This window comes from Mesoplodon bidens (genome assembly GCF_964165515.1).
Source record: "Mesoplodon bidens genome assembly, chromosome: 8".
Classification (NCBI taxonomy): Eukaryota; Metazoa; Chordata; class Mammalia; order Artiodactyla; family Ziphiidae; genus Mesoplodon; species Mesoplodon bidens.
In genome coordinates this window covers 8,348,043-8,420,131 of record NC_138165.1, presented here as the reverse complement: position 1 = coordinate 8,420,131, position 72,089 = coordinate 8,348,043, and the positions used below count along the sequence as shown (strand labels likewise).

Sequence of the window (72,089 nt, the reverse complement as noted above, 5' to 3'; positions counted from 1 at the left end):
AGCCTGCCTTCTTTGTACCTGATCCCAACAAATCTGCAGGCACTGTTGGCTCTCTTTTTGCTGTTTGCTCTCAGGCAAAACTGCCATTGATTTACAAATGCCACTTGCCATACAAAGAACAATTGGAAGAGGAGAATTATGCCCCAGAATATGTGAGAACTGAAAACATCCCTCTTCATGTTAATAGATGAGAATATAAATGATAAGGGATGTCAATGTGTGAGGCTACCTACTCCACCCCAGGGAGGTAATGACCCTGTAGGTAGAATTCTATGTGACTGGAGGGGGACTGGGAGAATGATCCCCTCGACAGAAGTTTCAGGGGACCTTCAACCAGAGGCATGGGCTTCCAGAACTGAAAACAAAAGAACTCAGGAGACTCCAAGTGGGTATCTAACCCTGAAAAGTCCAAGGCCAGTACTGAAGATGGGGCCATGAAGCCAGGATCCAAAATTCATGAGCAGAAAGAAAAAGAGTCTGGTGTTTTTCATAAATTATCAAACATAATTCTCACAACAGCCCTGCAAGTTTGTTGTTACTGGTCTTGGGAGATAAGTGACTTGCTAAATTAACACAGCCATGAGCAGTAGAACCAGCATTTGAGAGGGGTCTCAACCTTTTCCCTATTAAAAAATAAGACTTACTGTAAGTTTTAAGAGTTTATTTAAGCAAAAATTGATTCAAATTGGACAGTGCCAAGCCAGAAGTGGTTAAAAGAGCTCCTCCAACAAGAGCCAGGGGAAATATTTATACAGAGAAAGTACAAGGCAAAGAAAGGAAATTATTTGATTGGCTAAAGCTTGAATCCTAGTTGGCTGTTTGTGATTGGTTGTCTTTAGCATTTAGCGTTTTGATTTCATAACCTTGAGGCATTTACAAGCTCAGATTTTGGTTTGCCCGTTGAAGGGGAGCAAAACTTGCCACCCCAAAATGTCTCTGGCATGCATGTGTGTTATTTCAAGCTGAAAACAATCAAGGCCCAAAAGACTGAGGAAGAAACTTTGACCTCCCCTCTAACTGCCGAAAAGGATTTTGACAGAGAGCCTGTTCCCCGAATACATCCATCACCAGAGAGATCTGCAAGGAATATGGGCGAGGTTAGGGGGGAGGAACAGGGTCTAGAGATCAGAGTCCACTGTGTGTCCCATTGGCTCTGCCCAGTCTAGCAGAACTTTATCTACCAAACATTTGCTATTCCATCTCCGTGTGAATTGCCTTCCTCCCCTTTGAAGTCCCAACCCCCTACCCCCAGCATCCCCTTTTGTCTTTAGCTGAAGATGGTATTTAAGATGAGGGCTTCAGCCATTTTGGCGAGTTACTCATTGTAACATCTATACGTGTTACTAACCTTTGTTTGATCTTCTCCTGTTAATCTGCCTCATGTCAGTTTAAGTCTTGGACCAGCCAGAAGACCTAGAGGGGCAGAGGAAAGCATCCTCCTCACTGAAAGCACGACAGCAGTACAGCCACATCTGCCTAATGGCCTCCTTGGTTAATTAACTTAAACGCCCTCCAAGGCAACCGTTGCCTAGAACAGTCACTTCCAACTGACTTCTATTTAGTATTTAAAGTCACATGGGTAATACATGAGTATGGTCTCTTCCCTGAGTAACAAGAACTCTCAACTATAACAAATAAGCTCCAACTCCTACTTGGCCATTACCCCCAATCCTGTCTTCTGAAGACAACCATTGCTACCCTTTGGCATCTCTGCTTCCAGAGCTTCTCCTTGCATTTACATCCACATATGTGGACCCATGAAACATATAGTATGGTTTCATGGGAATAACTCTCACCTAAATGGTGTCATAGTTGCTCTGCAGCTCACTTTTTTTACACAACAGTACATCTTTGAGATCTTTCTCTGTTAGAAGACCCAGAACTACCTCATTCGCTTTAGCCACAGAAGTGCACTTAATAGCATGGCTGTGCCATAACTTACGAAGACATTCCTCTCTGGTTGGGCATTATAGTTGTGACTGGCTTTTTTTTTTTTTTTTCCCGGTACGCGGGGCTCTCACTGTTGTGGCCTCTCCCGTTGCGGAGCACAGGCTCCAGATGCGCAGGCTCAGTGGCCATGGCTCACGGGCCCAGCCGCTCCGCGGCATGTGGGATTTTCCCGGACCAGGGCACGAACCCGTGTCCCCTGCATCGGCAGGCGGACTATCAACCACTGCGCCACCAGGGAAGCCCGTGACTGGCTTTTTTTATGTATCAACCTTGCCATGACATGCGGTGGTGATCCAGGCACATTTTAGAACCTGAGATAGGCCAGACCTCTGAGAATTAGCTCAGAAAGCATCCCAGGACAGAGGGATGCAAAGCCTGTAACTGAAGCTAAGCCTCTGGAATTTCTGTCTGAAGATCCTCATCCTGCTTTCCCTAGTGGCTACAGATCAAATTTGTTGGAAACTGATAAGTTACTGTTAAAGCAAGACACAGCCCATCTTCCAGTTTAGGAGGAGACTACAAAGAGAAACACATTCAAAAGTGGAATCAGGGCTTCCCTGGTGGCGCAGTGGTTGAGAGTCTGCCTGCCGATGCAGGGGACACCGGTTTGTGCCCCGGTCCGGGAAGATCCCACATGCCGTGGAGCGGCTGGGCCCGTGAGCACGGCCGCTGAGCCTGCACGTCCAGAGCCTGTGCTCCGCAACGGGAGAGGCCACAGCAGGGAGAGGCCCGCGTACCGCAAAAAAAAAAAAAAAAAAAAAAAAAAAAGGGAATCAAATCCCTCCCTGGAACCAAAGCATTAGTCTTTAAAGATTGAGTAATCAATGCATCCAAAACCCAAACCAACTTGAAAGGTTAATATTGATCAAGTACGGAAATTTCAGCTCTACAAACCAAACAAAGAGGTTTTGAAAAATGCTACTCATTTTAAGTATTTATAATGTTTTTCTTCATTTTAAGCAAACGAGAAAACAAATTAGTTCCCTATCCAATCCATGAAGGTGGAGGGTTACACTGGCTAAGAAAATCCACTGATGTGGACAAATGGAATCTACTACACCAGAAGGAGAGGAAATTCATTTTATTCATCATCCTTACCATTCCAGTTAATCTTGGATTGCATGAAGCTCCAAAAGATTAAGTTGTATTCTTCTTCTTTTCCCACCAGCTATGCCTGGGGAACTCCTACAATTTCTTCTTGACTCTGCCCAGCATCCTCTACTGCAAGACTGCCCCTTCCCTCCCAAACTAATTTCAATACCAGTATAGCAGTGTGGACATATCTAAATATCATAGCACTTCTTGTTTGGTGCTCAAATAAATTACGTGTAAGCTTTTTCAGAGGAGATAGTACGGTGTGTGTATTGTGTTCCCCCAATATATAACACAGTTTCTAGCACATACAAAGTTATCAATAAACATTTATTGACCTGAAGATCTCTAAGGAAAGAGAGTACTCTTCTCATTCAATAATCGCTAAAGGTTTACAGAAGTCGGACATGAGAGGAAAGCAGTAAGTCACTAACTCATTTCATCAATTCACCTCTAACTCTTTTTTTTTTTAATTATTCATGTATTTATTTTTGGCTGTATTGGGTCTTCGTTTCTGTGCGAGGGCTTTTTCTAAGTTGCGGCAAGCGGGGGTCACTCTTCATCGCGGTGCGCGGGCCTCTCACTATCGTGGCCTCTCTTGTTGTGGAGCACAGGCTCCAGACGCGCAGGCTCAGTAGTTGTGGCTCACGGGCCTAGCTGCTCCGCGGCATGTGGGATCTTCCCAGACCAGGGCTCGAACCCGTGTCCCCTGCATCGGGAGGCAGATTCTCAACCACTGCACCACCAGGGAAGCCCCACACCTCTAACTCTTGAAGGAATTAACTCTAAGAAGTAAAGGTTTTTCTTTCCCTCATTAAATTCAAGTATACTTCCTAAAATCTTCAGAATCTGGGATTTTATATTAAGGATTCTTGGTTAAATGAATAGATTTTAGAATCAAAGAACTCAACAAAACGTTCTACAGTTAACTGCAGCAGTTAAGATCTAATAAAGAATTTTTCACCTTTTCTAAAAAGTGTCTTTCCATTTGATAGATAAAAGCTCTCAGGTTCTACTCTTGGAGATTCTGTTGTGTCTCCTGCATCAGGTTGAGAAAATGCCTCATGCCTGGGTGAGAATCTCTTGGCTGTCTCAGGAGCTGAGCTGAGGTTCAGGAGACTAGAAACCACTTCCAGTATTTCCCTTATGAAAGCACATGACCTTGGGCATATTTGTCAACTCTTATGCCTCAGTTTCCCCATATGCAAATTGGGAATAATAAATATGTCCTGCCTACCTAATCAGACTGTCAGATTCTATCACTCCTTACACCATGGCCAAGCATCACCTCAGCTGTTGGAGGCTTCCTCAGCACTGCTGCTATACACATTCCCATTAAGAAAAATATTAGATGCAGCTGCAGTGGACTGCATATTCTAAAAATGACCACGGCAATATCTCTAGTTTCATATATTCTTCCAGTATGTTGTCACTCCCCCCATTTCCCCCCCCTTGACCTTGAACAAGTCTTTGTGACAGTCTCCACAAACAGAATGCATGAAAGCAGTGCTGCATAAGATTCCAAGTTAGGTTATAAAGGACATATCTATCCATCCTTTCATCCTTCTATCCACTCATCAATATGTTTTATTTTTTGGATGCATTTCAAAGTAAGCTGCAGACATCAATAAATATCATCCCTAAACACTTCAGCATGCATGTTGCTAAGTAGAGCCCAATATTTGTTTGCAGTTCTTTTTTGGCAAAATGTACAGAAAGTGAAATACACAAATCTTACATGCCCAATTGAAGAATTTTATTTCTTCGTTTCAGTCATTGATATTTGAAGTCGTTTGTTACCATAGCATAACCCAGCCTATCCTGGCTGATTAATTCCATTGAATGTTGTGTTGCCCTGTGATATCACACACACACCCCCAGACGCCCTAAATCTTCCATTCAGTCTGCCACACACGCAGCCTAGAGTTGGTGGACTGGAGAGAGGAGATGGTCAAGGAAGTCCCCAGTATAGTGATGTGGTAGCGAAATGGGACACTGTATGGAGTCGTTGAAATGCAAGTAGAGATTAAGAAGTCTAAACTAGAAGACTGTGGTGTCAGAGGCAACCTGAAGACATGCAAGTATCCCTTCTCCCCCTCCCCACCGCCCCCAAGACCACTAGGAAATATTGGAAGGAGACCCTGAGTGTCCCCTTATACCCTGGCTGGGGATTTGAGCCAACTTGACTTTGTTGGCCCAGGTGATTACTCCCTCCTCCTTGAACACCTTCTTGGTTTGGCCTCCAGGATCACCCTCTATCCTGGTTTTCCTCTTAGCTTCCTGGTTACTCCTTCTCAGACTCCAGTTTCTCCTCACCTCTAAATGTTAGAGCACCCCAGAGATCAATGTCTGCATCTCTTCTCTTTCGCCTCCATACTTAGCCCCTTACAGATCACATCTAGCTCCATGGCTTTAAATACAAGCAATATGATAAAAATTCTAAAATTTACATTTCCAGCATGGATTTCTCCCCTGAACTCCAGACATCATGATCTGACAGCCAATTTAACATCACGACCATTAAGTCTAATAGGCACCTCAAACTTAACATGTCTAGAATGGAACCTCTGATCATCCCCCCAACTTTCAGTCCTCTTGCTGTCTACCCCAACTAGGTCACATTCATGGCAACTTTGCTCTTCCCATCGCTCAAGCCCAAAATCTATCTTGTTCTCTCTCTCTCTCTCTCTTTCCCCCTCTCTTTCTCTATCTCTATCTCTCTGTCTTTATCGCTATCTCTATCTCTCTACTTATTACGTCAAGATTCATTATTATCTTTACCTTTACTATGTATCCAGATTCTGATGACTTCTAGAGAATTTTACCACTACTCTCTTAGCCTAAGCTACCTTCATCTTTCCCCTGGATTATGTCAATAGAGTCCCAGTAGGTTTCCCTGATTCTATCTTTGACCTCAACAGTCTATTCTCAACATAGCCTGAGTGATTCAGTTACACATAAGTCAGAACACAGCATGCTTCTGCTTACACCTCTCCAATGGTTTCCCATTCGCTGAGCTAAAAGTCCCTAACAAGCTACAAAACCCTACCTGATTTGGTCTCCCCTTACCTCCTAACCTCACCTCCTTCTACACTCCCTCTCATTCACTGCTCTCCAAACACATGGGCCTCTTGTCTATTCAAGCACCCTCCTGCCTGCCCTAAATCAAAGGAATGTTCTGCTAACCTAATTAGAAGATGTAGTCAGTTGCAGCCTTGCTCAGAGGTCAGTTATGTCCACAAGGATGAGACTAATTTTCTCTTTCTAGTCTGCAGACTTCAATACAGAGGCAACAATCTCCTTTTATGGTCGCAAGGGGAGTTGTCACAGCTCTAAGCCTTGCGTAGTCCCATGAGAGTGTCCGAAAGAGAAAGCAAGGGAAGTATTAGCAAAAGGGCTCTAACCTCAAGTGCCTCATCTTGTCAGGGAAGTAAAACTCTTCCAAAGGGCACCAGCAAAGTTCCTCTCATATATCATAGTCCACAGCATACCCACTAGCAAAGAGGAACGTGATTACTAAGAACTAAAATACTGCCTGCCATATCAGTAAACAAAGGATGTTGCAGCCATCAAGCCATTACATTTCAGCTGCTGGGATGTTGAGCTCTGAGGGAACTCAGGATGGAGACAAACGGGCTGCCCACTTCCAAGCCCATCTAGCAGTCAGCCCCTGCAGCCACCTCCATGGTGCGCCCTGAGGAGACTCAGGATGAGAAAACACAGGATACTGGCCCCAGATAGCTGAGGTGCATATCAAAGGAATGACTTCAGTGAGCCCAGACTCTTGCATCTTCCCATACATAGAGAAGAACTAAATTCCTTAACTTGAGATATCTGGTTTTCTTTAATTAACAGTAATCTTTTGATGTTCCAAATACTTGGTCTTTGTTGCAAAAACTCCTATATATCCTGATTCCCCCTCCCCCCTTGACTCTTTGGAACAGTTTTCTCAGCGTTATCTGAGATGCTGTGTCCTGAGCTGGAAGTCCTCAGAAAGTTCTCCGAATAAAACATAACTCTCCACTTTTAGGTTATGCATTTTTTTCAGTCAACATTACCATGATAGTCACCATCTGTCTCACTGGGGCTGGGCATATTATGGCAACATCAAAGTAGACATTATAGGAGCAAGGAGGAATGGGGCAGCCAGCATCTCCTAGACACCACTGACAGGCCACTAGATTCAGAAAGAGGAACCCTGGACCCAATACTTGCTCTGCCATTAAACTTAACAACATTTATAAGTAATGCCCCCCTTGTAGATCACTGCTTCCTCATCTGAAAAATGAGGAGGCTGGGCTAGACATTGCCTTCCACTTTGAATTTTCTCTTATTCTGTGAACTTCCACATGTCATAAAGATCTGAGTCTTCCTATGTGCCATTCCTCATATATATATACATTTCCTAAAATGATAGAAATGCAAGGATGTCTTTGATCATCTATTTTAAAAAGAGAAGGGAAATTTTAATAAGAACATTTTGTACTGCTCATTCCTGGCTGGCCTTTAAGAATAAAGGATCTTTTTCTACCATTACTGACATTTTAAAAACAGCCTTTCAGATTCAGTAATTAGGTCCCAAAATCATTCAGCATAAAACTATGGCTTCCCAACAATTATTCTAGTGAGGAAGTTAGAATGACCTCTCATATCTGTGTTGCTAATGGTAATTCCTAGCCATTATCTTATTACTCAATTTAAATACAAGAAAATGGAAACAATTCTCTCCTTGACACCAGGACCTCTGTCATTAACAGAATATAGGATTGAAGTCTTTATATGACCATATGAGTAGGCTTGGCACCCTGCTCTCCGACAGTAACTGGTGCTGAGAAGCCATACAACAAACAGTGAGCTCCAAAACCTCCAGTAGAAGGCATAGGGAGATCGATCTATCTATGGAAGATGAGAATGAAAAAAATAGACAGGGCTTCCCTGGTGGCGCAGTGGTTGAGAATCTGCCTGCCAATGCAGGGGACACGGGTTCGAGCCCTGGTCTGGGAAGATCCCACATGCCGCGGAGCAACTAGCCCCGTGAGCCACAATTACTGAGCCTGCGCGTCTGGAGCCTGTGCTCCACAACAAGAGAGGCCGCGATAGTGAGAGGCCCGTGCACCGCGATGAGGAGTGGCCCCCACTTGCCACAACTAGAGAAAGCCCTCGCACAGAAACGAAGACCCAACACAGCCAAAAATAAATAAATAAATAAATAAATATTAAAAAAAAAAAAATAGACAGAGAGAACTAAATCATGTGTTTTTCGTATTGAAAGAATAAAGGGACAAGTAAATCAATTGCTTTGCCAGAAAGCTCCATTTAGATGTATCTTAGAATCTGCACAAATCAGCCATCTTACTTCCTCACTCCCTCTGCCTTTGGCAATGATTCATCTTGACTATCATCATTTGTCAGCCCTACTTCTTTGATTCTCATGTTCCTGCAACAGTAATTGCAAAAATGCTTAGAGATAGTAAAGCACAATTCAGCCTTTGGCCCTTGCACACAGAGATTCTTTCAGCTGACCTCTTACCAGAGTGGAATGGACATTGACTCAGGTAAGCCCTCTCTCAGCACCTGTTTTCACAGGGTGTGTCAACTTTTTACCCCCAGCCACTGTCTGTTAGGGCCTTTGGGTCTGTACTTAATTGGTGACACAAAATGCACACACCTTAAGCAAATGTAACATTAAACATGCTGCTGCCTTCTGGTATTTATCAAAAGCTCAGTTTAGAGAAAAAATTATGATGGAGAATGTGTAAAATCTATCCCTTTTATCCTTCCATCCACATATTCTAAGGTCCACTCTTGAATTAAGCTAGACCAGCAGGAATTTGTGAACTAAGACTGTCTTTCACCTTTTTCCCTTTCATATTCTCAAAGGCTTTCACTGATTTGGGCTTTGGTGTGACGCCATCAGTCTACATTGAGAAACACAAGAGACACACCAGTGGAACCTCAGGTCTCTACACGGAGGAGGTTGAGGAAGGACACTGTTGCATTTTACGGTGTGCTCATTAGAGAGAATCCCAGAAGGAATGTTATTCTTGCCATAATACCAAAATGAATTGTGCCTCTCCTTAGGGATGGGTTTGTTTTTATTCTCATGTACTCTGAATAGTACAACCAAACAAATGTTCCGTTTCATTTCATTTCTAGAATACTTACAGAACAATTTGAGGTCCATCTGTTTCAAGAGTAACAGATTGTATAGTCTGCATTTTGTTTTGCCTTCATTCCTGGCCCCTTTTCATATCTCCACCAGTACATTTCTTTCTTGTTTCTCACCTAATCCTATTTATGGTGTTTTAAAAAATTAAATGTACCCTTATAAATGCTTTAAATCATTTATGGACAATGGAGGGGAAGATTTTTATTCATTTGTTCAGGCAAATTAACATGAAAGTAAATCTTACCAAATTTTAAGAGGCATTTTAAACGTGGTCCTCCTTCCCAAAACCTCTGGGAGACATGATAACACACACAAGACATTCTGACGATTTCCTGGTAAGTGGCAACTAGCAAGTGCTTCAATCCACAATGGTTCAAAGGTCTATGAGAAGGCTGTGTCTAATAACTGACTGTGCAGAGGGATAACTAATGGCAGGAAGGAATGTGGTTACTGATTACTGGCCCAGAACTGGAAGGATGAGTACCAAAAGCAAATATTGTGTGTTTAATACTTTTTGCCAAAGCCCAGCCTTAGCATGGTAAAGAGCAATGTACGAAAGACTCCGAAAGTTTGACTGAAGGAATATTGGTGGCACAGAATGCCACATCAGGCCAAAACAGACAGCATGTGATACCCATAACAATTCCACACAACCTTGAACCACCACCTTGGTTGACTAGATCATGCAATTGTCACATGTATAGATTAGGAGGCTTCACTTTTACTCAGAACGAAGAAAGTTTAAGGTTGAAAATGAAAAATAAGAAGAGTTAATCATATCAGCTGCTGTGAAGAAAAATATAACTTGCAAATTTTTTAAAGGCTAAATATTTAAATTCTCTGGGCTGAATATTGGGAGATGGGGGGGGGAATCTACAACATGTAATTCAATTCTTGTATTATATGTTGCTAAAATGACATTGCCTGATATTAAAAGTTCCTATAAAATAAAAAAATCCTCATGAACAGCATCAGAAATAAAACCCAAGTCCTGAAAAATTGCACCTTCCAGCCCAGCTTCATTCCAAATCAAAATATGTATCTCTTTTATTCATAAAATGATACATATACTTATGAATAAAAGCCCAAAGCTGGGCATTTTGAAATGAGTTATCTAACCTCAGAAAGCAAATAAGATCATTTCCTTTCACATCTCTTCACTCCTAGCAATTACCTGACTGAATTTTAACCTGACTCTAAACAGGGAGGGAGCATCTATTTGCCCTGGCTGAATATTACAGCATCCATATGCATGTTTTCTTCCTTTCTAAAAGTCTATCTCTTAATAAGATTTTTTATTAATTTCCTCAAGCACATTTCCACTATCAGATATGCTGGTCATGCCTCACAAATGGCCTATGTTTTAGTGGTTACTGGTCATTATATAAGGAAAGAGGAGAACATCTCCTTCTGTGTGACTCAATGATTTAATAATTATTAATGAGACATTATGCTTTTGTACATTTCTGACAGATGATTAAGTACACTATAAATGTTTAATATCGTTCGTTCTCTGTGGTCTGGAAATGTGATGCCAGATGCCTACCCGTGCTTCACACAATCAGAAAAGACAAATTAGATCATGGCAATATGGCAGCACTGTTGATTTTTTTCAGTAATATTTACAATCTTCAGGTAAAATGTGAAATGAGAAAAAACATGTATGTGATGGCAGGTCCTTTTAATTGAAGGATTTTCCCCATACTCATTCGGAAGCAATTTATCTTGTAGGCAGTGGTGTTGGGATAACTCTTAGGCAAACTTCTTGAGCTGTGTCTTCTTGCATGAGCCTCCAGATGGCCAAAGGAGCCTCATTCTCGCCCTTTGACTCAAGGCTCATTTTTGCCAATCCTTGCACACAGGAACTTTGGCCCACAGAACAAGGCTGCATGTCAGAATCACCTTGAGTTTTGCTTAATATAGATTCCCAGGCCTCCCCTAGCCTAATTAAACCAAAATCTCTTGAGGTGGTCACAAGCACTGGTATTTTATTTTTAACTTCAAAATGTTTCTAAAATACAGCCAGGATTTGAGAACCTCTGATATATACAATCTGCAGTGCCATATTTAACACGTGGACCCAAAATTCTTTGACAGTTCTCCTATTAGGAGGAGAGGTCTAGGGTCCCTCCTCTAGAATCTGGGCTCCATGACAACTTGACCAATACATTAAGGCAAAAGTGACACCATGCCAGTTTCCAAGACCAGTCCTTACCAACTGGCAGCTTCTACTTCCTTCCTGTCTCTTAAGACCTCATTCTTGGAATCCAGCTACTATTCTGTGAGGAAGCCCAAGCAGCTGATCCAGAGTCTAGCTGAGCAAGCAGACTTCCAGTCATGTGAATGAGCCACCTTGGAAGTGGCTCCTCCAGCCCACAGTAGACCTGCCCCAGATCTCATCACAGAGACGTGATGAGACCTGCCAAGCCCTGGCCAGACTTCAGATTCATGGGCAAAATAAATAATCAGTATTCTAAGCCATTAAATTTGTGGTGGTTTGTTAGGCAATAAATAACTGGAACAACTGCTCCCCCAGATGGTGTCATGGAAAGGAATTTGCTCTTTTAAAAGTTGAATCACAAGCATTAATGGGCTCAATGCCTCAAAAAATGCAGGCTTCCACCTTCTCTTTGGCCAAAATAATGAAACTCCTCTCCCTTCTTAACACATGATATAGCTCCTCCATGAAGCCTTCCCAATCTGCATTAGTTCTCTGTAATTTTTTCCCAACATCTCAAGTCTTGTTTACAAAATTAATTAGCACTTTGGTCACATAAAATTATGAACTCGGGCTTCCCTGGTGGCACGGTGGTTGGGAGTCTGCCTGCCGATGCGGGTGGCACAGGTTCGTGCCCCGGTCCGGGAGGATCCTGCGTGCCGTGGCCACTGGGCCTGTGCGTCCGGAGCCTGTGCTCCGCAGCAGGAGAGGCCGCAACAGTGAGAGGCCCGCGTACCGCAAAAAAAAAAAAAAAAAAAAAAAAAAATTATGAACTCAAAATTTTGGATAACAATTTTCATTTGAAAGATAGTTTGATGAGAAGATAATAATAGTCTTTGAAGAGCCAAATTCTGGAAAAGGGTACAAAGGCTTAGATGAAATTGATAAAAATCAGATTGAGTAAGTAAAGAATGCAATGATGGATGGAGAAATTACAACGTGGCGGGGTAAAGGGGGTTGTTTACATAGTGAGGAGCTAAGTGTCAGCAGTGGGCCTTAGAATATTCACTAGTTGGCTCTGGCTGCCATAAGAAAATACCAGACTCGGTTGGCTTAAACAACAGAAATTTGTTTTCTCGCAGTTCTGGAAGCTGGTAGTCCAAGATCAAGGTGCCAAGGTTTCTGGTGAGACTTCTCTTCTTGGCTTGTAGATAGCTACCTTCTCGCTATATCCACACATGTCCTTTCCTCTGTGCATGCTGGGGGAGAGAGAGCTCTGATGTCTCCTTCTCTTCTTATAAGGACATCATTCCTATCAGATTAGCCCCCAATCCTTATGACCTCATTTAACCTTAATTACTTCCTTAAAGACCCTATCTCCAAATATAGTCACATTGTAAGTGAAGACTTCAACAGGTGGATTGGGAGGGGGGCAGGGAGGGGGACACAATTTCATCTATAACAGAATGGGAAATCCTTGGAAAAAATGGAGAATTACACCTTCCCTACATGCCCCAGGCTGGGTGGTCATTTTGCCATCACTCTTACTAATAATAATAACAATGACAATCATTATTGATCAAAAACCAAGTACCCAACATTTCACAGTATCACATTTGCTCCTCAAAACAACTGTAAAATAGGTTCTATTTTCTTCATTCTTATAGCTGAAGAAGCTGAACAAAAGAAAGTTCAATAGTTTATCCATGACCTCATAGCTGGTAAATATCAGAACACGAATTTGAACACAGGTCTGTGGTCTTCAAAGCCCCTGCTTGCAAAGCTAAACCAAGCTACCTATTTCATTCATTCATTCCTTTGTCCCTTCAAAAATTATTGAGCACCAATTATGATCCAGGTCCTGTGTTTGATCCTAGAGATGCAAAGTCGAGCTGCAGAAAAAAAAGTATTCTGACACCTGTTAAGACAGTAAGGAAGACTTTATTCAAGGGACTACCACAATTTGGGGTGGAGGGTGGGAGGGTGCAATAGGGGAGAGAGGTCAGGCTCAACCCTGAATACAACAAGGACAAGGAGGGGGTGTTTACAGCCAAAGAGCAGGGTGAAGGTCAGAGGATGAAAAATTACTAAGAGGAAACAGTAGGGATAAGGAGAATTCTTGCTAGACCAACTCAACGGTATTCTTGCTGAAGGCAGACAAGGGTGATAAGATATTGAGGGTGAGGGATTTGATTAGATATCAAGGGTAGGGGATTTTTGGATAAACTGACCCAGCAGGATTTTTGCTTAAATTGGACTAAGTGGGCTAAGGACAGTGTCCAAATCAGGATCTAGTCAAGAAGAGGGCTCAGAGGACCCTGACTAAAGTCGGGTCAAAGAGAGAGTCTTTGCTACCCTGCTTGCAAGGAGTTTACAGTTCAATGAAGAGAAGGACGCCAGTCAGCAGTTGCGGTGTGGCAAGATAAATCTGTGGATCTCTTACCACGCAAATCACTAGGCTTCCTTCAGTTCTCAGAAATAAGTATTTGCACCTATATACTCTGGTTTTGAAATTGGCAGAGAAAAGTGCAGGAGGTGCTGTGTGTGCCCCTGTTGAAGCCAAGCCAGAGATGGAGATGCCACGATTGTGAGACACTGCTTCACAGAGGTTAGAAGCACTTGGAAGTGATCTCAACCATGGATCGGGCTCCACTTATTTTTGACACTCAATAGCTTCAAAAAGCAGGTTATCCCTAGAGGCCTCCTACACAGGTTTCCTCAGAGCAAATCAGTCGTTTCTTCATGACACAGTCTTTGGTTTTCCTTCTCATCTATTTCCTTGGTGCCACTAACCAAATTCCTGACTTGTGCTCAGCCAGCCTGAAAACACAGAATGTTACTGGACCATCCTTGCCTCTGGATTCAACTTTTATTTTAAAAGCTGGATTCCTTTGCAGGGCAAAAAGAATCTGCCCCTAAATTGATTGAGAGGCTTTAAGAACTCCAGCAGAATTAATGGCCCCGGTTTATCCCAGTCCCCATCGCAGACCTGGATATACTGCCAGATTGACTGGAAATGCCCCGGAATGATTCTGAAATTGTTCCTAGAGATTGGAGGCACACGGTCACTTTCTGGGATGGTTTAAGCGCTGACCAGTATTGCCAAGAGGATCCTGAGGAAAGAAGCCTCGAGAGGTTCCTAGGGTCCACGCCTCGCCCTCTCTGCTTCCTCCACCACCAGTTCTTACACTTGCATCTCTTTCAGCCTTCTCTGTGCCAGAGCCTTACCTCTGCCTCTAGCCTCTGGCAAGAGCACAGAAATTATCATTTATCGTTTTCAATTTTTAATATTTGAAACTGCTTTTTGCCCTACACTTTCCAAAACACAGCACTGTTGGAAATATTTTAATGTTCCACATAAAACAAGAAAATTGTAATAATTTGTCCCAAAGATTTTCAGAAAAGAATATAAAACACTGGCATAATTATATAGTCTTTAGCTCAGGGTATTATATTTCTATTATATAGTTATGGACCTGCCTTTTCTTTTATTCCCATTGGATAAAACAGTTTGCTTCAAAACCTTTTAAGTTCTGTTTTAAACGTCATAAAATTTATATACTGACAAACCTGTATTGACATTTTCAAACTCCGAGGTATTTCCACAAGACAGTTTACATCTGGAGCAGCCCAGGGGTATATGTTCTGGTTGATAAAGCATTTAGATGTTTGGGGATGTCAGGCAAAATTCCAGTGAGGAAGGAGCATGAGATAACCTAAAAAAAGAAGTCAGGATGGGAGACAGTGAGTTTGGGAAAACCTTCTTTCCTGATGGACAACAACTAAAACGCCCTGGGGTTCACCCTGGCAAACAGCGTGCGAATGACTGAAACTCTTTTTTTTTTTTTTTTCCAGAAATGTCAATCAAGAAGTGAGTTCAGGCAGTTGCATAGTCAAACTGCTGAGTTCTTTCAGCTGAGTAATATCGCCAGTGCAAGTAGGAAATGTGTTTAGATTTTCTCAGTGATGTAAGTAAACCATGTTTAACCTAGTTCTGTTATACTCTATTAGAATAGATAGAAAAGGGGTTTCGTGTTCAGTGACCTCATATCTCGTCATGACCTAGAAAAAGTGGTCACGTAGGTAACATACAGAGTGAAGCTTCCTGGGTGTATTATCATTGGATGTAACATAGGCATGAGGGTGGGAGACCAACAAGACATGCCTGATTTGACCCTTAGTCATCTGGTTTAAGACTTTTCTGACCCAGAAATTCTAGGATGGTGGACATACGGACTTCTCTGGTATGATAGTTGATTTTATGTGTCAACTTGACCACGCCACGGGGTGTCCAGATATTTGGTCAAACATTTTTCTAGATGTATCTGTTTCTGGGTGAGGTTAACATTTGAATCACTAGACTGACTAAAGCAGATTGCCCTCCCCAGTGTGAGTGGGTCCCATCTAATCTGCTGAAGGCTTGAATAGAACAGAAAGGTTGAGTAAGGGAGAATATCTCTCTCCCTGACTATCTTCAAACTGGGACATTAGTCTTCTCCTGACTGTGGACTTGGACTGAAAGTGAAACTCACACATTCGGCACTCCTGAGTCTCAGGCTTGCCTCTGCAGATCTTGGGACCTGTCAGCTTCCATCATCATGCGTGCCAATCCCTCATTAATAGATCTCTTTATATATGTATGTCATTATATGACATACATATATAACTATATGTATATAATCATACATCATTTTCTAATGGCTCTGTTTCTCTGCAGAACCCTGACTAATATACTCGGTAACTGTGGGGTGCATAAATCAGGCCCTGCACCAACAGAGAAATCAAGAGAGAGACAAACAGATGCAGACAGGTACAGAGCAGAGACACACAGAGAGAGGCAGATAGAAAAAAAACAGAACAGGGCTTCCCTGGTGGCACAGTGGTTGAGAGTCCGCCTGCCGATGCAGGGGACACGGGTTCGTGCCCCGGTCCGGGAAGATCCCACATGCCGCGGAGTGGCTAGGCCCATGAGCCATGGCTGCTGAGCCTGCGCGTCCGGAGCCTGTGCTCCGCAACGGGAGAGGCCACAACAGTGAGAGGCCCGCATACCGCAAAAAAAAATTTAAAAAAATAAAATTAAAAAAAAAAAACAGAACAAACACACGACAGAAAGAAAGCAGGAAGGTATGCACACAGATATACCTATGCACAGAAGCACAAAGATAAGAAAAAGGTAAGAAAAAATACATGTTCTCTCTGATTCACTCATGGAGCTTTATTTCTCTATTTCAGGGAGTACATCTGAGGGGGAAACATGCCCCTTATATCTTAACTGCACCTCTGCCCAGTCAGAACCAGCTGTCAAAGATGTCTGTGGGCCAGCTACCTGAGCAGACTGCACAGCGCCCAGGAGGAGAGGAATGGTTCCAACACCTCCCGGATACTCACATACGAACCTGTGGCCACACCCCAAGCCTGAGACCCTCTGTAGGTGACACCATGTAAAGATGGCTCACTGTAAACCGGGCATCTCAACGCAGCTGCCCACTGGAGTCTCCTCAGACCTGACCCACCCTGGACCAGTTAAATCAGAATCTCTAGGGCCGAGGCATTGCTGCTTTTTGGAAGCTCCTCAGGGGAACCAGGAAGCAAGCAGGTTTGGGTTCTACTGCTTAAGGCCATTCGCCTGGGTTGCAGAGCTCAAACCTGAGAGCAATGCAAGTAGTCAGGTTCGATGATGTTTGTCACCTGGGCACACGACAGTTATCACTGACATGCCACGAGGTCTACTTTCTGTGCCACTTTCAAAGCTCCAAAGAGCGTGGACTGATCCCAAGAGCACACTGTCGCTCTCTGGTGCCAGGCTAAGTGCTCTACAGATGATGCCGCATTTACTCCTCACAACACCCTGTGTCATGTAGGTATTACCTCCGTTTTTCAGGTAACGAAACTGAGGTCAGAGCGATTAAATGGTTTGCTAAGTTCAAAGAGCTAGTACGTGGCAGAGGCAGGGTTGCAACCAGATCTTCCACTCTGCTGCACAGAAAACACAGTGACGGCAGGCTTGGGTTTTATTCCTTTCATGTTTCAGGCTGTCTTCCACACAGATCGTTCTGAAAACGAAAACCAGCATTGCCTTCTGAGCAATGGGCCACACACAGCAAGGCACGCGGCGCTTCCGTCTGGTGATCTTATTCTAGCCACGCCAACTGCACAATACGCTGTCACTTTTCCCTGGCCTGGGAAAAGACACAGTTAGAGCAACAGCCCACCACAAATGAGGGGGTGAAAGAGCTTTAAGTGTCTTCATTGACTTTAATTAAGCTCACCAGAGAAGTAGATCACAAGGGATTCTGCAGAACTTTCTTTAGTTTTATTTATCTTATTCTTAATTCCGATTTAACAAAAAAAATATTTTCCTCAAACCTATTCCACCAGTTTAAGGGATTTCTTTATCTATTAAGAAACAGTGCCATCTACTGATACATTTTCACACTGTTCATATAAACCATGAAAAAAAAATCACTGTTGTTCACACCTTAATTATGAACACTTTCCAAGACTTTCCTTAATTAGGAACACTTTCCAACACTTTCCAATTCATCCTTTCCAAATGCCTGTTCTGCACTTATAACCATATATATTATTTTCTTTTATAGTGCAAATGACAAACGAGTTTGGAATGACACTAGAACTTTCAACCATAGGTCTTGAAAAATGGCGCCTCATATCGAGATTTAATGAGGTGGGGAGCCAGGAGGCCCTGCCCAGCAGTGACCACACCTGTTCACCTGAGCCTGCCTGGGAGCTGCATAGCCAACCCAGGAGGGCATGAACCCTACATTCCAAAATACCTAGGAATCAATCTAAAAATAAGTGTGTTTGCCTGCTATACAGAAAATTAGAAACATTATTAAGAGAAGTCAAAGTATATCTAAATAAATGGAAAGCTATACTATGGATTGGGATACATATTCACAACAGAACTGAAATCTCCCCCAGAAGGAATAAAAATTGGTTCTGGAGGGATGAAAAATCTTACTGTCCTTACCTGTGTGTAAGGCACAGATATACAGTATATCTGTGGCATTAACATTTCATGGAGGTAGGGGGGTAATTAGGGGGAAAAAGTCTAAAAAAGACTCTTTGGAGGAATATTAGGGAAAAAAAGGTTGAGAAGCCTGAATTAGGAGATTCAATATTGTAAATATATCAATTCTTCTAAACCAGTTCATAGATTTAATTCACTTCTATTGAAAACTCCGAGAGAGAGAGAGAGACAGTAAATTGACAAGCTGGTCATAAATGTATATTGAAGGGAAAGGAAGGATGGACAGTTTATGGTATATCAAGACTCAAGATAGTGCTACAGTAACAAGAGAGTGGTACTGGCCCAGGCCAGGCAAAGAGACCACTATAGACTGGAGAGCCCAGAAACAAATACGTGTACTTTTTGACACTTGGTTTACAGAATAGTGGAAAGCGGACTATCTTGTCAACAAATGGTACTTGGATTTCCATAGGAAAGAAATGAAAACTGACCCTTCATAACTTCTGGTGGATCATAGGTATAAAGACCCCAGACCAGCAGTGTCAGCACTACCCAGGAACTTGATAGAAATGCAAACTCTCCAGCCTCGCCCCAGATGTGCTCAGCCAGAAAGTGTGGCAGTGGGTCTCAGCCAGCTGGGTTCAGTCAAGCCTTTCAGGTGACTCTGATGCACAGGGAAGTGTGAGAGTCACTGTTTTAGATGCTAAATTAGGGGACTATTTGCATGATCAAGGTAAGAAAAGCCTTCCTAAACAAAACATAACTGTAAAGAAAAAGATGGGTAAATAAAAGTGCAGACCTTCTGTTCATCAAACGAGACCATAAAGAAAGTTAAAAGGCAAACTATGCAGTGGAAGAAGAAACTTGTAACACAAAACTGACCAAGTCTTACATCCAGAACATATAAAGAACTATCTATCAGTAAGGAAAAGGCAGACAACCCAAAAGAAAAATGGGCAAGAGACCTGAATAGACACTCCTTAGAAGATAACATCCAAATGGCTAGGTATCCAGTAAATTTAGAAATTAGAGAAATAAAGGTTAAAATTACAGTGTAATACGATTACAGACCCATCAGAATAGCTGAAATTAAAGATTGGCAACATCCAAGTGTTGGTTGGTGAGACTATAGAACAGAAGTTGGCAAACTCTCCTTATAAAGTGCCAGATGCTAAAATTTTTAGGCTGTGCAGTCAAGAGATAAAACCAAGGATAGGATATGGGGAGGGGGAAGGGTAAGCTGTGATAAAGCAAAAGAGAGGCATGGACATATATACATTACCAAACGTAAGGTAGATAGATAGTGGGAAGCAGCCACAGAGCACAGGGAGATCAGCTCGGTGCTTTGTGACTGCCTGGAGAGGTGGGATGGGGAGGGTGGGAGGGAGGGAGATGCATGAGGGAAGGGATGTGGGAACAGATGTATATGTATATGTATGACTGATTCACTTTGTTATAAAGCAGAAACTAATAAAAAAAAATTTTTAAATAAATAAATTAAAAAGAAAAAAAAACAAAAAACCAAGGATATATACACATACATGTATGTATATGTGGTGATTACATACACACATGTTGTATTTTACAATTTTAGTTTTATATGTATGTGTGTCTCTATATATATAGTTAAAATGGTAAAATACATGTATTCATATACATATACATATATTTCATGTTGCTCAGTGGCATGTGGGATCTTCCCAGACCAGGGCTTGAACCCGTGTCCCCTGCATTGGCAGGCGGATTCTTAACCACTGTACCACCAGGGAAGCCCCACGATGATGTATTTCTTAAAGACATTTTAAAGACTCCAGGATGATACCTGAAGGCACTTCCGACAAGTGCCTTGCCAAATGTCGTCACCTCTCTATTTGAGCTGTTCTTAGAAGACTGAACCCAGGTATCCATAAACACAACAAAATTCAATAAAGGAGCCACATTCAGTCCTGCCTTATTTATTCAGTGATGTGAGGGAAGGCAACTTTTAGGATACATTGAGTTTCTCTCTTTTGCATTTAGCAATTCATCCATTCAACAAATATTTACTTAGAGATTTTACCATGCCTAAACTTTTATTTTCACCATTTTAATGCAAATATTTATGAAATATTTTATCTTTCTCTGCCTTTTACACAAAGAAGGCTGAGAATACTTTAATCTTTTCTTAATGATTCAGCCTTATCATAGAACCAAACTATACTCTAAACTGTTGGCTTTCAAATACTATACATTTTAAACGAGAAGCCACATTATACAATTCTAACATATGAAATAGATAAAAAGAAGAGTTGAAGTGAGAAATAGGGGTGTGGCAGAATCCCACCCACTTGGTATTTCTGGGACAACACAGAAAACTAAGACTCCAGGAATCATCCTTAGAAACTTCTGGTGCCACATAGTAACACTCTCAAAGGCTGCTGAAAGATAGAAGGCTACTCCTATGCTCAATAATCCTAAATTATGATCCAAACTTTATGTCCTTTTTTTAAGTTTGAATGTGTTTTATAGTGTCCTTCACAATGTCAGCAATCGCTTCTTGCTGCCTATCAGCATGGCTCTCGGTATCTGCTCTCCTCCGCCCACCCACCCCCAACGTTTGTGGTTTCTGCAGATGAGAAATCAAAGTCATCAATCTTCATAGGAGTGTGGGTAGATCAAGAGTCCAGAGACTAGTAGGACTTCAGAGGCTCTTTCTTGAATAAAAGACATAGGCTTTACATTTTGGACCTTGAGTGATCTATTTTGACAGTCACACATCTGTTTTTCTAAGTTCCAGATTTCAAATATATACTTGAAGATAAGTAACCCTTAATGAAATCATTCTCTAACACCATATACAAAAATAAACTCAAAATGGATTAAAAATTGAAACGTAAGACTGGAAACCATAAAACCCCTAGAAGAAAACATAGGCAAAACACTCTTTGACATAAACTGTAGCAATATTTTTTAAGATCTGTCTCCTAAAGCAAAGGAAATAAAAGCAAAAATGAACAAATGGGACGTAATTAAACTTAAAAGCTTTTTCACAGCAAAAGGAAACCATCGAGAAAGCAAAGAGACAACTTAATGAATAGGAGAAAATATTCACAAATGATATGACCAATAAGGGGTTAATATCCAAAATATAAAAACAGCTCATATAACTCAACATCAAAAAAACAAACAACCCAATTAAAAGAATGGGCAGAAGACCTGAATACACATTTTTCCAAGGAAGACATACACATGGCCAACAGGTACATGAAATCATCAGAAAAACATAAATAAGAACCAAGATGAGTTATCACCTCACACCTGTCAGAATGGCTATCATCAAAAAGACCAAGTTTTTGGTGAGGATGTGGAGAAAAAGGAACCCTCATACACTGCTGGTGGGAATGTAAATTGGTGCAGCCACTATGGAAAACAGAATGGAGGTTCCTCAAAAAACTAAAAATAGAACTACCATATGACCCAGCAATTCCACTCCTGGGTATTTATCTGGGAAAAAAAAAAAAAAAAAGAAGCACTAATTCAAAAAGATACATGCACCCTAATGTTCATATCAGCATTATTTATAATTGCCAAGATATGGAAGCAATCTAAGTGTCCATCAACAGACGAATATATATATATATATATATATATATATATACACATACATATACATTGGGTTGGCCAAAAAGTTCATTCAGGTTTTTCCGTAATGGAAAACCTGAATGAACTTTTTGGTCAACACAATATATACCACATCTTCTTCATATATATATTCTTTGTGTGTGTGTGCATATATGTATATATACACACACATATATATATAATACAATGGAATATTACTTAGCCATAAAAAATAATAAAATTTTACCATTTGCAACAACATGGATAGACCTGGAGGGTATTATGCTAAATGAAATAAGTGAGACACAGAAAGACAAATACTGTATGACAGGGGTTCCCAACCCCCAGGCTGCAGACCAGTAGTGGTCCATGGCCTGGTAGGAACCGGGCCACACAGCAGGAGGTGAGTGGTGGGCAAACGAGTGAAGCTTCATCTACTGCTCCCCGTCACTCCCCGTCACTCCCCATCACTCACATTACCACCTGAACCATCCCGCCACCCCCGTGCATGGAAAAATTGTCTTCCATGAAACTGGTCCCTGGTGCCAAAAAGGTTGGGGACCGCTGCTGTATTATATCACTTATGGGACTTCCCTGATGGTCCAGCAGTAAAGAATCTGCCTTCCAATGCAGGGGACACGGGTTCAATCCCTGGTCGGGGAACTAAGATCCCACATGCTGTGGGGCAACTAAGCCTACGCTCCACAACTACTCAGCTCATACGCCTCAACTAGAGAGCCTGCGTTCCACAAACTACAGAGACCGTGAACTCTGGACCCCATGCACCACAACTACAGAGCCCACACACCCTGGAGCCCTCGCACCACAACTAGAGAGAAGCCCAAGTGCCACAACGAAGAGCCCACACCTCAATGAAAGATCCCATACGCCTCAGTGAAGACCCCGCATGCCGCAACTAAGACCCAATGCAGCCAAAAAAAAAAAAAAAAAAAGGAAAAGAAAAGAAATAAATAAAATAAATAAATATTTTTAAAAATAGATATTACTTATATGTGGAATCTAAAAAGTAAAAGAAACTAGTGAATATAACAAAAAAGAAACAGACTCACAGATATAGAGAACAAACTAGTGGGGAGAGGGAAGAGGAGAGGGGTAATATGCAGCAGGGGGTTATGAGGTACAAACTCCTAGGTATAAAATAAATAAGCTACAAGGGTATATTGTACAAAACAGGGAATATAGCCAATATTTTATAAGAACTATAAATGGTATATAATCTTTAAAAATTGTTGTAAACCTGAAACTTACATAATATTGTACATCAACCACGCCTCAATAAAAAAAGAAGATGTGACCTTTAGTTAAGTATGGAAATTCTCTACTCTCAGTTCAATGAGACTGAATTAGCATTGTAGATAGTGATTCCATTTTCTCAACTGAGGAATGTTTCTAGAATCTCTAAGAACCATATCTACTAGTAACTTTCAAATGCAAATATTTGGATTGACTCCTGTACATTTAAATTTACTTATATAAAATATTTACCTTTAAGAACTGGGGAAGAAATTATTCTCCGTACCACACATGTACATAAACACAAAATCTGTGCCCTTCATTTAACCCAACAGTCTTGGAGTTCACTGAATGAAAGAAGTTGTTGCCAGAAATAAACTGTTAAATTCATTCTAAGATGATATGCTCACCCCTGGCATTTTGGAGCCCTACTAACAGCAGCTTTCTTAGCAAATTGACATAATTTCTTGGTATTATGAGGGCACTGGGTAAAAGAATGCATCAAATGGATTTATAAGGTGAAAATCTAAAACATACAAGTAGACAAAGAGCAAGCACACCATAAAGGCACACAGACTCAGTTATATCCAATGATCAGTTACAGAAACAAATTCAGTTCAATAACTTAACCCTGAATATATGTTTCTCTATGGGCCTTAAGCATCCTGCAAATTCACCTTCAACTTTATTTCATATCACCAAAACATTTTGTCTATATGGAAACTGTGGAGTTTGTGGAAACAACAGTTTTAATAGAACTGAATGTAGTATCTGATTTCACATATGTATAAAATCTAAAATGTGAATAATGTCTTAGGGGATATCTCTACTCACCAGATTTGTGATGCCTGAATCTCTCCTTCTGATTCTTGGCAAGTGGTTATCTGTTTATCGTTGGATACAGGGCCAGAGAGCTTTCTGGATTAGTTCTATATTTATTCAAGCCTTACTAGAATATATTCATGTATTATTAAGTATTTGTATTTGGTACTTTAATTTTGAATTCGATGTGGGTTCCATTAAAACTATAAAATTCTTTCTAATACTTGAGAATACGCATACTTCAGATACGTAATGCTAAACTTGCAAAAGTCAATTCAAAACATAAGCAGAATAAACAGATAATCTTTCATTTCTTCACAATAATAAAGCCTTACTTCTTGTATCTCATTCTAAGTGGTATGAATCCCTCCTCCCCAAAAGAGATCATTTAAATAAAAATAGCAATATTTTGAAATGATGCAAAATCTACTGATAACTATCTGAATGTGAGAAATATTTCTCTAAAAATTTAAATGGATTGCCCAGATTAATAAAATTACTTTAAGGCTACAAATCATATCCCTTTTGAGCAATTAACAGTTATATTTCACGTAACATAATTAAGTATTCATTTGAAAATAATTCAAGGTTCTTGAAATAGATCTAAAGGAAAATTCAGGGTAGATCTGATGCAAAGGATGGGGTGTTACAAAAACTCACCATACACTCAGAACAGACTTTGCAAATCCCCAGTTATTTTAGCTCAGTAAAAAGATAGAGAAAAAAGTTAACTGTTTTCTTTTTTGCTTTTAATTTAAAAAGAAATAAACCTTTTTTCTTACCACAGCGAATATCAAATTTACACAAAACCTTGGCTCATCAAATAGAAGCCAAGACATAAGATTATTCAACATTACAGTAAAAAAATTGATAAAACCCAGAGTACATCAAAGCTATTTCAGCAGCTGCTGCTACATTCTAAGCGAAAATATCCATGGGACAAAGCCAAACTTTAAATAGGGTCCAAGGCACCCCTCCAATCTACACCAGGGATATTTTATCAGCTCTGCTCATTGAAAGAGACCACAGTCCCCAAAATCAGATAGAAACGCTTTCAGGGCCCCCTGGTGGTGATTTATAGACCTCCGGCATCAGATACAAATGACCATGAATCAAATAAACCAAAGCAGCCAGGGCCCAAGACCAGGTTCTACAAACTAGTATCTCCTCTACATGATGCTCAGCATTTTTGTGTGTCTAGTTTGTCTATCTCAGACAGAGTTGATTCAATCTCTCTACATGTAGCCTACTACAAGAAAAATGTTTTTTCATTCCTCTCAATTTGCTACAACTTAAAAAAAAAAGAACTTTAGTACCTTGACACAAATAACCCTCCCTGTCTCCCTCTTTAGATAATTTTCACAAAAAGTATATTGTACAACACGGTGCTTAAGTGTACAAACTCATAAGTCTTCATGGAATCTACCTATTCTCAGCACTGGCAAACGAATTACTGTCAGCTTAAATCTTTTAAATGTCGATATGTTAAGAGTGGTGGATTTAACAGAATAGAAAGGAGTATATAACTGATTTTCACCAGGAACTACAACCTAAAAAAAGGAGCGAATCAATGGCCTATTAAGTCTGGAATGCTCTACCTGGCCAGGTGAGGTTGATCCAATAAACCAGTCCTCTAAATCTACCAGAGAGATAGATGGCCCTATTGGTAGAACCAGAATTCACCAAAGAACCTGCACAAGGTGTTCAGCACTTGGCCAAATATTATAATCAACTGAGAAGTCTTTTATAATGAGGAAGCCAGCCTACTCCCAGAGATTCTGATTTAATTGGTTTGGAGTGAGGTCTGGATGTGAGTACTTTATAAAAGCTCCCCAGGTCACTCTTAAGGACAGTCAGAACTGAGAACCCCTGCACTCTTCCTAGGGGCTCTAAGCTAGGCAGTCAGTCAGGCTGCACCCATGTCTGTCTGTGGTTGAGTCCAGACTACCAAGAGTCACTTCTCTCATTCAAGTTGCAGACAAAATAAAGCATAATCTTACCGCAATTTACATTGAAGTTACATTGTTGGAAAATTCTACATATGTTAAAATCATGCAAAAATACTTTGTATTTCTATGTGAAATGGAGTTCAGTGCCAAGCTCAGATAATTAAACACATAAGTATATATGAAAGTCATGTGTGAAGTGAGACAATACCTTGTATAGAAGACTGTCCTGTGAGCTGTAGGCAAACACTCTGTTCCTCTCCCACTAAACACCTCCAACTATTTTGGGGTACAAACAAAAATGCTCCCACAGATTTCCAAAGAGCCTCCTAGGTGGCAGCACTGCCCCCACAAGAGGCAGGTAATACAGCCTTTGGCTTTAGTACTTACACACGCCATGTGCGCTCATAGAACCCTGCTTTTCCTTTGTAATGATACAGCCACATGTAAATATTTGCTTGATGTCTGACACCTTCATACTAAGGGCACCAAGAGAACAGCGACTGTGTCTGCATTTTGCTCACCATTGTGTTCCTAGCGCTTTGCATTGGTGCCAGCACACAGTGGGCACTCAATCAATTTTGCTGAATGAATGATTGAACATGATTCCTCTGGTGCTGAGTGCTGACAGAGCAGACAGCTCCATGCATGGCTGTGTACTAGAGTCAGAAAAGGCACTAATAGGAGTCCAGAACAGCCAACAGGACTCTTGCCTTGATTATTAGAGTTCATGTGTATGTTTCCTGTTGTCTTAGATCAGGTTGCTATAACAAAATTCCATAGCCTAGGTGGTTTATAAACAATGGAAATTTATTTTTTACAGTTCTAGGGGCTGAAAGTCTAAGACAGGTTGCCAGCACTGTGAGGACCCTCTTCTTGTTGCAGATAGAGGATATCTCATTGTAACCCCACATGGCAGAGAGCAAAAAAGGAAAGAAAGCTCTCCAGTGACTCTTATGAGGGCACTAATCCCATTCACGAGGGCTCCACCCTCGTGACCTCATCTATTCCCAATGGCCTCCCAAAGGCCCCACCTCCTAAAACCCTCACATTGAGGTGGTAGAGCTTCAACATAAGAATTGGGGGGGGGGTGACACAAACATTCAGTCTATAACATCTGTTAAATTTCATACATTTTTCCTTAAGAACGATGAAGTTAAGCTTGTACTCTCGTTTACAGCAATGCCAAAGTAAGAGCCAAACCACACAGTTTGTCATAAGTCCTCAAATATGGTTGAAAGTACTAGAATACAAGTTTGTGGTAAAAGCTGATCTGGAAGAGGCAGCAAGAGAGAGCTTCCATTTCAATTTACTGCCTTCAGGTTATTTACAAGTAATATGAGCGGCCAGGGTAATTAGGCCCCTGGAAATTATTCAGATATTCAAATTATCACTATTGCTTTAGTTCACATGTGATTAGTAGGACAAGAAAGAGTGACTAGATTGATTACTCCAAGTACAAAACCCATTGATAACCAGCCAAAACTATTCATGATGGGCTAAGAGGGAGGGCTTGTTCTGGCAGAAGTCACAGATAGGAAAAAAGATAAATATTTTTGATATCAGACCTTAAGAGCTTCCTCATTATAAGTGATATGCATTCGAGTCTCTCCTCTCAACATATTTCTTATGATTTAGAAGGAGATATCATCAAGCCATATAAATCTGTCCCAATTTATTGAAAATTTTGGCATTAGGTAACAGGTCTGAAGAGCAAACAGGTCCTTAATCAAAGAGTACGAGCCACATGAACTTTTAAAAGGATATATTTATCCCATTCTGAGCCTTATTAAAAACAGTATGAGGGGCTTCCCTAGTGGCACAGTGGTTGAGAGTCCGCCTGCCGATGCAGGGGACACGGGTTCGTGCCCCGGTCCAGGAAGATCCCACATGCCATGGAGCGGCTGGGCCCGTGAGCCATGGCCGCTGAGCCTGCGCGTCTGGAGCCTGTGCTCCGCAATGGGAGAGGCCACAGCAGTGAGAGGCCCGCGTACCGCAAAAACAAAACAAAACAAAACAAAAAAAACAGTATGAGTTAGTACACTGTTTCAGTCACAAAAATCCAAATTCTCAAGACCTCAAATACAAGTGCAGAACTTGAGCAATTATGGCTGTATTTTCTCAGACATTGGTTTAGGAGCAGACTGTGGACTAAAAACTTTAAACTCACCACCATCATGACTGAAGGGTAAACTGCACATTTCTGGGTTACTTCGTGGTCATAAGTTACTTTATGAACTGAAAGCAGTGAGTTAAGTCTACAGATTTAGCCCATATTTCTCTTTGTGTGTGTATGTGCATGAATCAATCCCTCATTGTGACTTCTTAAAACATGTATATTTTTTAGCTGAATAGGTATAAAGAACTGCAGTGCACTCTACTGGAAAAAAAAAGAGATTGTATTTCTTTTATTGAGAACCTTCATGTTTAAAGAAAAAAGAATAGTTTCTTATAGAAAAGCCCCAGACCCTAGGGAAAATTATGACTTCAGGATGATGAACCTGTCAATCTATAAGTTATGAGTTAGAAGCAGCATCTGAAATTGTGATTAATCTGCTCATTTTTCAATGACCCTATTGTGGCCTTGACAGCAAGTAAAAAGATCTGCAGTGCTAACATTGCTTTGAGTAGAAACACATGGGAGTAAGTTCTCAACAACAAAATTCTTTGAAGCTTTCTAAGTAAATGGGAGGCCTGTGGAGAGGTGATCTAATAAAACAGGTCCTTGGTGCTTTATGGTTTAAATCCTGTACCTCTAGGAGGCTTCATTCTTCCCCTGCTCAAGGTGTCTGAGCTGTACTGTGAACAGGGCATGCCAAGGGTTAAAGCAGGACTGAGAGCATGTTCATTCATTCAAGCATTTCCTACTGAGTACTGACCATGGGCCAAACACCACACTGCGTGCTGGAAGACAAACAGAGCATGTGCCCTTGGCATCAAGAGTTCGGAGTACAGTAAGCATATTTTTGATGAGCTCTCTGGCTACTTCCAGCCTGCATAAGGCTTTCTTTACAGATGCAAAATAACAAGCCAGAGGAACACCGTTCCAAGCACTTCACCTGTATTTACTCATTTCATTCTCTCAACACTACAAGGTAGCTACTAACCTCATCTTCATTTTACAGATAAGGAAACAAAACACAAAAATTTAAGTAGCTTGCCCCAAGTTTACACAGCCTGACTCTAAGACTTTGTAAGTATTGAGAATGCCAGTTGATTTTCCTTCTCACGTAGACATAAGGCAAACCAAGTGAAAAGGTGGAGGAGAATAAAAAGGCATTCTTATTGCATAGTCACATTGAATTCCCCCAAACAAAGGGGCAAAACAACGTCAATACAGCCACCTAGATCGGCACTGAGCTAATACAATATGCTCATAGCTCAGGCCTTCCTTTGTCTATTACCTGTCGTGTTGCCTCAGGAAGTCTCATGCTTGTGAATTCATAGGCAGCTACTTACAAAAATAGGCCCATGATAATGCAGCACTAAGTATAAGACTTATTCATATTGGGCTTCCCTGGTGGTGCAGTGGTTGAGAGTCCGCCTGCCAATGCAGAGGACACGGGTTCGTGCCCAGGTCTGGGAAGATCCCACATGCTGCGGAGTGGCTGGGCCCGTGAGCCATGGCTGCTGAACCTGCGCGTCTGGAGCCTGTGCTCCACAACGGGAGAGGCCACAACAGTGAGAGGCCCAAGAAGACTTGTTCATATTAAGTTGAGCAGAGAAGATTTAAAGAAAGAGGGGTGGGGGCAGGGGTGTAGGGCAAGGCAAGGGAAAATAACTAACCATGTATCCTTTTCTAGCACCTTTAGCTCCATTGCAATGTCTTATCTAAGAAAATTGATGGAAGATAAACCAATGCGGGGACTAAAGGGTCCACAAAATGTAGATGAGATTGATGCTGTAGATGTTCTGGAGAGGTTTACTGCATGGGACAGAGAATAGGGCACGCGCATGACAGGAAGATACTCAGAGGCTGCCACCTAGGGGTCAACTGGAAGATACGGGTGCATCACAGAAGGACCACCAATGCCTATGGGAACTCCTTAGGGAGTTCCTTGTCCATGGAAAGTGCTGGGGCAGTTTGCCTCCCCCTGTGCTTGCGTTGTGGTAAGGAGCTAGATAAGGGATGGTGACTAGAAAAATGGGTAGAGTAACCTCCCCATTGCCAATATGTGATTGCTTGCCTAAGAAGAAAGCACTTCCAAGTAACAACAACAGCAACAAAAGGAGAACCAACTCACCATGGAAAATCAAGAAAGTAAATGACTCTACATTTTTTTCCTCTCCCTTCTCCTCACTGTAATACCCAAGGAACAAGCACAAGAAAGAGGAGGGAAGAAGAATGTAGCAGACAAAGGCCTCATTCCTCCTCTTTAAATCTCTGGAGAGGAACACCTAGACTGCTCTAGAGGGAGGTGAGAGATTTGAATTGAATAAGAGGTTGACATATTCAATAGCTAGATTTTTAAATAACTAAAGATGAAAAGTTATAGAATCAAACTGAAATATTTTTAAGGGACCTCACAACACAGCAGATACAGGGATCTGACAGGACAGGGTAAGAGTTTAAAAAGTCAAACTCTGCAATGTTTGCACCCCAATGAGCCTGAGATCCTCAATCAAACCAGTTACAGGCTGAAAAAATTATTCAATGAATATGAAAATAATCTCAAGATGTATCTTAAACTATACCAGTCCAAAATATGAGACATTTTGGTAAAATCATAGGCTGAATAATTCAAGTTTGAGGCTCACTCAGTGGCTAATTATACATGTCCTAATACCATTAATGAATACTTGATATAAAACATGCAATTTATTAATACCATTAATAAATATCTGATACAAAATATATCCAGTGTGTACTGGACAGAGATGAGCAATTAATACCTACGTGACAGATGCAATTAACAATAAATATCATAATGCAAAGGAAAAAAAATGATTTCCATTTGGATTTGTGCCTGAATCCTGAGCCAGACTGGCCACTGAGCCATCATCAGTATTTTGGTATTTCCCAGTTCATATTTTTCCTAGATAGTGATTAAGAAACAACTTAAAGGACAAATAGATTGCTTTATTAAATTATCTAAAGAAAACGTACCTTCTTGTTTCTTTTTGCCTTAAAAAAAATATTTTAACCTGAAGTACAGGCTAAGGTCAGGCTGAGGCCTCACAGGACAGGATGTGGAGATCCCCCCAATATTGGGCTTAATTCTTCCTCTGTGATACCAAGAGCACTGGGCCCCTTTGTTTCAGTAGAATTGTTTTTCTTGTCTAAAACCAGGTGTGTGACCCCTGCTACACTGCCTCCTTCCAATGTGTGTGGATTACATAAGAATATATAATCAAATTTTTCTGCAGTAAGCAAGCCTGATGTTTGTGTCAAAGGGGACACAGCTGCATCTTCTCCTAAGAGGAAGGCCTTCACAATTTCCCTCTGAGCCTCTACTCTGAGAAGCTGGTACCCCAACATTCCTTCCAGCCCTGACATTCTATGAATCCTTCTGGACACAATACCTCTGCTTTGTCCATCCCAGACTGGGCCCCCAGGATCCCCATTTGGAAAACAAGTCAGACATTCTGGCAAACAGGATGAGTGAGTCTCTGCACATCTTTACATAAACCCAAGCAAGGAAACCTTTGGAAGTTTGCAGCAGACTGTTCTCTGTCATAGGCTGGAGAATCAAGCCAGCTATTCATAAATTTCATATTTTCAGTATAATGTTCAATTAAGGTATATGAAGATACACTCCTTTGAGCTTTCAATAACCATATTTTCCCCTATACTCTAAAAATGGATAAGCAGCATCAGTTTTCCGTGTGGGACTTCAAGAAAATCTCATGTCAATAATCATAACTCTCTACCCAGGGCTAACACATTCTCTTTCCTTTGACAGAAAAAGGTGACCCTGGCTTGGATATATTCTTCCCAATTAGTCACATGAATGTAGTTAGGATTTCAACCCATATTTCCAGTATAAAATGCAGAAATTCTTCCACCAGATGCTTTGATAGGTGCAGTTTAATTAAACTTACTCAAAAATGATTACATGAATGTATGAGAGATCCATTTCCCTTGTCCCTTCTTTTCTCACTTTAGTAGAAATTCCAGTCCTCAGCTCCAAGGCTTCCCCACAGTTACTGGTTTTAACTGGCTCTCCCTGTTCTTTCTGAACTCCCTTTTAATTCTGCTCCATGTGCATGAATAATACATGTGCATGAATAATAATGACAGTTGTCATTTAATAAATGCTAAGCATCAGCGTAAATGTGCATAACATTTATAAACTCATTGAATTCTCACACAACTCCATGGGATAATTCTTGCTATACCCCTTCTACAGATAAAGAAATTGAGGCTAAAACCAAATAAATATTTGCCGAAAGTAACACAGCTAATAAATGGCAGAGCTGGAATTCAAGCTTATATCTGTTTTACTCCAAACCTGAGCCTTTAACGACTAAACTTAATTTTTCTCTTAAAATCAAAACATTTAGTTTGGAAACTATAAAATATTATATATACTAAATATATGTAATATATACATAGACAGAATTATATGTATAATTTATATATTATATATTAGTTATTCATATTTATGTGTACTGTATTACACTGTTATTTTAATATATTTATACATTATATATTGTTACATACTTATACATACGGTAAGTCCCTTACATACAAATAAGTTCCATTCCAAGAGCACATGTGTAAGTCTAATTTGTTCTTAAGTCCCACAAAGTTCGCCTAGGTACCCAACTAACACAATCAGCTATATAGTACTGTACTGTAATAGGTTTATAACACTTTTCACACAAATAATACATAGAAAACAAACACAAAGAATAAAGAAAACATTGTTAATCTTACAGTACAGTACCTTGAAAAGTACAGTAGTACAGTACAACAGCTGGCACCCAGGGGCTGGCATCGCGTGAACAGGCAAGAAGAGTTACTGACTGGAGGAGGGAGAGGAGGTGGGAGATGGTAGAGCTGAAGGATCCTCAGCAATAGGAGACGGAGGACAAGCTGCAATGTCACTCACACCTGACGCTGATGACACAGGTTCTGGTTCCTTGCTGGATTCACTTCTATCTACACTCTTGAAAAAACGATCCAGTGATGTCTGGGTGGTAGCTTTTTTTTCTCGTCACAGATGACACGGTAGTACTGGATTGCATTCTGAACAGCTGCTGCAACCTTCAGGTACCATTCTATGTTTGGGTCCTGTGCCTCAAAAACTAACAGGGCCTCCTCAAATGAAGAAAACCCCTGTGCCATTTCCTGCGTCGTTACTCTCTTCGGTTCTTCAGTTACTTCTTCTTCCACTTGTCTCTCTTCGTCCTTTCTCTGGGCCTCCAGTTCCATCAGGTCTTCATCAGTAAGCTCCTCATGTTGCACAGCAAGGAGTTCAATGAAGTCGTCCTCTTGCAGATCTAGCTCCAGCTTCTGGCTAAGAGTCACTAAAGCTGCTGAAGACCTCTTTGGACTCCTCATCCACCTTCTCAAATCCACAAAAATCGTAAATAAACTGCAGGCAAAGGTTCTTCCAAACCCTATTCATGGTGATGGCCATAACCTCACGCCAAGCAAAGTCAATGTTTTTTATGGCCTTCTGGATGAACAACAATACTCCTTCCGAAATTGTTGCATGGTTGTTCCTGTTTTGTCACTTGCCTTTACTGGCTGACAAAAAGTATGACATAAATAATATTTCTTGAAAGTCGCTATAACCCCCTGGTCCATAAGTTGGATGAGCAACATAGTATTCGATAGCAGATGCACTACTTTGACGTTGGGATGCAAGTCATCCATGAACGCGAGGTGGCCCTGAATATTGTTGAACAGCAAAAGACTGAATGGGACATCCTTCTCCAAGCAATATTTCTCTACCTCCAGGATAAAGTGGTGGAAAAACCAGTCCTGGAGAATGGTCTGTGTAAACCAGGCTTTGGGGTTACTCTTCCACACAACTGGAAGAGAGCCCTTGGCTATGTTTTTAAGGGTTCTTGGGTTCTCTGAATGATAAACTAAGAGAGGCTTCAGCTTCATATCGCCGAAGCATTGCCACCAAACAACAGAGTTGGCCTATCCTTTGCTGCTTTATAGCCTGGCATCAACTTTTCCTCCTTACTGATGTAACTTTGGTCTGGCATCCTCTTCCAGTACAGTCCTGTCTCATCCACATTAAAAACCTGCTCAGGTAAGTACGTGCCGTCATCAATAATTTCTCTAAGTGTTTTAGGAAATTCCCGGGCAGCTACCATACCTACACTCGCTCCCTCCCACTTACTTTTACCTTGTGAAGGTTGGCTCTAGCCTTGAACTAATGAAACCAGCCATGGTTGGCATTAAAAGATGCACCCTCTGATTCTCTGCCGTGTTTCTTTTTCAAGTCTTCATAAAGGCTTTTAGCTTTCTCTTGAATCAGCATTAAGCTGAGTGGGACTCGATGCTGATGCTGATCCTTCAACCACACACTGAGAAGTTTCTTCACCTCCTCCCTCACTTTTCCATGCTTCTTCGATATTAGTGTTGACATCATCGGCACAGCAGACTTCACATGTTCCACGATCTTGTCCGTGTTTTTTAGAACCGTGCCGATGGCTGAACAATTCATGTTATAAGAACGAGCGATATCTACCATCTTTTTGCCTTGCTCCACTCTCTATTTTCACTTTTGTTTCCATCCTTACTGCTTGGCACTTCTTAGCAGTACCAGGTACATCACCGCTGCTTTTACGCTTGCTTCTGGACATCCTGGGCTTGAAATAAAGATACTGTACTACTGTATTCTATACAGTACTGTACAGTAAAGTACACAAAAGCACAACCACTTGTAGTGGATGCACGCACATGACAATGTACGCCAGACATGTGAACTAACTTGCATGACTGGACATGCGAATTCACATCCGCATCTTTGAAAGTTCGCAACTTGGAGGTCAGTATGCAGGGGACTTACTGTATGTGGCAGTTAAGTGTGTTCCAGACTGAATTTATTACTCCCATTATAGATCACCACCCCTGCTCTACCCTCAATGAATACATCAACTCTATAGGTGACAGTTCTTCTTTTCATTAATCAGTAAACCTCTCCAGTTTTATCCTCCAAATTTACCATTGATCCATACTTTTCTTTCCATTTTCCCTGTCATTAATTTATCCAACATAATTTAATTCAATTCACTGAGTGCCTACTATGTGCTAGGCAGAGTTCTGGAACCGAAGGATAGTATCTCTGTCTTTAAGTAGCTCACAGGGTACTAGAAAGAAAGATATTCCAGAGAACACATTACTATCCAGAAGCATCAGTAAAAACACAATACACAGGCAGTCCTGAGGAGGGAGTGAGCAGCTCAGCCCACAGGGGTTTGGGGGAGCTCCCCAGAGGGGGGCTGCACTGAAGCAGAATCTTGAAGGATGATGAGAAGGTAGCTGACTGGGGGGCAAAACTAAGTGGAGGCAGGGAAGGAGGGGAAGGTGTGCCAAGCAATGGAGACCACATGGGGGCATGAAACTAGCACCATGAAATCCCATCATTTTACTTCTGGACTAGCAAAACAGCCACCAACCAGTCTCAATTCTCTCCCGTATCCAATTCCTACTGAACACTGCTGACAAAAAGTCCTCCAAAAGCATAACTTTGGTCATCCCCACTGCCCTTCTCAAGAGCCTCTATTGTCATACATTATGCCTAAACTTCAGGCTCTTACTTAAGGACCTTACGACCTGTTTCCACATTTCCTTATCTTCCCTATTACTTACCCAACTGCCCTCAAAAACTTCTAATGACTCAACTCCTTTGCCGACAGGAGGTTAAACCCCACCTTACACCTCTGTTATGCCATTCCACAACCAAATTCTATCCATGCTTAGGACCCAGGCCCTGTGCCACCTGTTCTTGTTCCTCCTTTACCTGCTCCGGCTGTCAAAAATACTGGGCAATTGGCATCACAGACTCAGAATTTTATACAAAAAAGCATTCGCCCCATTGAGTCCATCTTCCCCATCTTTCTGTTGACATTCAAGCAGCAATCCATCCCTACCTTCACTCATTCAAGAGGTATTTGTGGGCCATCGACTATATGTACTTCTTCTCCAACTAAATGGTCCCACTAAGCTCATTTTCCCTTTCCCCTCCTCCTCTCCACCATGCCCTCCAAGCCTTCTTCTCTTCCTGTATTCTATACAGCACATCTCAAGCTGCAAACTTCAGAAGCATCCTTTACCCCTCCCTCTCTCTTAACTTCCTCATCCAACTGGTCACCCAGTTACATTCTTTCTTTCTCAGAAAATATACTGAAACTCACTCTGTTCCAGCCCCATGATCTTCATAATGTCCCTACTGAACCATTGCAACACCACCTGATTGATCATCTCACCTCTATTCTCTCCACTGCTGTCAGAGAAGTCTTCTCAAAACAGGGTGTCACACATTTATTGAGGGCCTACATAACTCCAGGCACTGTGCTGGCATGAGAAGTCTAAATGGGAAGGGAGACATCTTTGACTTTCTCCAAAAGTGCGAGCATGTTGACAGAGGGAGCTTTGGCTAATTTAACTTTATATTGCCAGCATATAGCCAATTACTTGTCACATCATCATGGATTCATAGATACTAGTTTGAAAGAATCAGTGAATGAATGGAAAGTTCTAAATGTAGGTGGTCTCTAAAGATGAATGAAACAACACTCCCGTCTTCAAGAAAGGAAAATTAACTGTGAAGTAAAGACCCAGACAATAATATAGGAAGGTAGTTTGATAAATTGTGTGAAATCAGTTGGTGAAGAGTCAGACGTCTCATAGTTTTCACTGTAGTAAAGCAGCTAGGTAGAGGGTTGGGGGGTAGCAGTTGCTTCCCTAAACTCATTCTCTGCAAGTGGCCCATTTTCAAAATTTTTGAGAGAAATATGTTGACCTGGTGGTTGTTAAAATTACTATGACAACACTACCCTGGGAAAGATAGGGTAAGTAAGCATGGGCGGAGGAGAGATCTTCGGTTGTAAAATAAAGAACCAGTAAAAATGACATGCTAGGAAATAAGATGTAGAACTTACCAGGTTCTGGCTGGTAGCCACTACCTTCATTTATTCACATGGATTATTTAGAAAATAGTAAATTGCCAGTGTTAATGTCTTAATTTTGACAAATGTCTTACAGCTACATGAGCTGTTAACATAAGGGGGAGCTGAGTGGCAGGTACTATCATTGCAACAGTTTTGTAATTCTAAAGTCATGCCAGGACTTCCCTGGTGGTGCAATGGTTAAGAATCCGCCTGCCAATGTAGGTGACATGGGTTCGAGCCCTGGTCTGGGAAGAGCCCACATGCTGTGGAGCAACTAAGCCCATGCACCACAACTACTAAGCCTGTGCTCTAGAGCCCGTGAGCCACAACTGCTGAGCCTGTGTGCCACAACTACTGAAGCCCGTGCACCTAGAGCCCATGCTCCTCAACAAGAGAAGCCACCACAATGAGAATCCTGCGCACCGCAATGAAGAGTAGCCCCCGCGCAGCAACGAAGACCCAATGTAGCCATAAATAAATAAATAAATAAATAAATAAATAAATAAATAAATAAAATTTAAAAATAAATAAAGTCATGACAAGTAAAAAGTGTATTAAAGTAAATCCCAATTCTGAACTCTTATTTCCACAAGGTACTGGATAAGTAAAGGTCAGTCTATGATTCTGTCATCAGTGGTCAGACTGGAGGTCTCAGGGGGCAGGTAGTCAAAGGAAGGTGTCTTTTTGAAGTTCTCACTTTCCCCCACCAATTCCTATACCTTTTCAAGCCTCCCTCCCCAAGCCTGGCCCAAGCCCTGGACTCTCCCATGCATAGCTGCTCTTGTGGTCCTGTACTGTCATTTAATGAAATACTAAGGCTTGTCGTTGCCAGCCTTTTCTCTGGCCTCAGATCTCTGCATGGCTGACTTTGGCTCCACAAAAATACCTCCCACCATGAGTAGCATGCTGCCCTGGCCTCCTATCCATCTCTCTCTATTATATGACATCATCTTGTTTTAATGTCTCTCCAGCGTTTAGCTCCATGTAAAGTTACCTTGTTCGCTCACTTGTTTAACTGATTAATATCTGTCTCCCCTCTCTAGGCACTAAGCTCCCTGGAAACAAAGACCTTGCCTGTCTTGTTCACTGCTGATTCCCAGGGCCCGAAACAGTACCTGGAACAGAGTAGATTTTTTAAAATAGCAAATGAATACACTTAGAGAAGGGTTATGTACTCTAGTCCCTAGAACCACTGCAATAATCATGACTTGGAGAATTGTGGCAATGCTCCCTAAAATGCTCTCTCATTTTCATATCTGTCAGTTCATTGAAGAAGACATTTCTCAAGCACCTGCCATCTGCTTAAGACAATACCGAGAACCAGGGTCAAACCACATGAAGGGTGCAACACCCCATTTACTTACAGTAATGCAGCACTTTCCTACACGCTAAAGGGTGATTAACCTTGTAGAAAATAGCATTTGAAAGTCCCTAGGAAAATGTTTCAAGCATCCAAATGCAGTGATTAGAGAGTGATTCAGTTATTTCTGACAAATTCTAAGGGATTTGTGAAATAGACTGATTTCTTTTCCCAGTGAAGTGAGGCATTTTTTTTTTTGAATGAGAAGAAATTTTGTACGGACAAATCTGCTTTTTATTATACAAACACTTGTCTAAGCCTTAAGGATCTCAAATGAAATTGAAAGAATGGTATGGGTAAGGAATATGGTCCATACTAAATTTAAATATTTCTTATAGGCAGGTAAAAGACATTATCTCCACTCCCTGTTCTGCCTGCCTCTAGCCCAGTGCATATGCACAGTGGGTACTGAATGAAGGACTCCACTCCCAGACTAGGGTGTTGTTCCTGTCACGTGCTTCCCTTCTCACTACACAGTTTACCATGATTGTTTTCCATGTAAGTTCTGTAAGCTCCACAAAGGCGAGCCACATCGATCTTACCCACAGTTCTATTCTCAGAACTTAGCACACACCAATCACATACTCATTGCACAGATATGCTCAGAAAATAATTGCTAAATGAGTTGATAATTGAGAAATGAATATCTGGGGAGAGGGACATCTGGGATGGGGAACCAAGGCAAAAAGTTCTAAAGACTTTTGCAAACATATACTAAACAGATATTAAGATAGGCTCAAAATATTAAGATATTTTGTCTCAGTGAGAGACAAAAGGATTTTCAGAGGCACATGTTTTTAATTGCCACCTCTCCAAACCTCACAGATATTTTCTGAAGTCCAATACAGTGATACTCATTTGTTTACCAGACCTGGTCTTGGAAATTCACTCTGTTAAACTCCTACCCTCAATTTTGAGAGTTGATGCAAGGTTATCATCATCTCTCATCCCTTTCCTAAAAGTCTAGAAAAAATGGCATCAATAGCCTTAGATGTGGCTACTGAAAGGTTGCCAATCCCTAAAATTAAGCACTTCCATGTACCTTAAGAAAATATGGAAGATATTAGTTGTTGCACCTAAGAGTGATGGATGTGAATTTCAAAGTCACAGACCCAATATTCAGGTGTGTAATCATGTGAATATATGTTTATGTATATATAGAGAGAATTAGATATGTGTGTATATTCTGTGCTCTTTCATGTTGATAGTCAGGTATGACCACAAGAGGAGACACAGGAGAGGCTCAAGAAAACAAAGTTTATTATACTCACAGGTACTAGAAAGAGGAGGCATGCCACATCATGCAGGGCCACATGGGAAAGCACCAGCATCCCATACAGGCAGAAGGGACAGGACCAAAGGAGGAGCCTAGGCCACAGCCTTTATTGGAGGTTCCTCAGGAAAAGCAAGGCAAGGCAAAACAAACAGTTTGCAGTTGGCTGGTTTAAATAACTTAGGTGGGCTGTAAACTATAGGAGTGGTCCATAGTTGCTTGGTACCTGGCCCTGGGATGATTAAGGCAGAGGAATATTGCCTCTTGGGGTACACAGGCCAGGAGGTATGGCTCTGCATTACTTAGTTTGCATATTAAAGGCATGCTCCTAGCTAAGTCTTTTGCTATCTCTAAAAATTGGCTAGCCCCTGGAGGAGCAATCTCTCTCCAGCCAGAAAGAGTTTTTTAAGATGTGAAAACTTCATAATATACAAAAAAATTCTAAGTATAAAAAATACAATATATATAGACAAATATATAAACTGATATATATCAATTTAAATTGCCATATATATATATTTAAACTGAGATATGTGTGTATGTATGTATGTACATGTGTGTGTCTGTGTGTCTGTGGGTGGGTGTGTCTGTGTGTGTGTGTCTGTGCGTGTGTGCCAGCTTAAATTTCTGACTCATCTGTTAACCCACCAAATTAGTAACAACTTAAGCACATCATGGTTTGTCTCAATTTCTAGTCCAATTCAATGTGATTTCTCAGTCAGTTTATTTACATTCTGTTTAAACTCCCTCCCAAGTTTTCTCCCTCTCTCTTTTTTCCTATGATTATGTCTAATCCCTATGAGCTCAGGCTCTGCCACTCCAAGTGAACAAATTACTCTAGCTTTCATTAACCCTTCCAATTATCGTTCAGCTCAAATTGATTATTGACAAGGGGAATTTGAGCCCATTAGGACCAATTTTTAAAGGAAAATGTGAATTTCTACAAGAACTATCCCAAATTTTTAACGTTGGCAACATTTTTTTTTTTAATGTACCTTCTTCCACACACACAAAAATGTCTACTGGCCAGCCAGATTGTAATTTCTGTCCTGACTTCTGAAGGGTCTGTGGGTATGAGCTTTGGGGATTATAAACCTTCATTTTTCAAACTGCAGCCGATCCTTTAAGAGAGTAGTAAAATCAATTTAAATGCATTCTAATTAGAATATTTAACGGACTCAGAATTTAGGATGGGATGAATGGTATCGAAGGAAAAACATCGAAGTGAAACAAGAGTTAGGGTATTGCTTTGAGAAATGTTATATTTATGTGTGGATTACTGGGTAGCAAGTGACATGGAAAGTGTATTTCTCACTAAGGAGAGCGGTCAAACAAGTTTGAAAACACACATCTACGAAATTTAGGTACTACTCAAATTAAATCGTCCAGGATCCAAAGAGGGTAGGAACATAAGAATGGAGACTCCCAGGCTTCCCTGGTGGCGCAGTGGTTGAGAGTCCGCCTGCCAATTCAGGGGACACGGGTTCATGCCCCGGTCCGGGAAGATCCCACATGCCGCTGAGCGGCTGGGCCCGTGAACCATGGCCACTGAGCCTGCGCGTCCGGAGCCTGTGCTCTGCAACGGGAGAGGCCACAACAGTAAGAGGCCCGCGTAAGAATGGAGACTCCCTAAGGCCCTCTGCTCGGCCTGATTTTTCCCACTTCCCCGGGATAAGCTCAAACTACCAAATGTCCCCAGTGCTCTCCTGGCTCGGGCACAATGCGAAGGAACACAGTGCAGGGTCAGTCCTACCTTCCCCTAGAAGGCGCTGCAGAAAATCCGTTCTCCAAGGGTAAGACGGCGCACACACCCGGAAGCATTTCCGCTCCGGACCCACTTCCGCTCCGCCGACCGCGAGTGCTCCTGTGACGTATTTCCGGCTGGCTGAGCTGAGCTCGGGTGGCCGGAAAGGAAGTAACGTCATCGGGGAGAGCAGAGAAGCCGGGTTGTGGCGCCGCCGTGAAGGCGCTTCACCGACAACATGTCTCATTTACCGATGAAACTTTTACGCAAGAAGATCGAGAAGCGGAACCTCAAATTGCGACAGCGAAACCTAAAGCTCCAGGGTGAGATGCGCTGAGCTTCGCGGCGGCCTGGGTTGCGGAGAGAGCCAGCACGTGGGCCGTGGCGCTCTGCGGCGGCCGCGGGGCCGAGCGGCCGAGCGGCCGAGCGGCGCTGGTGGGGAGGCCCTGCGGCCCCGATGTAGCGCTGGCAGCGTCCCCGCAGAGCGCGCGTGCTTGCGGAGCGTGGAAAGGCAGCCCGGGGCGGCCTCCCGTCGGGCCCCGCGCAGATGCCGACTCTCCGCGTGTCCCCAGATCTGCCCTTTCGGAGCAGCAGTTTGTCCTTATAGAGTTCGGGCAGGAGGCCTCTAAGAGTTCGTTTCCAGCCTGCCCCACTTCCACCCTCCCTTTCTGACTTCCTCACCACCTCTAGGGTCATCCCCACCCCTATTTCCAATCAGGCACGTGGGACTTTCTCACCTCCCCGCATCTTCCTTTCACATCATCTATCTCATGTCTCTGTCGCTTCAGAACAAGCTAGGTGTCGCTCTTCACAGAACATTCCTGATACCCTTGCCTTCCCCTGCCCACCTGCCCTGCTTCGACTCTTGAAGAACTAAATCATTTTCAGCTGCGTAATCTCGTGCTCTGTCTTCCTGTCACCCCTAACTTTAGGTTATAAATTTCTCAAGAGCTTCTACGTATTTGCATCCTTAAAGACCTCCATGAAAAGCATTTTACCTGAATGTCACTTTTCTTTACCTACCTCATTTGCAGTCCTAACTTCCTGACAGTGGGTCAGACATCCTGAAGTTATGTTAACCTTTTTCGGTCCTGTATAATACGGAAGCCCCCTAGGGCAGTGTTGGAGGCATAATGCCTTACACTAGCTGGTTTTCTTCAGAGATTAGTTGATTGAAAGAAATTCTGGAGGAGAGAAGAGGGGTGTGGGTTTTAGGAATAATGTTTTTGAAGTTCCTTTATATTTCCATTTCCTATGGAATAACAAAGCGTTGCTAACTACTTCTTAGTTAAAAGTAACAAAAGATGGTGCTTCTTCTGTATACAAAAAGAAACTTGTAAAGACAGTCTTAGGCATTTATATATGATAAATATCAAGACAAATAAGTGGTTACATCAACAGAATTTTCAATTCACTGATGTCTAGGAAAGTATATTTGTCAGATACCTAATATTAGAATGTGTATTTTGTAAGTAACATTGGCCCCATCTGTTTGTTTAACCTCACTGAAGTTTTCCTGTTCCAGACTTTTAACTCCTTATGGACAGAGATGTGGTTTTTGAAGTTAAAAAATCAATGCGGCTTTCCCTTTTTTTTCTTTTTTTAATTTATTTGTCCTGCAGTAGAACAATGTAAAATTGGAAGTTGTCTTTTAATATACATGACAGGGAAGTAAAAACTAAATCATTTCAGTCCTGGAAGCCATGACATTTCTCATTTGGGATACCAGTGTTTCTAAGTAAACCTCTCCTTCTTTGTCACTATGTGTGTTCTGTTTTTAAACAGGGGCCTCAGTTGTGAATTTGTCAGAAACTCAAAATGGAGATGTGTCTGAAGGAACAGTGGGAGGTGGAAAAATTAAAAAGTCCCTAAAACAGTCTGTGAATGTGGGCTTGTCAGAAACCCAAAATGGAGACATCTCTGAAGAAGCAGTAGTAGGTGGAAAAGTTAAAAAATTCCTAAAACAGTCTATGAATGCAGGCTGGTCAGAAGCCCAAAATGGAGACTTACCTAAAGAAACAGTGGAAAATGTAAAAGTTAAAAAATCCTCCAAGAAATCTACCACACTGACCAGTGGGGAAGCAGCAATGCAGTCTCCCAATTCAGAATCAAAAAAGAAAAAGAAGAAGAAGAAGAAAAAGAGAAAAATAGTGGATGATGCTGGGCCTGGTATGTATTGTCTTTGAACTTAAGCTATTCAGGTTTTCAAGTTATCATTCTGCTTTTCCTCTCTTCTTCTTATGTCCACATGACACGCAAGACTCCTCTGTACTTACTGGCATATGAGAAAATAGCCTGGTAGCTAAAGCAGACATTGGGGGGGTGGTGGGGCGGGGTGTGCAGTTTAACGTTTCTCAAAATACTGCTCTTCTTTGGCAGTTAACTATCTGAGCTTTTAATGATAAACACAATGTACTATGACATAGTATTGGGCTGGCCAAAAAGTTCATTCGAGTTTTTCCGTAAGATCTTACGGAAAATATTTTAGGTTTACCTGTTTCCAAAGAGAATTGTGGAATTACTGACACTAAAGAAATCTGGGCTGGTAGTAGAATCTATCTTGGGTCTTTATGTATCAAGGACTTTGCATTAGTGATTCTTTTCATTTACGTCTTTTTTGCCCCATTCCTTTTTCCTACAATAAATTCTTCCCTTTGAAAGGCAACTTAGTGATAACTTGGATATGCAAAGTGTATAAAATAGCAGTTAGGAAACTTCTGAATAAATGGAACGTTAATTTCCAAGTGAGTAGAATGGCCAGGATTGGGGAGGCAGGGCTATTTTCTTTTGCAAGATTCTTGGATGGAATAAGCTTAGGTGAAAGAATAGGCATTTTAATTGAAATGTGAGCAAGCAGAGATTTCAAGACAAGATAGGACAGGTATCAGCAAACTATTCAGCCTTCTGCCTATTTTTGCAAATAAAGCTTAATTGGAACACTGAGGTGCCCATTTTTTTACTTGGCCTTTGTGGTGATAGAGACCATATGGCCTGCAAAGCCTAAAATGTTTACAGTCTGGCCCTTTATAGAAGTTTGCCAGCACTTGTGTTAACATATCCTATTCATCTTTTGTCTGAAATAAAGGTTTCATTTAGAAAGACACTTTGAATTTTCCAAACATGCATGGCTGTCTTTTTACTGCCTACAGGCTATAATACATTTGTAAGTTATGAGAAATCGTTTAAACAAAAAGTGAAATAAGATAGAGAAAAGCATGAGGATTAGACATTACAGTTTTGATTTAAAGTGATTGTAATCCTATTCTAAAATGATTAGTGCCCTTAGGATTCTTGTTCTGAGTATGCCTAAGGAAGTGATATTATTTCTTCTCTCAAGCATTGAATCACAGGGCTGGGAGTTTAAATCCTATTGGTAACCTTTAAGAACTGTTTTAAGGAAAACAGAAGTAATAGGCCTTGAAGACCAGCTGATAATATCCATGGCCTTTGAACGTGTGGGTCCTGCAGTGTTGACCATTTCCCAGAAGGGTGTTAGTAAGGTCCAAGCAAGAGCCCAGTCCTGGGCTACAAAGAGTCCCGAGTTCTGGTTTAGGTCAATTCTGTTTTAACTAGCATCACTAACTGCCATAAACTTGTAAAAGCCCAGTATGGTAGTTAAGCCATTTGGCCCAGAGTGGAACATTGAAGAGCATGATGGGAGGTAAGACTGGAAAGGTAGTTTAAGGGACTGTGTTACAAAAGTTGTGGATGTAGAAATGAAAAGCCAGGAGGCCTTCCCTCTCCTCCCCTCACCACTTACATTCAAGGAACAGGCCAGTTTCTATCGCCCAGCTAAGTAGATTGTTGCTCTTGCTTTGTAGTCTGCGTCTGGTAACATGAAGAGCCTTTTGTGTTTCTGTTCCCCTTTAAAACAAAATTAGCTTTTATAGAAAATTTATGTTTAATGGCATAGGAGGAAAAACCAGTGCTTGTTACAAGTTTTTTTAAAAAATGTTAATGACTTGCCCTTGTTTTTTTTCTCAGTAAAGGTTATAGAACTGGGTGTGATTAACATACTTAAATTGTTCAGCTTATAAAAAATTTCTTGCTCACTTAAGATGGTATAATATATAAGTAGTAAGTCAGACAGAGAAAGAAATACTATATGATATCCCATATATGTGGAATCTGAAAAATAGTACAAATGAACTTACAAAACAGAAACAGACAGAAAACAAGCTTATGGTTACCAAAGGGGAAGGGGGGTGGATAAATTGGGAGTATGGGGTTAACAGATGCATGCTACCATATATAAAGCAAAGAACAAGGATTTACTGTATAGCACAGGGAACTGTATTCAATATAATGAAAAAGAATTTTTAAAAAAGAATGTCAGTATATACATATATATATGTAGAACTGAATCACTTTGCTGTATACCTGAAACCAACACAATATTGTAAATCAACTATACTTCAGTAAAAGAATATGTATTAAGAAACCTAAAAAGTAAAGTTTGTTGGCAAATCTGTGTGTCCCACTGGGTTTTTTAATATAGCCAGATTTTTTAATCAGGAAAAAGAGATTCTTAGCAAATTAAAACTGAAAATATGTTAAGCTTTTGAAAATATGCCTTTTTGCATCACACATGTTTTCTTTTGTGGTCTCATTTGGTATTCTTATTTTAAGAAAAAAATTTGGGGGGGCTTTGTCCTTTAATCCAAAGATTCCAAAAAAGCAAAAACTGAAGACAAAGGAGACTCTGAAGTTGGTGCCCAGGCTCCTGAAGAAACAGAAAACAGTGTGGAGAAGCCAGACAATGAGGACGATGACAGCATGGTGCCCAGCCTGCCCCTGGGACTGACAGGTAGCTGTCAGTGTTGTCCAGATAGATCTTCTCTAAAATGCCATGCCTCCTTGGATTATAGTATTTAAAGGTTCAGTTGTGGCTTTTAATTTACCTGGAAAAAATAAGTATTGACAAGAAATGGTTTTATATCTAACTGTTGCTTTTTATCATCCATGTTGTGTGCCTTAGTTCTTGTTGTTTCTTTCTCTGTTTTCCCCTTTTCTTTATTTCTAACACTAAATATTCTGACATGCACACGAATAGTTCTTGGGGTCCTCTGTTCCTTTGGTTTGTCACTTTCTAAAGCTCACTCCATGTTGTAGTAGGAAAATCATTGGCCCGGAAGTCTGGAGCCCAGACGTTCAATACTGGCTCCAATACTGAAAGAGAAGGGTGAAATTAACATTATTGAGGGGCTGGTGCCAGAGTCACCTCCTTTAGCCTCTATTTCTTTACCTGTAAAGTCAAGCGTTTAGGCTAGAATCAGTTGCTCCTAACCAGAAATGTCTAGCAGTTGTTTGGGTTGTTTGGTTTGGGTTTTTTGGTTATTAAAATAATTGAGGTCCAGCACCCAATCTCCATAATCAAAATTGCAAAGGTTATGGCAGTGGTTCTCAAACAGGGTGATTTTACCTCCCAGGTAGGGTGACCGGCTCATCCCAGTTTTCCCACTCAAAGTCCTGCATCCCTTAAACCTCTGTCCCAGGCAAACCATGAGGGTTGGCCACCAATATGTTTGGTTGTCAGAACTGGGGGCAGGCTACAGGCATCCAGCAGGTAGAGGTCAGTGATGCTGCAGGACATCCTATAATGCATAGGACAGCCTCTCACAACAAAAAATTACCCATCCCAAAACGTCAGTGGTGTCAAGGTTGCCAAAACTGGGGTTATAGCCAGGGCACGTGTGGGGCGGGGAGCTCCCGGATGATCCTGATGCCTCCCCCTGCCGGAGAACCACAGTACACCTGATACATGGGTACAGTCTAACCATCTGTGGCTACATCTGACTCTTCTCAGTTGTCTTTCTGGAGTGAGAGTTACTATTTTGATTGATTTCATATTCAGTTTTTATTACACTGAATGCTTTCACTATTTATTTCTCATTCCTTAAACATTTCATTTCTCTCTGAACTCTGCCCCCGCAAACCACCCCCGTCTCTCCCCTCTCCCCTTCCCGCCACCTTGGCATTTTCATTTCATACAAGTCCCTCTCCGTCTGTTATTTTGTTACAGTATAGGCTCTGGACTTTACATCACACGGCCATTAGCAGTGGAGAAACTTCAAAAGTATAAGGTTTTTTTATAGGGGTTTATTTTCTTATTGGAAGAAGCTCTTCTAAGCTTGACACCAACCCAGTCATGTTTTCAATCAGCAAAACTAATTTAGGAAACTAGCAGTATTAACTATTAAGAAAAGATACATTTGCTAATGATAAACTGTCTTTTCTCTTCAGGAGCTTTTGAGGATACTTCGTTTGATTCTCTGGCTAATCTTGTCAATGAGAACACTCTGAAGGCAATAAAAGAAATGGGCTTTACAAACATGACTGAAATTCAGCATAAAAGTATCAGACCACTTCTGGAGGGCAGGTATGATTAACATTGAGGTTTGGGCATTAGTATCTCTATTTTTAGTGCTAGTAGTTGGGAAATAAAATACCAGTATGTTCTATTCACCTTGCACCGTGTTGGGTAACATACCCAACCTTCGTTAAAGGCTTTAGCTTATTTACTGATGTTTGGAGAAAACTGTTCACTTCTGATTTTAGCACAATTCTTATTTTTGAGTTAAGTATTTAACCCACATGATTGATTTCAGTGATAGAGAAGATGGGGACTTTTTTCTTGTTATGATCCAGCCTCAGTGCCTAAAACATGTGTGATAGTACATGGTGCTTGTTGAACGAGTAGACTAAATGTCTCTCTCCTTTTCTTTTTTATTTTTTAGGGATCTTCTAGCAGCTGCAAAAACAGGCAGTGGCAAAACCCTGGCATTTCTCATTCCTGCAGTTGAACTCATTGTTAAGTTAAAGTTCATGCCCAGGAATGGTAAGTCTGTGGTCCCACTGTTTCTGCCAGTATCTCACTGGAAGTCTGTTGTAGCTGTTGGTGGACTCCTGGTGATGACTACAGTTTGACTTTCACTGTATATCCTGTCTTGCTTTTTAGGAACAGGAGTCCTTATTCTCTCACCTACTAGGGAACTGGCCATGCAGACGTTTGGTGTCCTTAAGGAGCTGATGACACACCACGTTCACACGTATGGGTTAATAATGGGTGGCAGTAACAGATCTGCTGAAGCACAGAAGCTTGCCAATGGGATCAACGTCATTGTGGCCACACCAGGCCGTCTCCTGGACCATATGCAGGTAAGAGAACACTTGTGTGGTCCCCATCTTTTGTCTGTGTGAAACATAAACTTGACAGCTAACAGTTTTTCTTTGTCCTTTGTGTTGTCAGAATACACCAGGGTTTATGTATAAAAACCTACAGTGTCTGGTTATTGATGAGGCTGATCGTATCTTGGATGTTGGGTTTGAAGAAGAATTAAAGCAAATTATTAAACTTCTGCCAAGTAAGTAGGTAGCATCTGCATGTGGTTTGCCGAGTAGCTGCTGGAAGTAGATGAGAGTTTTTCCTGTATGAAAACTACCAATGTCAGAATTTTAACTTAGCAAGTGAAGTGGTTGTGCCAGTCACCCTCAGATGTAGTTTGCAGCATAAGCATCACTCTCACTAGTGACTTAATGCAGTGGTTTTGCCATTTGAGAGGCTGCCGTGCAAGTTGAACAGCCTTAACGTGCATCTCGTTCCCGTCCGTCCCCGCCACCCCATCTCACATCTCCTGGGTAGTCATCGACTTGCTGCTTTCTGTGTTATGTTTGAGTGGTACATACCTTGGTTATAGTACTTGAAACATTGTAACCTGCTTATGTCTATAAAAACACCATGGTTCAGTACATTATATAGTTGGTTTTTTCATGCTTTGTTGCGGTATAAGTAACATAATAATCTGTACATATTTTAAATGTATGATTTGATACGTTTTTGTCCTGTTTACACCTCGAAACCATCACCACAGTCAATACAGTGAACATTTCCATAACCCTCAAAACTTTCTTTGTGCGCCTTTGTAATCCCTCTCTCTCACCGTCCCCTACTTCCAACAGCTGCCACGCACATCTCTCTCACAGGTGACGATCGATCTGCTTTCTGTCACTGTAGATCAGTTTGCATTTTCCAGGGATTCATATGCAGTGTAACTCTCTTTTTGTCTGGTTTCTTGTGCTCAGCAAATTCTTCTGTGATTCGTCTGTGCCGTTACACATATCAGTAGTTCTTTGCTTTGTTCCTCAGTGGCGTTCTAGTGTATAAATATGCCACAACCTGCTTATCCATTTAACTGTTGATGGACGACTGTGTTGTTAACGGTTTCGGTCTACTACAAATGAAGTTGCTGTGAACATCCATCTACACCTCTTTTTGTGGGCATATATCTCCTTTTCTGCTGGGTGATTACCTAGGAATGGAGTGGCTGGTGTATGCTTAACTTGTGCCAATTTACATCCCCATCAGCAGTGTATGGAATTTCCAGTTCCTGCTGTTAAGTCTTGAAATTAGGTAGTGTTAACCCTCCAACTTTGTTTGTTTTCAAAATTGTTTTGGCTGGTCTTGTCCTTGGCATTTCTATATGAATGTTAGAATCAGTTTTTTAATATCTGAGGATCTTGGGATTGTACTGAATATTGATCATTGGTGGAAGACAATGTTGATTCAACACGTGAATGAGATAGATCTTCGTTTATTAGCTCCCTAATTTCTCTCAGCAGTGTTTCAGAGTTCAGTGTACAGGTTTTTTCATATCTTTGTGAGATAAAATTTTTCACTTAATTGTTTTCTTTCCTGATTGAGCTGGCCAGACCTCCAGTATAACCCTGAGTAGAACTGGCAAGAGAAGACATGTTTGTCTTACTCCTGATCTTAGGTGGGAGAGCATTCAATCTTTCACCATTAAGTATGATGTTAGCTGTAGATGCTCTAGATCTGTATGCCCTCTATCAGACTGAGGGTGATCCCTTTTGTTCCTAGTTTGCTAAGATTTTTCTTAAATCAGAAATAAATGTTAAATTCTGACAGATGTTTTTTTTGTGTCTATTGAAATGATCAGATGCTTTTTCTTTAGTCTGTTAATGTGGTAAATTATATTGGTTAATTTTCAACTGTTAACCAACCCTGCATTCCTAGAATAAACCCCACTTGGTCATGATGCATTATCCTTTATATATATTTCTGGATTCACTTTGCTAAAACTTTGTAAAAGGTATGAGTTGGGAAGCTCTCTTCAATGTCCTGGAGAGTTTATGAAATATTGATAATATTTCTTTCTTAAGTGTTTGATAGACTTCACCAGCAGAGGCCCTTGGGGTTGGAGTCTTCTTCACATGAAGATTTTAACTCTAATTTCCTCAATACGTACAAGGCTATTCAGGTTTTCTGTTTCTTCTTGAGCAAGCTTTAGCAGTTTCTTTTTCAAGGAAGCTGTCCATTTCATCTTAGTTGTCAAATGTCTAGACATAAAGTTGTCCATGGTGTTCCTTTCTTACTATTTATAGTGATACCATGTCTCTCATTTCTGATAGTTCCACTGAGAGCGTTTTTAGTTGTGAAGCAGTTCTAAAGGTTCCCTGAAGGATCTGAGTTATGTTTCTGTGGGTGTGTTTCAGCCCGCAGACAGACCATGCTCTTTTCTGCCACACAAACTCGAAAAGTTGAAGACCTGGCAAGGATTTCTCTGAAAAAGGAGCCCTTGTATGTTGGTGTTGATGACGATAAAGCTCATGCAACCGTGGACGGTCTTGAGCAGGTACTTTTTGTCAATACCTTCAATTTTAAGGATCGTGGGTGTTTCCTTGCAAGTGTTTGGAGGGTCGTCGAGAAAGCAAATGGGTCAATGCACTGAATATGTCACCGCCGATTGTAGAGGAGTAAAAAACATTTTGCTGTTTAATCATCTCTTGCGCTAAGATGTTAGGTGAGTTAGAAGGCAGAGAGGCTGGTTTCAGGCGCCTCGCTGTGGAACTGAGGTGACAGAGATCCAGACTGGGTTGATTAAAACCAGAGCCTGTAAGGTTGAGTCTTCTGATGAACGATGTGAGATGTTTCCCGGAACACTGTAGTTTAAAAACCTTTCATTGGTTGGTTAGTGTTTACAAATATATTCACCCAGCTTTGTGACCATGTTCAGGACAGTGCACTTAAGCTGTGGTTATTTGAGGTATTGCTGTTAAGGACCTTCTAAAAATGAGTCATTGATACACTTGGAGGGTTCCAGTCAATAGAAGTATTGGTGTATTATGATTACAAGAACTTAACAACCACTAGTCTCAGAAATACGGAAAGTATTTAGTATCCAGTGATTGTGGCCAGTAAAAGGAATCAAAAGAGTTAAAAGTAGTCTTACATTTAGGAATGCATTGTTATACTGACGGCAGTAATTTTGCTGTAGCTGAGGCATAACAGTGGTGCTCTCCATCACATTATATTAGCTCATGAAGCTGAAAATGTCCATTTGATTATTTCGTGTCTGTTCACGTGAACCTCTCCTAGGGATATGTTGTCTGTCCTTCCGAAAAGAGATTCCTCCTCCTCTTTACATTCCTTAAGAAGAACCGGAAGAAGAAACTGATGGTCTTCTTCTCATCCTGTAAGTCCGTGAAATACCACTACGAGTTGCTGAACTACATCGATTTGCCTGTCTTGGCCATTCATGTAAGTGATGGTGATGAATTTATTAAAAACAGGTTACACTTATCACGTTATAGAGATTGTGGGGATTGAGGTATTGCTGTCTCCTCCAGACATAGCTCTGAGTAGTTTGGGCGATAGTGGGTGACTGAGCCTGTGGGGGGGGGGCTTTGCTGGGGGAGGAGGGGCGGCGACCAGACAGGAGGAGCGGGCGCCGTCCCTTGAGGAGGTAGGACGGGCTATGAACTGGAAATAAAGCAGGGTAATAGTTCCACAGCTTGGGGATTCTACATCGAGACCTCCCACAAACAACTTCAAGTTTTCTGTTCCAGTGGATGTTTTGTTTTGATTCTAGGGGAGGCAGAAACAAAACAAGCGTACGACCACGTTCTTCCAGTTCTGCAATGCCGATTCGGGGATCTTGCTGTGTACAGACGTGGCAGCTAGAGGGCTGGATATTCCTGAAGTGGACTGGATCGTTCAGTATGACCCTCCGGATGACCCCAAGGTTCCCTGAGAAATTCCACATTCCACAGGATATCCCTTTAGGATGCAGTGACTGCAGTGCTTCTGTGATACTGACAGTGTCGAGGGCTTTTGCGGGACCCAAAGGGGGTGTGTGCAGGGAGATTGCAGAGGTGTCAGTGGGACTTAAGCTAGGCGAGTTGTATGCTTGGAAGGATCTGTTAAGAGCAGTAGGTGTCAGAAGGAAATAAAATTTGCTTACAGAGATAGATACCGTTCTTTAGTATATGTAGTAAAATAAGTTTTATTGGGTATTTCAACAAACAGTAGATTATATAAATTATCAGCCAGCATTTAAATGTGTTTCCCAAAGCCCTTTTGAAGTTGAAGCACACTTAATAGCCATTTGATGAGATCATAGACTTAATGTGAATGTTCTGTCCAGCTTTCCTTGGCCCCGCGCACGGCTCTGTTACCTCTGTGGGGATGCTCCCTGCAGAAGGAATGGGGGACTGGCTTTGGGGAGCACGGGCATGGGCTGCGTGGCGCCACGAGGTGGAGGCGGGCACCGTCTCGCACTGATGGGCTGGCATACTGCCGTCCACCACCGCGCAGGTTCTGGACGTGCAGATCGCCACGGGTTGCCATGGAAACCAGTGTATCACTTCAGGTTTTCTCTCTCCACCAAAGGAGTACATTCATCGTGTGGGTAGAACAGCCAGAGGCCTGAACGGCAGAGGGCATGCCTTGCTCATTTTGCGCCCTGAAGAATTGGGTTTCCTTCGCTACTTGAAGCAGTCCAAGGTAAAGACCTTCACTTGGAAAACCTTAAGCTGGGGACAGAGTCCTCTCCAGAGGAATTGGTAACCGGTGCACCTGGCCTTAAGCACCATTTCTAGGTGTGTCCGAGGAGTCCTGCGTCGTCGCCATGCTGTTTGGACAGTTGTTACAGCAGTTTAGCAGATGAGATTTATGTGGGTCGCCCCCAGGGAACGTGAGCAGGAAACTATCCTCGAGGCCCCGTTCTTGAGCTCTGTGTCGCGCAGGGTGCATCCCGTCCCCAGTCTCCGCTCTCGTCCCCCCAGCCGTGTTTGAGACCTCCTCCACCCCTTGTGAGTGAGCTCCCTCACACCGGTCATCTCTGCTCCCCTGCTGCAGCCCTTTTCCATGTGTCTTCACCCTGGTGTCTGCACCTCGCCCGAGGCCAAGGGAACCCATTCCTTCCTACCTCTTCCTCCTTCGGGCCCTTATTCGTTGACTCAGTCCCTCCCTGGCAGTTAGCTCTTTACCATCTCAAGTGTCTGACCAAAAAAAATAACTTCAACCCTAAACCCGCTCTCCTATCACTAGGTCCAGCATGGCTACTGCCTGTCGCCTTTCCTCAGTCTGCTGTTTTGAAAAGCGGGTTAAATTTCAACTCCTCTGATTTTGGTCTCCAGTCCGCCCTGATCAGGCTTTGGCCTCTCTGTTGCCAGGTCCTGAGAATGCTTGTCGGGCCTTGTCTTGCCTAACATTTGCCTCTTCACTGGCACAGTGTCGCCTGGTGGATTTTCCTTCCCCCACAGCCCCCATCATGGAGCAGTTCCTCGGGATTCCCATCAGCCCTTGCACTTTTTCTCCAGATGCCTGCTTCCTGGCTCTCAGATAGCCTCTGCTTCCGCTAGCTGCCATCTCCTCTGGGAGGCCCAGCCCTCCTTCATGTCCCCCCCAGCACGGGTGCTTGTCAAGTTGTCTCATCACTTACCTGTCTCCCCGCAAGGCTGCAGGCTCCCTGACGGCAGGGCCCGTGACTCGGGCAGCTGTTCTTTTCCCCCAGCATCTAGCACCGGTCTTGCACTTTCCCAGTCATCTAATAAGTTAGAACTGGTAAGAAATATCCTTCCTGTAGGAGTTTGTGATCATTGTGACCTAGTGTCATAAACCCCAGTCACAGGGCAGTGTGGTGTTGGAGAGAAGGGCTAGTGGTTCCTTCAGCCAGAAGCTTCAAGCTGCTTCATCACGTTGCATCCCCAGAGATCTTTGTTTAGAGAAAAGGGCTTCAGTGATTGATTGCCCCTGCCGGTTTCTCGCCTCTTCTTTCAAGAGGGTTCCATAGCATGATTCCTGTGCAGTGAGCAGAGGGAAGGTAAGCCTTTCCCGTTGGCATTGGGAGACAAGCAGATGTCTGGCCCATGGGATCCCACAGGCCTGTCCCCTTTCATCTCTTCAGTGCCTGACGAGCTGCAGCAGAGCCATCCTGCTTTACTCATCTGTGTGCTTTTGTTTTCTAGGTTCCATTAAGTGAATTTGAGTTTTCCTGGTCCAAAGTTTCTGACATTCAGTCTCAGGTATGCAGGGCAGAGGTGGGGAGGAAGGGTCATCCCAGCACCACCTTTGTAGTGTCTCATGGACAGTCATTGTACTCCGAGTCTCCCTTTTCATAAAGTGAGAAGTTTGGACTGAGCGATTGTTTCGGTGTCTTGTCGTGCTGGTGACCACATTCCAGAGCTCTCTACCTTGGTTCAGTCCGTATCTTACAAGAATTTTGTCATTATTCTTAACTGCAGCCTGATTTTTCAGATATTACAGTGCTTGGAGCAGGTGTATTGGAACAAATGTTTTATATGACGTGCTTTTTTATTTCATTAAAAGCAATATTTGTTTCTGTTTCAGCTTGAAAAACTGATTGAAAAGAACTACTTCCTTCATAAGTCAGCCCAGGAAGCGTATAAGTCATACATTCGAGCGTATGATTCCCATTCGCTGAAACAGATCTTTAATGTTAATAACTTAAACTTGCCTCAGGTTGCTCTGTCCTTTGGTTTCAAGGTGCCTCCTTTTGTTGATTTGAGTATCCTTTTCTTTGTGGTTATGAATTCGTCCAGGCACTAAGGGACAGAGGCTTGACCGGGGGCCTTGGGGCTTAGCACTTGGGTTGGTGTGTCTGCTCTGGCTGAGGCCTGCGGGGCCCAGGCCTTCAAGCTGGTCACTGACCTCTTGTCAGTACTCACATGGGATGGGCAGGGGTTAATTGTCAGGGTGGAGACTACAGAAGCGAGACAGTTCATGGCTTTAAAAAAGACAGCAGAATTTGAGTGGCAGAGCAGGGGGAGTTGTACGTTCTGGGGAGAAGCTCAGAGGGGCAGGGCTTGGCGGTTGTGTGGCTTCAGTATACAGGGTGCACAGAGGAGCGGGATACCTTGCAGAAGCTGAAGACAAGATGGAACCTCTCAGGGGGCTTTTATCCTCTCGGTCATTGAAGCATTTCATGCAAGGAAGTCACAAGACCAGTGAAAGAAAATAACCTAAGTGCTACTCAAGATAAAAGGCAAAGGGAACACGTCCAGTTGCTTCTGTTATGATATGTAATATGTGTTTTATTACACATTTTCAACAGAAGAAACAGCCAGCTAGAGTGAGGCCCACTCGTTAACACTGGTAGAAACTCCCAAGGGGACTTGGAGGACCACAGTTCGGGTGGCCGTCTGCATTGGGAGCGTCGAGTGGATGTCTTCCGTTGTGAACACATGTTGAGTCCCCATGTGACAGGAAGAGCAACTCCACTCAGTCAGGCGCCTCTGAATCAGCTCCCAGCAGAGGTGAAAGTCATTTTGTTTTGACACTGGGAGTATTTCTTAATGTGTTCCTACACACTTACCGATTTACCCCTTCGGCTTCATTGCGTGGAAGAATAATACAAGTATTACACTGGGCTTAAAAATCTGTCCTGCTAGGTGTAGTCCACAGTTACGTGGCCACTCCTGATTGTCTGGAATGTTCGCTGTGTTCGTGGCCTGGGGAGGGGTGGTGGGGCCCCTGGGGTACAGCTGGCTGGTTCTGCAGACAGCAGACTGGAGTCCTTGTCTTTGTGTTGCTTGATTTCCTTAACGTCCCCCTTTAGACGTGAACAGCAACGACGGCAAACTTAAAAAAAGGGGCGGCGGTGGTGGCTTCGGCTACCAGAAAGCCAGAAAAGTCGAGAAGTCCAAGATCTTCAAGCACATAAGCAAGAAACCATCTGACGGCAGGCAGTTCTCTCACTGAAGACACGCCTTTGTCCTGAAATGGATTTTTTTTTTTCTTGCTCTAACAAAGGGATTGTTGTTGCCGTAGGATTTGGGACTCATCTAACAAGAGTATGAATTGACTTGGGGCGCTGGCACTGATATTTCCAGTGGGTCTCCTCTTCGGGGATATAAAACAGTTCAGTATTTCTTGATTGGCCAAGGACAAAGCAAGGGGTCTTCTTAGTCTTTGTGATGATAGAATGTTTTTAAGTTTAAATCATTTTTTCCCCAAATTCGTTACTGTTCTAGTGTAATTCTTTTGGTACCTTTCCTTCCTGGTGTCTGAACATTTGTATGGCTTAGGGTGCTGTGTCAGCCTGCCAGGCAGGGCAGGTGACACTGGATAGCTGCAGTTATCTCAGTTTATTTTTTTGGTTTTGGTTGTTTCTTGGACCTTTCGTTGTTTCTTGGACCGTCAGTAGTTTTCTGACCCCTCCTGAAAATGCTGCCATGTAAAAGGGCAGAGGGCTTTGGGAAATACCTAAGAAGCACCTCCGGTTAAAGGTGGCACTGTTTTCTTTATATGTTGGACTTTAAAACAATGATCCTTTCTCCATTTTACTTTTTTAAGAGGAAGAAATACGGGTTGTCATTGTTACTTAAGTAAAGTGCCCCAGCAGTCGTGACATGGAGGGTCGGGTGGGGATGGGATCTGAGAGCTTCGAGCCTCATTTACAGGTGTAATACTCGGCTGTTCTCCATTTGGTAACTGAGCAGACTTTTTTTTTTTTTTTTTTTTTTTTTTAAGGCACAGAGAATGGTGACACTCCTCAGTCAAACTTGTCTGTTTGAAGTGGTTTGGAGTTTGGTGAGCCCTTCCAACTCTTCACAGTACTTAGAAGGCAGAGCATCTTTTTGAGAAAAATTGCCTCTTTTAGATCCACGAAACAAAAATAGATTTATGGTGAAAATTGAAAATGAACACACATCAGAATGAGCAACGAAGTCAGTGGTTTAGGCAGATGGGGTTTTTTGTTGTAGGAACTTTTGATTTCTGGTGTGTTTTATGTTTTATTTCTAGCGTGGTTTGTAGCTAAGAATGGTTATTACATTTTGTAGTTGTTTAAAACCAAACTTGCTAGCATCATTTTGCTGTTGTACCAGTTCGTATTCATAGATTCCTAGTAACTGTTACCATCAAGTGTAGAAGAAACCGTCTGGCGAACAGCACTGCAGCAGGAAAAGGAAGGAATGGTATTCTGTCCCACACCTGGGCTCGACCACTGTCCCCCTGGCTGGACAGGTCCTGGGTGTCAGGCCTTGATTGCTGGGCTTCTGGCATTTAATAACTGTTTCTCTTTCCAGTAACTATTCTTTTTTGTTGCAGAAATAATCATGTTTCAGAAAGTACACAAAAGCAAAGAGAAGAATATTTAATCACTGAACAGAAGTAAATACTGCCAGTATTTTGATACATAACCCTCCAGTGTTTTGTATACATTTTAATTTTTTTAATCAAAGGTGAAGTAAGTCATCCTTACCCACTATTTGTAACCATCTTGTTTCATAACATTATTTTCCTGTCATTAAATAATTACATCAACTTTATATCTCATTTATTACTATGCTTTAACCTTGCCTGGTCTGCCTGGATTTGAGTTCTGGAGGCCTGCATGTCCCACACTGGCTCTCCTTGTCTCAGTGTGTCTAGTGCCTATTTTGTCATTTGTGACAAAAGTATATAAACAGAAGGTGGAAAGATTGTCCTTACTACGATAACGGCTTACTTCAGGACTTGCTGGGAGTCCTCTGTGCAATTCTGCTGGCAGGCTGGTCCAGCCTAGGGACATTCAGACAACCAGACTTGACCAGCCTGGCCAGGATTCAAATGTGAGGGAGCGGTCACTAGAATCAGATCACGAGGTCAGTGCAGCACCATCTGCAAGGCTCGTTTGCACAAAGAGAAGGCCTCCTTAGGTTCCTGTGCTAAGAGTACAGCTGCTGGTGGCACGTGTGCGGCCACTATCTTGACAAATGGGATTAAGTGGCTTCAGCCAGGAAGGCCAGGCAGCGTGGACTGGAAGCAAGCAGATCACTGCCAGCAGATAGAGACCTTTGGGTCCTCTGGACTGCAGGTGTGTCATTGCTATTTCTAAATTTATTTGGTCTTAGCTGCCCAGGTTAAAGCTGAATTTGGGATATCCAAAAAAGGATCTTGTTTATTCAAAAATACGTAGTGATGGGACTTTCCTGGTGGCGCAGTGGTTAAGAATCGGCCTGCCAATGCAGGGGACATGGGTTTGAGCCCTGGTCCGGGGAGATCCCACATGCTGCGGAGCAGCTAAGCCCGTGTGCCACAACTACTGAGCCCGTGCGCCTAGAGCCCGTGCTCCGCAACAAGAGAAGCCACCGCGGTGAGAAGCCCGCGCGCCGCAACTAGAGAAAGTCTGCACGCAGCAACAAAGACCCAGCACAGCCAAAGATAAATTTATATTAAGAAAAAAAAATCATAGTGGTTACAAATGAGTACTCTGGAACCAGAATGCCTGGGTTCAAATTCCAGCTCTGCCTATTTTCTGGGCCTGTTAAATGAGTAGAACAAAGAAAGTAATAAAACCTACTTTGTAAGGTGGTAAGAATTGAAGGCACTAACATGTAAGGTGCCAGGACAGTACGAAGTACCTGTTAGCTGTCTTTATTAATACCTAATTCCTACACAAGAGGCCTGCTGCCCAACGGGGATCAGGTACAAGGACTCACTGAGAAGCCTGAGCTATCTTGGGCCTTTTGGAGAACAGGCCAAGGATTTCTGACAGTCTAGGTCCCCTGGAATTCTGATCAGACCCAGGTTCTGGGAAGGGCTCCAATCCTGCAGTACCTTCCTAAGGCAACTGTCAAGTTGATTCATGCAGTTTTCAAGGCTGATTTGTATTGGGTATTTGGTGGAGGGAACAATGACTTTGGATAACGCTACATGTTCATGAATCAAGAGCCTGCTAGGTGCCAGGAATTGCAGAGGACACAGATGCATGTGGCTGAGCTCCTCTTAGGAGCCTGGTAGGTCTAGAGAAGATAGGTGTCATCAGCAATTGTAATACTGTTTTCCAAGTCATGTGACATGGAGATATATAGAGAAATGTCCCAGCTATTTCTAAGCCTGGAAATTCTGCATCCTTGGGTTCATGTGGACTTCGGATGATAAAGAGCTGTCGGAACCTTCTCTACCTATGGAAGACAGGCTTCTGTTCTGGGAAGTGAGTTCCCAAATGCCACACAAGAAATGTGCCACACAAGAAACCAGGAGATTTTTTTTTTTTTTTTTAAGATTTTTCTTGCCCATGCCCAGGAGATTGCCCATATAGGCCTTTAGCAGGGCAGAGGAATCTGGATGGTTCTCAGCACAGCTAGGTGTGGGAACATCCAGTCTAGAGTACAAACACAGACAGTCTCTTGCTAAACCTTGTAATGTTCTCATCCTGTAAAGTAAAATTGCCAGACACAGGAAATGGTGTTAGTGTGTTTCGCCATCCACAAGGCAGGGTGGCCAGAGGAGACACCTAAGACTCAGGCTTTCCAGCAAGAAACAGCTGTGCCTTTGTTTGAAATGCCTGACGTGGGAAAGCACAGTGCAGGACAGCACAACCACCTTGGCCCCCATTCCTCTCCCAGCCAGCCAAAGCCTCGAGACCCCCCAACAGTGCTCCAGTCAGTTGGGACCCAGTTGGTTGGTTTTAGCACAGGAGATGTCACTAAGAAAGCCATTCTCCCCTCTGGGACTCAGCATCTCATCTGTAATTTAAGGCAGGGGGAGGGGAGGGGGTGCAAACAAATTTTAACTAGATGACCGCTGTAGTGGACATTTTTGGTTTGTGGGGCTGCCCAGCATCTAATCTTCCTGGGTTCAGACACCGAGCCATGTAAGTCCTGGTGTGTGGGCGGGATCACTTCCCCTTGGAAAGCAGAAAGCCTCCCCTGCAGTCAGAAGGGCTGTGACCTAGGTGTAACCTGAAGGCATCGGAATGCTGAATCAGCTACTAAAAAAGGAGCAGAAACAAGTAGCAGATTCCTCATCCATCTTCCAGAGACAGCTGCGTCAGGAGCAGAGGTGGCTCCAGCTGTGGCGTCCGGGCAGCAGCAGGACTTAGCGCCAGACTGACTGTGGGATGTGACTTTGGCTGTGGTCCTGCCCATTAACGACCTGCCCCTGTTTCTGCCTCTTCTCCAAGCCGGGGTCTCCAGCCACCCACTGTCATTTCAATTAATTCCTTTCAGTTTAAATCATTGAGTGGCTCTTTGTTGCTTATAAGAAAGAACCTAACGAAATAACCTCTAAGGCCCCTCCAACACTCTGTGACTCTAAGGTTTGGTTTCTCTCTCTCCCTCTGTTGGGAGAGGGTAGAAAGTCCAGGTTGCTTCCCACCATCCAGGCTCTCCCTGCGCAGACTCCTGCCTCCTACACAGGGAAAATGGCTGATGTGGAGCAAAGCCAGGACTTGAAACATGCCAACATCCTTGAGGCAAGGATGCATCAAAGGAGCAACAAGTGGCAAGTTCACCACCTCCAGGGAAAGATCATGGAGTACTGCCCTGGATCTGGGGGCCTGCGGGGCGGGAGAACGTGGGGCCTTCGCATTTCTCAGAGCCTCGTGTGGAGCATTGGCGCTGGGAACGGACTGGGCTGCCCTCATCGAGCCTTCCAGGGCCGCAGCTTCTGGAGTCACAACCTGTGTGAATCCCGACTCCACCACTGACCGTGAGGCTTTGAACAGCGACTTCCCTCTCTGCGCCTCAGTTTCCTCATCCACAGAAAGGGAGGAAGTCACGGCATCCGCAGGATTAAACGCAGTAGAGCAAGGGAAAACTTTAGCACCGAATGGAACCGAGTCAGCTCTTGGAAATGACAGCTATTGACAGCTACTACCGCGAACATCAGAAAAGGGATAGGGTGGGTCAGAAACAAAACAATGTTTTCTCGGACTTCCCTGCTTTCTCACACCCTCTCCCCACCATCAAAACGTCAGGGTTTCAGACATAGGCCAGTAAAGCCCGGGAGGTGTCGTACGCTTTCTGTGATTCCGCATCTCGCCAGCAGGGGGCGTGGCAGCCGAGCGGGAGCGACCTCTGCGCAGAATCCGGGGGTTGATTGGTCTTCCTTTTGTTGGCAGAGGAGGGCCATAGGGGGCTCCTTCCCCCGTCCCCAGCCTAGAGGAAAGGGCGCGGGGCGAGTAGGGGGAGAGCAGGGGTGCCCGCTCGCCAGGCTCCATCCTGCTCAGGGCTGGCGCGGGTGTCCCCAGATGCAGACGGGACACAGAGCCCCTGAGCCCTGACAGAGCGGGCGATGCTGGCCGAGGGCTCAGGAGGCGTACCTCGTAGCCCTGATGCTCCGGTCAATAGGGCTACCAGGGCGGCTGTGATAGAGGAAAAATTTTAAAGGTCAGAAACCACATGAGAACTGGGCCTCAACTTTTTGTTCAGGTAACGTGTATTTGAGCATCTACTAAGGGTAGAACCCCAGGAGTGTAGGGGCGGTTCTGATGCCATTCTAGAAGCTTACTGTGAGAGGGATATGACATAAATACAGGCACAGTGTACTATACAGAGAAAATAACCATCTCCAAGGGTTAAAAGACAGCAGCTTTGGGAAGGTGTGACGTCAGAGTGGAGTCTTGCAGGAGGCTTTACCTGGAGCAAAGGGGGTGACGCAAAGGAGGAAGCAGGTGTCCAGGCAACGATGTGAACAGCCTGAGCAAAGGCAAAAATGAAGCAGCTTGGGTAAAACAAGAACAGTACTGTCCACCTCACTGGGCTGCTGTAAGGATTCTATGAACCAATATAAGCACTTCAGATATACTAGCTGCTATTAGCAGAGCAGGACGTGTACTTTAGGAGGCAGTGAGAGACGGGACTAGGAACCTGGGCGGAACTTGGCTCGAAAGCCAAGCCATGAAGCTTGGACTTTAATTTGGTTCGCAGTGGAAAGAAAGCGGGTGCAATGTCAGATTGTGCATTAGGATCCATGCTGGTTAATGTTTAGGGTGGAGAGGACCAGGGTAAAACTGGAGGTGGGGCAAGCTGGGAATTAGAGAAGGAAACAAGAACAGAGATGAGACATTGTGATGCTGCAGTCCTCCAGGCATGACACTGATGGATTCGGGGGTGACACTGGAGTGGCTCGAAGAAGACGGTGCGGTGTGCTGACCACAAAGACAGGGCACGGAGAGGAATGTGATGCCATTAGCAAATACAAATACATCGCCTTGAGCACGTAACCTTAACTCATTAGCTCACTTTCCTCCTCTAACTAATGGAAAACCATCCCTGCCTCGCAGGATTGTCGTGAGAATGAAATGAATCCACAGATGCGAAGCAGCTTCTGCACAGCAAGGACTGAACAAGGTTTAACCCCCTCGTCTCCCATCATGAAAACGCTGTCTTGTGTTGCCTTTTAATTATTTCATGTGACGAAGCTTTAGATTCTTGGCCAGTTCATCAGTGTACCTACAAGTATTTTCCAAGTCTCCAATTTAATTTTCTTACAGATCACTTCTGTACTTTGTGCTTACATCTACCTCATTTGGAAATTTTTCTCTCTCTGTTTCTTGATGTCTCTGCATGTAGACCAGTGGTTCTCAACGGAGGTCAGTTTTGTCTCACAAGGGACATTTGACAGTGTCTGCAGACGTTTTTGGTCGTCATGATTGGGAGAAGGATGCTGCCAGCGCTTATCGGGCAGAGGCCAGAGATGCTGCTTGCACACCCTACAGTGCACAGGACAGGCCCTCACAGCAGAGAATTATCCAGCCCCAAATGTCAGTGGCATCAAGAATGGGAAACCCTGACCTAGACCCTCCTTGAGGGCATGGCTCTGGGTCTTATTTATCTTTGTATCCCTTGTGTCTAGCACACAGAGTTAAGAGTTTAATAAATAGGGATTAAACATGGGGCTTCCCTGGTGGCGCAGTGGTTGAGAATCTGCCTGCCAATGCAGAGGACACGGGTTCGAGCCCTGGTCTGGGAAGATCCCACATGCCGCGGAGCAACTAGGCCCATGAGCCACTACTACTGAGCCTGCGCGTCTGGAGCCTGTGCTCCGCAACAAGAAAGGCCGCGATAGTGAGAAGCCCGCGCACCGCGATGAAAAGTGGCCCCCGCTCGCCGCAACTAGAGAAAGCCCTCGCACAGAAACTAAGACCCAACACAGCCAAAAATAAATAAATAAATAAATTAATTAATTAATTAATTTTTTTTTTTTTAAAAAGAATGGGAAACCCTGATCTAGACCCTCCTTGAGGGCATGGCTCTGGGTCTTATTTATCTTTGTACCCCTTGTGTCTAGCACACAGAGTTAAGAGTTTAATAAATAGGGATTGAACAGAAAAGAAATCAGGAAGAGGTGCTGATTTCTGGGGCTTCGGAGCAAGTCAATGTTGAGAATTCAGCAGCAAGGAGGACCAGAAGTCATGAGAGAACTTGCAGCAGGACATCTGGAGTCATTCCGTCACCCATGAGAGCTGTACTGAGTAACTACTTTGTATGAGGCGCCGTGCTAGACGCTGCAGCAGCAGAGGGGAGCAACTCCATCCCTACTCACAAGGAGCTCGTGGTCCACTGGAGGAGGAGACGCTCAGAAGCAAATCCATCATGAGCAGAGCCTCGTGGGAGCCCTGAGGATGGGCCGCTAATGCTGCCTGCGGATTCGTGGATGACGCGAGCATTGACCAGAGGCAGGAGGGGCCGGGAGAGATGTCTTGGGTAAAGAAGACGAGCAAGGACTGGAAGATATTCCAGGTGGTGGGAACTGCTCATGCCAAGCGAAAATGGTGGAAATGCCGGGCAGGGCTGCACGAGAGGACACTGAGGAGTGATGTGTGGTGGGGAATAGCAGGTGAGCCAGGGCTCTGTATTTGGAGAAGGGTAGGAAGCATTTGTAGGTGGACACAAAGACAGAGGGCGGGACTTCCCTGGTGGCGCAGTGGTTGAGAGTCCGCCTGCCGATGCAGGGGACACAGGTTCGTGCCCCGGTCCGGGAAGATCCCACATGCCACGCAGCGGCTGGGCCTTTGAGCCATGGCTGCTGAGCCTGCACGTCTGGAACCTGTGCTCCGCAACGGGAGAGGCCACAACAGTGAGAGGCCCGCGTACCGCAAAAAAAAAAAAAAAAAGACAGAGGGCGGTCAAGAGTCCTGTACAGCAGCTACACGTGTCCTGTGTAATGAACACTGATTTCCTGTTAAATAAAGGTTCTTGAACTGCCACCGTGCCTAGGTCAAGAGCCGCTGTAGTGTCCTGGGAAGACAATGCTGTTTGCTTTTCTAGGATAGAAGAGGCTTAAACATATCGTTGGGCAAAGGAGCGAGAAATTGAAGATGGAAAAGAGAAAGTGAGGGTAGTCGAAGAAGCAAAGCCTCAGAGAAGGCTGGCAGGTGAGTAATTGATATAAACAGGACACTTTCCTGTTTGATGTTTTCCCCACTCTAAGTAAAACTTAAGAAGTGTCTGCTTCCTAACAGCATCCCTGGGCATCCTTGGCTTTGAGGTGTAAGGTGGCATTCTAGCTCCCCTGGCACCAGAGCCTGGAGGTTTGCAGCTCCATAGCGACCCAGGTGAAAAGACCAGGTTCTGGTTAGAGCAGGAGTACCTCGGATATGTGGGGATCTGTGGCAGCCAAAATAATGGCCCCCCCAATAATGTCCATGTCCTAATCCCCAGAAACCATGAATACACTACCTTACGTGACAAAAGGGACTTGTGGATGTGATTAAGTGATAATCTTGAGATGGAAAGTTATCCTGGATTACCCAGACGGACTCACTGTGATCACAGAGGTCCTTATAAGAGAAAGGCAAGAGGGTCAGACTCAAAGAAGGTGATGTGAAAACGGGAACAGAGATCAGAGAGTCAGGGAGAGATTTGAAGATACTACCCAGCCAGCTTTGAAGACAGAGGAAGGGCTGAGAGTCAAGGAATGCAGGCAGATGCTAGAAGCTGGAAGAGCAAGGAAACATTCTCCCTGGAGCCTCCAAAAGGCTCTGCTGACACTTTGACTTTAGTTCAGGGAAGCCCACTTTGGACTTCCAATTATTGTCAGATAATAAATTTGTGTTGTTTTACACCACTAAGTGTGTGGTAATCCATTACAGCAGCCATAGGAAACTAATATAGCACCTTTCCCCCATTTCGAGTTGAAAGACTTCTTTGTACCTGTGCACATTTCCCAGGATCCTTGGCAACCATTTGGAAGACACAAGCTGTAAAACATTGGACTTCTGCATTCAGCCTTGGAACAACATTCACAGCTGTGGAAACTGGAGTTTCAATCTTAATAGAACTCCACAGGAACTGAAGACGCTTTAAAACGAGCTATCTTTTGACCCCAAATCAGACATCTGGAAGTCTCATTACAGACTCTTCTGCAAACGCCAGTGTGGCAAGGAATTAAATTCACCAGCATTCTCTGCTTCAGAGAAGTGTCCTCTGCAAACGCCAGCTGGGTTGAACCCTTCTGCATCTGTGATGGACAGAGTGCAGCAATGTATTCAGTACCTACATGTTTGTTTCCCTTAATTCTTTCAGGTGCCTTTGGGGAATAAGCGGTGGTGGAACGGTTGTAATACTCAGTTTTTTAGTCCACCTTCATTTCCCTCAACTCTAAGTAACAGCTTTACATGCCGGAATAGGTTACCATAGCAATATTTTCTAAGCAATAGATGGGCTGAATTGCACTATTGAAGAATCTCAAGAGAAAATATGAATAACGACCTGGGAAAGTCCAGCATGCTACAGAGCCTCGAGGCTGTTTAAACAAGGGGCTCAATGGATTCCCTAGTGATCGATCAGAAAGGTGCGACCCCCCAGGTCATATAAAGTGCAGTGTGGGCAGCTATGGATCACCCTCAGAGCGCCCACCTCCTCATCTCCAAGTGACCCATCCACGAAGCTCAAATGACAAAAGACAAATTAAACAGGTTGGGGGGAGGAATCTTTGAAATTCATATCAAAAATGGGTACTTGACAAACCTCTCCTACAGGGATCCTAGGAAGATGGTGGTCACCCTGACAGAATAAGTTTTTCATTTTTCTGAATCCCCACATAAAAACAGAGCAGCCAGAGAGCAAAACAAAAAACCACAGACAATAGTTACATAAAAACAGAGCAGCCAGAGAGCAAAACAAAAAAGCCACAGACAATAATTACAACAAAAAGTAGGTTACAGAGTGTCCCGTTGAATCCCAAAGCACAGGTGGCAAACAGCCACAGACCTGCTGGTTATTGGCAAAGTGCAGGAGGAAACAGTGGGAAATAATGCAGCAGCTGACGGATCTAAGAACAGGAGAAACCCAAAAAGAACAAACAGGGGGCCAAGTTGAGACCAGCAGCTGAAACTGGAGGTTTTCCCACTCTATCGTGAGTGAGGGCAAGGCTGGAAGGGCTGGAGGAGTCCAATCCCTTTGAACCCTTTTTGGTAGCTCTAATGAGACATAATATATATTATTATACCATTCATGTACCATACAATTCACTCACTGAAAGTGTTTTTCACATATTCAGGGAGTTGTGCAACCATCACCACAATCAATTTTAGAACATTTCCACCATCTCAAAAAGAAAGCCTGTACCCATTAGCAGCCCCTACCCCCTGCCTCCAGCCACTGGCAGTCACTAATCTACTCTCTGTTTTTATAAATATGCCTATTCACTATCTTGCACATAAATGGAATCATACAATATGAAGCCTTTTGTGCCTGGCTTCTTTCACTTAGCATGTTTCCAAGATTTATCCATGTTGTCACGTGAACTAGTACTTCATCCCTTTTTATGGCCAAATAATAATCCATTGTATGAATATACCACATTTTATTTAAACATTTGTCCATTGACAGGCATCTGGATTGCTTCTGTTTGGGGGTGTTATAAACAATGCTACTATGAACATTTGTGTACCAGTTTTTGTGTGGACACATATTTTCATTTCGCTTGGGAACATACCTAGGAGTGGAATTGTTGGGCCAAATAGTAACTCATGTTTAACTTTTTTGAGGAACTGCCAGGCTGTTTTCCAAAGTGTCTGCACCATTTACATTTTTAACAGCAGTGTATGAAGGTTCTAATTTCTCACATCCTCAATGACACTGGTTATTGCCTGACTGTGGTTTGTAGCCATCCTAGTAAGTGTGGAATGATATCTCATTGTGGTTTTGATTTTCATTTCTCTGATGACTAATGATGTCATGAAGATTTTCCTCCATGTTGTCTCCTAAGAATTTTACAGTTACAGCTCTTACACTTTGGTCTTTGCTCTATTTTAGTTAATTTCTGTATATGGTGTGAGGTAAGGGTCTAACATAATTTCTTTATGTGTGGATATCCAGCTGTCCCAGCACCATTTTTTGAAGAGGATGTTCTTTCCCCCATTGAATGGTCTTGGCATCAATGTCAAAATCAACTGGCCATGAATATATGGGGTTATTTTTGGACTCTCTATTCCAGAGGTCTATTGTGTCTGTCTTTATGCCAGCACCACACTATTTTGATGACTGTGACTTTGTAGTCACTTTTGAATTTGGGAATTATGATTCCTACAACTTTGCTCTTCTTTTACCCAATTGTTTTGGCTATTGGGGGTCCCTTGAGACTCTTTATAAATTTTAGGATCAGGTTTTTCATTCTGCAAGAAGGCCATTGTGATTTTGATAGGGATTACATTGAATCTATAGATCACACTGAGGAGTATTTCAGTCTTAACACTATTGTCTTCCAATGAATGAACATAGGATGTCTTTCTGTTTCTTGAAGTCTTTTAAAATTTCTTTCAGCAATATTTTGTAGTTTTAATTTACAAGTCCTGAACCTTTTTGGTTGATTTTATTCCTAAGTATTTTATTGTTTTTAATGATATTGTAAATGAAATTGTTTTTTTTTGTTTTTTTTGTTTTTTTTGTGGTACGCGGGCCTCTCACTGTTGTGGCCTCTCTAGTTGCAGAGCACAGGCTCCGGACGCGCAGGCTCAGCGGCCATGGCTCATGGGCCCAGCCGCTCCGCGGCATGTGGGACCTTCCCGTACCGGGGCACGAACCTGTGTCCCCTGCATCGGCAGGTAGGCTCTCAACCACTGCGCCACCAGTGAAATTGTTTTTAATTGTCTTTTTGGGTTACTCACTGCTTGTGTATGGAAATATTCATTTTCGCATGTTGATCTTATAGCCTGCAACTTTGATGAATTTGTTTATTAGCTCTAACAGTTTTTTGTGGAATCTTTAGGGTTTTCTTCATATAACATCATGTCATCTGTGACATGTCTTAGTACCTTCTTTCCAATTTGGATGCCTTTTGTTTCTTTTCTTGCCTAGTTGCTGTGGCTATAAACATGGTGAACATAAGTGATGAAAGTGGGTATCCTTGTCTTGTTCTTAATCTTAAGCTTTCAGACTTTCACTACTGAACATGATATTAGCTATAGGTTTTCCATTTATATCCTTTATTATGTTGAGAAAGTTCCCTTCCATTCCGAGGTTATCTAGTGCTTTATCTTCAAAGGGTGATCGATTCCTCAAATGCTTTTTTTGCAGGCAGGCATAATTTTTAAAGATTTGGAAACCATACCCAAAGATTACCTTATACTTTTCCTCTATTGCATGTTCAAAACATATAAGAAAAAGAAAGAAAAGAGAGTTTTATTTTCCTTTGTGATTGACTGCCATTAGCCCTTCTTAAAGTCATTAATGAAAATAATAGCTAGTATTTGGCTGGGGAAGTTTTTGAAGAAAGACAGTCTGAGGATTTCAGAATTTGTCATGAAGTCAATCCTGGCAGGGTAAGGGGTGGGTCTGGTTGTAGCTACTTCCATAGTCCTGTATCGTTTCACCCTCAATGAAGGACACTCTGATACTGGGAGTTGCATATCTTGCCAACAGAATATAAATGTTACTCAAAAGAGACAACAAGGACTAGCAGCTCTTTCGACTAGATGAGTTCAACTGTCAGATTGCTCAGGAAACAGAAGAATCTCCACTGGCCCATACAGGCATAACTCTAGAGACTTGACGAAGAAAAACAGCAAAAGAAAATCCTCCATGACAAGATCATCTAGGAAGTGAAAAGCAATTTGAATGGAGAGCTTCGTAACACAGAATGTGAGCTCTTTTAAGGCAGCTTAAGTCCAGTGTATCTATTTCTAAGAGGCTTACAATAAAAATCAATATAGAGCTAGGTTATTAAAATTGTTGCAAAGTAAGGAAAAAGAAATACACAAAAATAATTTCTACAGTTAAGAATGAAATATGAACCACAGTGACATACCACTTCACATCTACTAGGATGTCTATAGTTTTCAAAATGGAAAATAACAAGTGTTGGTGAGGCCGTAGAGAAATTGTAACTCTCACACATTGCTGGTGGAACGTAAAATGGTGCAGTTGCTGTGGAAAACAGTGGGGTGGCTCCCCAGGAAGTTAACCATAGAGTTACCATATGACCCAGCAATTCCACTCCTAGGTACATACCCAAAGGAGTCAAAAACATGGACTCAGTTACTTGCAGGCCTATGTTCATCACAGCATTATTCACAATAGCCAAAAGGTAGAAGCAACCCAAGTGCCCATCAATAGATACATGGTTAAACAAAATGTGGTTTATACACTTCAGTCCAATATTATTCAGCCATAAAAAGGAATGAGATGTTGATACATGCTACACATTGTTCCTGCCCAGATGCCAAGCTCCCTTCACACGCCACTTGCATCAGTGGAATTTTCACCCACCTGCTTTCCTTCCTCCAATTTAGTCCCAATGCTAACCCGTCATAAAAACTGCTGGCAAAATAGCAATAAGACTCCTAAACACACAAACCCAGGAGGCGGATATCATGGCAGTACATGCCCTGGTACCTCCCTCAAACTCCCTACATTATGTGCCAACATCCCAGGAGGGGGAAAGTGTAATTGCAAAGGAACAGTCAAAGGTTGATAAAACAGCTACACATGTAGTGAAATTTGGATCCAGGTAGTCATTTACAACCAAGTAAAAAATAGTGGATTTTTGTTAAAATAAGTAAAATTAGGAGTGATTGTCAATAACTGGCAGCAAGTATTACTATGAAATCTCTGCCCACCTGGCCCCAGCCATGAATCAGCATCACCAATACCTGGATAAGCTTCCTCGTGTCCCCGTCTGCTCCAATATGCCCAAGTGCTCCTCACTGCTTGTGGGTATTGGATGTCATGGCCTGGCTGTCCAAGTTCTTCCAAATCTAATATTTAACCACAGTCTAGCATATCCAAACCCTATATCTAGCTCCCTCCCACCCCCCAGCAAACGGTGTCTGCTTTGCCTTCCTAAAACTCCTGTTTCACAAACTAGGGATGCTCAGTGTCAAATTGCTTGAGTGATTCCCCCTGTCAAAAGCATCCTGTGTTGTTCTTTCTTCTTTACAAATCCTACCCATCAAGAAGTCCCAACACTTACAACACCTCCTCCAGGAAGCCCCCCTCACTATTTTCACCCTATTGAAGTTTTCCTGTGAATCTGTTTTTTGAGTGGTAACTTAATGACCCTTCGTTAGCCTTCATCTTGTATTGCTCTCAACCCATTTAATGTGCACTTCCTCATCCATCAAATTGTGTCTTCGGTATCCTACCTCATCACAGCTGTTGCAGGTGGAATTCCCTAGGACACAGATGCTGGGATGGAGATTAGTGTGCAGGAAGTTTATTGGGGTGTGGCTCAGGGGAAAACATCACCTTCAGGGGCTAAGTGAGAAGCTGAGCTGGGACACAGTCACCAAAACTTCACAGCTAAGCCCACTGGGGGCTCTGAAGCTGAGATGATCCTTCTGAGTCTCAAGTTGGAAGAGGGGCTGAGACTTTATACTCTGTGTTGGTCATGGCTGAGCGGTCCTGGGAGGGGCTGCGACCTGGGCCAGGGACTCCCTTCAGCAGAGGCAATTCCAGAATAAGCCGGGGGTGGAGGACTCTCTGTGGCAGCTCCCCCAGCTACCAGGGGACCAAGTCCTTTGATTCTAAAGGGGGAGCTGGTTGTCAACTCTGAGGGACCACCACTCTCACTCCCTGAAGAGCCTTCAGAATTTATTTTAACCTACGGTTTCAAGGACTTTTTCACCTAATATTTACTGATGGAGTATGGGATCAATGCATCTTGAATGAGGCTGGAGGGGAGGGGTTGGCCAAGGTTGGAGTGGCCTCATGTCGCTGTACCATCCAATGATATGTTTTATTTTTGAATTCCACGTTTCCCTTGTTCCCAGGTGAAGGAGGCTGAGATGGTGTTCACGGCGCGTTGACCTGTGGTGGCCTTTCAGATGAACAGAGCCTCGTGGCGGGAGCATAAGGTGAAGCGGGCAGCCGTGATGGTGGGCGTTCTCATCGGCGTGTTCGTGCTGTGCTGGAGCCCCTTCTTCCTGACGGAGCTCATCAGCCCCCTCTGTGCCTGCAGCTTGCCCCCCATCTGGAAAAGCGTATTCTTGTGGCTTGGCTACTCCAACTCTTTCTTCAATCCCCTGATTTACACGGCATTGAACAAGAGCTACAACAATGCCTTCAGGAAACTTTTCACCAAGCAAGGATAAACCCAGGGCTTGGAGAGACACGCAGGTAGGATTGTGGGGAGGGAACTGGGATTTCTCCCCTTCACTGGAGAGCCGTCACTGTGGA

General features: G+C 42.8%; 1 protein-coding gene across 1 annotated transcript; it reads left to right on the top strand.

The window, feature by feature from the left end:
• Window positions 1-41,596: 41,596 nt before the first annotated feature.
• On the top strand, window positions 41,597-58,031 carry DDX18 (DEAD-box helicase 18). Its single transcript, XM_081242614.1, has 14 exons — window positions 41,597-41,761; window positions 43,224-43,607; window positions 46,105-46,245; window positions 47,682-47,817; window positions 48,176-48,276; window positions 48,397-48,596; window positions 48,688-48,802; window positions 50,952-51,091; window positions 51,835-51,996; window positions 52,328-52,480; window positions 53,128-53,241; window positions 54,708-54,764; window positions 55,090-55,267; window positions 56,318-58,031. Exons 1-14 carry the CDS (start codon window positions 41,677-41,679, stop codon window positions 56,458-56,460), a joined length of 2,109 nt encoding a protein of 702 aa, XP_081098740.1. The 5' UTR covers window positions 41,597-41,676; the 3' UTR covers window positions 56,461-58,031.
• The last annotated feature ends 14,058 nt before the right edge of the window (window positions 58,032-72,089 follow it).

Bases quoted from the DNA above. Each gene is read 5' to 3' on its own strand.
- DDX18 (XM_081242614.1), top strand. From the start codon at position 41,677: ATGTCTCATTTACCGATGAAACTTTTACGCAAGAAGATCGAGAAGCGG. The intron at 43,608-46,104 runs GTATGTATTGTC...TTTAATCCAAAG, and splicing joins AGTGGATGATGCTGGGCCTG to ATTCCAAAAAAGCAAAAACT. The intron at 48,277-48,396 runs GTAAGTCTGTGG...CTTGCTTTTTAG, and splicing joins AAAGTTCATGCCCAGGAATG to GAACAGGAGTCCTTATTCTC.